The 70,426-nt window shown below is 30.9% G+C and overlaps 4 protein-coding genes and 1 long non-coding RNA gene across 11 annotated transcripts in view; all 5 read right to left on the bottom strand.

The window, feature by feature from the left end:
- Positions 1–24,966: 24,966 nt before the first annotated feature.
- On the bottom strand, positions 24,967–27,242 carry LOC111300217 (gibberellin 2-beta-dioxygenase 1-like). The gene is made up of 3 exons (XM_022895857.2): positions 26,697–27,242; positions 26,242–26,590; positions 24,967–25,703 (listed from the first exon to the last, which is right to left on the bottom strand). Exons 1-3 carry the CDS (start codon positions 27,089–27,091, stop codon positions 25,455–25,457), a joined length of 993 nt encoding a protein of 330 aa, XP_022751592.1. The 5' UTR covers positions 27,092–27,242; the 3' UTR covers positions 24,967–25,454.
- Positions 27,243–30,321: 3,079 nt separating this feature from the next.
- Positions 30,322–38,357, bottom strand: LOC111298881 (pentatricopeptide repeat-containing protein At1g43980, mitochondrial). 6 transcript variants are annotated; one of them, XM_089746915.1, is made up of 6 exons: positions 34,682–37,544; positions 34,503–34,588; positions 34,320–34,361; positions 34,087–34,213; positions 33,872–34,011; positions 30,322–30,580 (listed from the first exon to the last, which is right to left on the bottom strand). In XM_089746915.1, the coding sequence occupies exon 1, from the start codon at positions 37,178–37,180 to the stop codon at positions 35,210–35,212; it is 1,971 nt and encodes a 656-aa protein (XP_089603041.1). In that variant the 5' UTR covers positions 37,181–37,544; the 3' UTR covers positions 30,322–30,580; positions 33,872–34,011; positions 34,087–34,213; positions 34,320–34,361; positions 34,503–34,588; positions 34,682–35,209. The 6 variants fall into 6 exon arrangements, 4 of the variants coding, with proteins under 4 accessions (XP_089603041.1, XP_089603040.1, XP_089603043.1 ...); XR_016329563.1 differs by lacking the exon at positions 30,322–30,580 and adding an exon at positions 37,553–38,357 and having other exon boundaries at positions 33,687–34,011; positions 34,503–34,553; positions 34,682–34,776; XR_016329562.1 differs by lacking the exon at positions 30,322–30,580 and adding an exon at positions 37,553–38,354 and having other exon boundaries at positions 33,687–34,011; positions 34,682–34,776.
- A 1,061-nt stretch (positions 38,358–39,418) lies between these two features.
- On the bottom strand, positions 39,419–45,606 carry UBP27 (ubiquitin-specific protease 27). 2 transcript variants are annotated; one of them, XM_022893609.2, is made up of 12 exons: positions 45,314–45,606; positions 44,215–44,498; positions 43,846–43,972; positions 43,476–43,576; positions 43,161–43,394; positions 42,900–42,968; positions 42,632–42,760; positions 42,091–42,228; positions 41,862–41,924; positions 41,605–41,719; positions 41,390–41,511; positions 39,419–40,348 (listed from the first exon to the last, which is right to left on the bottom strand). In XM_022893609.2, the coding sequence occupies exons 2-12, from the start codon at positions 44,476–44,478 to the stop codon at positions 40,076–40,078; spliced, it is 1,635 nt and encodes a 544-aa protein (XP_022749344.2). In that variant the 5' UTR covers positions 44,479–44,498; positions 45,314–45,606; the 3' UTR covers positions 39,419–40,075. The 2 variants fall into 2 exon arrangements, with proteins under 2 accessions (XP_022749344.2, XP_022749343.2); XM_022893608.2 differs by having other exon boundaries at positions 41,390–41,719.
- Positions 45,607–48,316: 2,710 nt separating this feature from the next.
- On the bottom strand, positions 48,317–50,832 carry LOC111300164 (uncharacterized). The gene is made up of 3 exons (XR_016329483.1): positions 49,654–50,832; positions 49,149–49,529; positions 48,317–48,895 (listed from the first exon to the last, which is right to left on the bottom strand). It is a non-coding gene; the product is annotated as an uncharacterized LOC111300164 (long non-coding RNA).
- An 18,950-nt stretch (positions 50,833–69,782) lies between these two features.
- LOC111300163 (rust resistance kinase Lr10-like) overlaps positions 69,783–70,426 on the bottom strand; it is a 2,040-nt gene continuing 1,396 nt past the window's right edge. Inside the window, exon 3 of the mRNA XM_089746913.1 lies at positions 69,783–70,426. This exon is cut by the window's right edge and continues 620 nt beyond it. Coding sequence (XP_089603039.1) covers positions 69,797–70,426 — 630 coding nt within the window. The 3' untranslated portion in view covers positions 69,783–69,796.

The following is a 70,426-nucleotide window of genomic DNA, read 5'->3' as shown; positions in this document are numbered from 1 at the left end:
GACTCGACCCGACAACCCAACACCCTTCAACCCTCCAATTGGCCCAATTAAATCGGTGTTGATCAATTTGGTGTAGGTTTTTTTTTTTTTTAATTTTTTTATCATTTTAAGTTATTATTATTATTATTATTATTTATGCATGCTTAAAGTTTTAAATTTTCTAGAATAGATATTTGTTGCTTTTTTTAATAACAATAATAAAAATGAGAAAAATAATGAAAAATAAAGTTTAAATTTTTTATAATTTTATTAAAATGAGATTCTAAAGTACTTCAAATAGTGATAATACCTATGAAATCTTTGAATGAGAAAACTTTTTATAAAATATTACTAGTGTATTGAAGTATTTATAAAAAAGTTTTCAATACAATAAAAATTCTTTCTTTCTATAAAATAAAATAAAAATTAACTAAAAATTATTAATAAAAATAAAAAATAACTAAAATAAGAATAAAAATAATTAAAAAATGATGATGGGAATTTAAAGTATTCCGAGTAGTGATATTTTAAAAATCCTTAGGTGAGAAAAATTTTTTTAAATACAATTATAGTATTCGAGTATTTATTAAAAAAAAATTTCAATATGATAAAAATTTCTCTTTCCTTAAAAAAAAAATAAAAACAATAAAATTATTCTTAAAAGAAAAATAAAATATGTGCATCAATATATTGTAATTTGCATTGCATGCATGATCTTGTTTTTACGAAAAATAAATTTGAGCATCCGAGGATGAGATTCTAAGGTATTCTGAAAAAAGATGCCTAAGAAATCTCTAGGTAAAGAAAATTTTTTTTAATGTTATTAATGTACAGGAACATGTTAAGAATTATTTCAGTAAAAGAATTCTAATTTATTTTTCTTAAATGAAGTTGGAACAATAATAAAAAATAATAATAAAAAGAATAAAAAACTAAAATTTTGATAAATAAAAGAAATTAAGGAAATTATTCTTTTAAACACCAAAACTAAAGCCGTTTTTACCAAGATTAAAAGATGACATGTAATTAATTGGTATTGTTTTAAACAAGCGCTGTAGGGGTGCTAATCTTTCTTCATGTTTAGTTGACTCTTAAACCCAAACTGTTTCATAGACTTTAAAATTATCTTTTTAATAAATTTTAATTAATTTTGAGATTTTATTAAAAAGATATATTTTAATAAGTGGCCAATCGCATCTAACCAAAAAAAGATTAGTGGTGACTCCGTTTTTTCATTTTTGTTTTCAAATTCATTCGGTGGCTTCAAAACTGTTACGACAATAATAAATTTAAAATAGGTTTAAATATAAAAAATCTCTAAACTAAAATTAAATTGTCAAATTTTTATTATTTTATCATAATTAATTGATTTATCAAATATTTATTTTCATCTAATTAAATCTTTGATTAAATAAAACTTAATCAATAAATCATGTGATTGTGATGATTGTTAATAGATGTTCGAGGATTTTTTTTTCCTTCTTAAATTTTGCTAATAAGTATCATATTAAAATAATATAACTTTAAATATGTGCTTAGAGCACTTTCTTTTGCCAATTAAAGCACTTGTTAACAAACCTTTTTTTCTTTATTTGGAGAAGGGAAGACATAAACTATGCGTCTTGAGTAAGAGGATTATTCTCTATTACTAAGTCAAATGCCCTAGGTGTTAAAAAAGTTTTTTTAGAAAGACAATGTTACATATATAATTCATATACATAAATTATACACATGCATTTTTTTTTTCAATTTAGTTATTATATTATCAATTTTTTATGTATTTACAAAATTTATGTAATTATCATGTATTTATAATCTTTCCTTTATTATAACAGCAAGAGTTTGCTGCAATGTCCTTGAGGTCTCATATTTATGATTAGATCTTATGATAACTGTAGACACCCAATTGGGTCCGGCCCAGATCAATTGGGCCTGGCCCAAATGGGTAAGCCCAATTCAATTTTATCTTTTTTTTTTTTCTTTTCTTCTTCTTTTGTATTTTATGTATTGTATTATTTATTATTATTATTATGTATTAATATATGTATATATTTATTTATTTATTTTTTGTTAATATTTATGTGTATTTTATTATTTATGTATATATATATATATATTTTTTTTATCTTTTTTATTTTATTCATTTTTGTATTTTTACTTATCTAATTATATATCTGATATATTTTTTTATTATTTATCCTATAATATCTGTTGATTTATCTTCTCTAATTATCTAGTTTTTTTTTTTATTTTGATTTTTATTTTGGAGGGCTAGGATTGAAAGTTGAAGAATCCCATTGGGAGTGGGAATTCAATCAGAAGAGTCCAGACTGGATTCAAAGATTGAATTCCCGTCCAAAGGGGAATTGGGATTGATCAGAAACTCCTGATCAATCCCTATATAAAGCAACTCCTGGAACAGAATGAAAACACACAGAAAACAGTAAGCAAAGCTACTGATTTGAGAGAAAAGGAGGCGTATAGGAAGCTAGAAAAAGTTTAGGAGTGTTCTGGGAGTGAGAAAAATTTTTTAGAAATTTTTGGCGAAAATTTTTTCTGGAAATTTCTGGGAAATTTCCAGATTCCGGCGAAAATTCCGGCGAAGTTTGAATTTTTCGGTGAAAATTCCGGCCAACCTTAAAGTTTCCGGCGACCTGCCCAGTTTCCGGCGAAGAATCCCAGAAACCGATGATCTTCCGGCCAACTTCCGGCGAAATTTCCAGAATTCGACGACATTTTCCAGAATCCGGCACCGGTGTTCTTCAGTTTTTAGAGAAAAGGGAGAGGAAAAGGGAAGAAGAGAGAGAGAGGAAAGAGCGGTCTGCCGAAAAAACGAAGGGGATTGCCTTTTATACCCTCCCAAAACGACGTCGTTTTGGCCTTAAGTAACCAGAAGATCCGCGCGTTTTTTCGAACCCGACCCGACCCGAGTGTCGACCCGCTTTCCTGACCCGCGCGTGCTGCCCCTCCTCCGAGCCGAGCCGAGCCGCGCCAAGCCGCTCCCCCCGAGCCGTTTTCTCTTCCTTGAGCCGAGCCGAGCCGAGCCGAGCCGCGATCCGAGTCGCTCCAGGTTTTTTTTTTTTTTTTCTTTCTTTTTTTGAATTTTTTTTATTTCTTTGTTTATTTGTTTATTTTATTTGTTTATTTATTAGATTAGGTTTATGTAATATTCTTTTTATTTATTTTTTATTATTTTATTTTCTTTAAATAAAAATAAAAAAAATTTCGAAAAAATATATTTTTAGGGAAAAGTTGAAAGTATCAATTTTCTTTAGAAATAAATTTTCAAAAAAGGGTTTTTGAGGAAAAGTTGAAAGTATCAATTTTCCTTGAAAATCGAAATTTCCAAAAAATATTTTTGGGGAAAAGTTGAAAGTATCAATTTTCCCTACAAAAAAAAAATCATTCTTTCCTTCCTTTCTATCTTAATTTTGATTTTATTTTTTTCTTTTAAATAATCCGACGACGGAGCCTCTGCAAGTGAAACAATAGTTTTTCTTGCATACTCTTGAGGTGAGGAAATTTTCTCAATTTTCTGCTAAAAGTATTAAAGTCAATTGAGAAAAATTTTCAATAATTAATTACTTGGTAAAATTTTAAGGCTTTTGGATAACACAAATTTAAGCTGGTACCATCTTTTGATGGGCGTTGTGAGGGTGCTATAACCTTCCTCACACGTAACCGAACTCTCGAACCCTGTTCTGGTTTGTAGACCTGAACCTATTCTTTTAGGGACCCTTAAGCTTAGGTGTTCCCTGAAAGGACAGATTCTTTAGGTGGCCAATCGCACCTAGATAAAAAAGATTGGTGGCGACTCCCAAAAGTCAATGTCAAGCGATAGATCCCCAGATCTAGACGTTATGACAGCTTGGCGACTCCACTGGGGACTTTGAGAGTCAGGCCAGCAAATAATTTGTGTTATCCAAAAGCCTAATAAAATTGAACCTTTTTATATATATGTGTTATTATTCATTCATGTTTATTCACTTTGTTGATTATGTCATTCATATGCATGTGCATAACATGAGCTCTACACCCGAGCTCCGTCCCTCTAAGAGGGAGTAAAGTACCTATTGCTTTCGTGAGGTCTAATGCCTCCGCAGTGGCTAGCGAAATACTCCCACTCAAATTGAACCTTTTCCGTTTGTAGCCTGTAATGGGTGAGGATTAGGGTGCCTTACTAGTCTGTGATGGACAGGGATGTAAGGAACAATTTGAGGACCTTTAGACTCTGACCTTAAAACCGCATGTAGTGAACTTTAAGAGTGCCTACACCTAGGATAGAGCTCTTTCTACCCAATGATAGATATACCCTAAAATTAGGACACAAAAAGGGTGTTTATCTAATCATTTTGATTGCTTAACTTTGTGTATTATTTTTATCATATGTAACATTATGCATCAACATCACTTACGTTTCATCCACAGAACTAACTATGTTGTTTGTCTGATTGTATGCATCTGTATTCTTTTCATGATCATGTTTTAACACAATCATTTGCATTCATTTCATACTAGATTTCATTCAAAAAATGTACATTTCATTTGTATATCAAAGCATCATACATAAGGTACAGCATAACATTTCTAATCATAAGTATGGTACTCAAGGTTCGAGGATAGCTCCATCTAGCGAAAACCTTGCTCATCCATACAACACAAGATCCAAAGCAAGACAAATGGAGGAGGAAAGTTCTCATAGATTTGAAAAGCTAGAAAAAGCTCAGGAGAAGATTGAAAATGAACTTAGCAAAATTTTGGAGGCTCTCAATAATATGAATAAAGGAAAAGGAGTTGAAGGAAGTACAAGCCAGCAAGAAGTGGCTGACCCATTGTACCCTCCAGGTTTTGGCCCACCTCAAGCCCAGTCTGCCCAAGAGGTCCCACCATAACATTTTGCATATCCAACATATCCTGGAATGCCATCAGCTTTCAACCCAGGGCAGTATAATAGCTATATAAATCCTGTCTTTACTGAAAAGGTAGCAGAACCAATTCCTGATCTAGATGATGTAAAAGAGAAGGACAAGGAAAAGGTAAGGGTGGAAGCTGAGAAAAGCTCCAAAATTAGCATGCTAGAGTAGAGGCTACGGGCTGTGGAAGGATTTAGCTGTTATGGGTCAGTTGATGTTGCTGGGCTCTGCCTAGTTCCTGATGTGGTTATCCCTTATAAATTCAAAGTACCGAAATTTAAAAAATATGACGGTACAAAGTGCCCTAAAACCCACATCACCATGTATTGCAGGAAGATGACAGCTCATGCACATGATGAAAAACTCTTGATGCATGTCTTCCAGGATAGTCTTACTGGCTCTGCGGCCAGATGGTATGTTCAGCTGGACAGGACTCGCATTCGCTCTTGGAGCAATATGGCGCATGACTTTATCAGTCAATACCGACATATCATCGATTTGGCTCCAGATCGTTTATCTTTGCAGAATCTGGAGAAAAAGACAAATGAATCTTTTAAAGAGTATGCCCAGAGATGGAGAGATATTGCTTCTCAGGTACAGCCTCCTCTGACTGAGAAAGAAACTACAGTGCTATTTGTTAGCACTTTAAAACCTCCCTATTATGAAAAGATGATAGGGAATGCAACAAATAATTTTACCGATATAGTAATTTCAGGAGAAATCATTGAGAGCGCCATCAAGAATGGCAAGCTAGAAGGGAATGAAACATCTAGCAAAAGAATCCCAAAGAAAAAAGAAACTGAAGCTCAGGCTGTAAGCTTTGATAGACAGCAACTTAAGGGTTATCCGCCCTACCCCCCACCAGAATATCTGCCCTATCACCCCACTGTAAATAACACTTCTTTTCACCCATACCAACCACCATACCCCCAAACCTATTAAACCTCTCATAGACCCCAAAACACCATGTACAGTTCTAACATTCAACCCATCCCAAAACCATAAATTCGCCCAACTAACCCTGTTGTGGCTCGTGGGAGCAACGAACCACTCGTGAAAGACCTGTTTTTGACCCTATTCCTATTACCTATACGAAATTATACAAGGAGCTCTACAATAATCATTTGATTGCTCCAAGTAAATTGGAACCCCTCAAGCCACCTTACCCCAAGTGGTATGATCCCACCGCCTACTGTGACTACCATTATGGGATTGCTGGTCACTCCACCGAAAATTGCACTACCCTGAAATATAAAGTGCAACGGTTGATCAATGATGGGATGATCTGCTTTGACACTGGAGGGATGACTGCACCAAATGTTAGTGGCAATCCTTTACCAAATCATAATGTGAATGCTATAGGTGAAGAGCATGAACGCCATGTGAAGAAAGAAGTGGTAGATATTAAGACACCTCTCGATCAATTATTTGATGTCTTACGAAAAGCAGACATGATACAACTGGTAAGTCCACACAGCTATCATGGAGCATATATAGCTGGTACTAGTTGTAAGTATCATAGTGGGGCAAGAGGCCACTCCATTGAGACCTGTAAACAGTTTCACCGAGAGGTGCAAAAACTCCTAAATTCACATCAGATGGAGGTCTACGAAAAAAAAGAAGGCTTGAAGAATACTGAGATGTGCATGACTGATAGGCCTGAAAAGCTGTTTTCCAAACCAGTGACAATTCGATATGGAAACAAACCAAAATCAGTCATAGACAAGCTCCTCCCTAGGCCAGTAACTTTTAAAGTCCCGACTCCTTTTCTATACAAAGATGATAAAGCTGTGCCCTGGAGATATGGATGTGACACTGTAGTGCAGGGGCAAAAAGAAGAGGTCTCCAAAGTTGATGCTTCTAACATTACTGGTGTAGGAGGCATTACTCGAAGTGGGAGATGTTACACCCCAGAAATGCTAGAGAAGGCTAGAAGAGAGAAGGCTAAAGAAGAAGAAAGACGAAATAATCCAGAGATAGAGCCTGAAGAAGATCAGCCAAAGCCAGTATCAGAAATGGAGGTTTATGAATTCCTGAAGCTGGTAAAACATAGCGAATATTCAGTTGTGGAACAGTTGAATAAAATGCCAGCTCGAATCTCATTGTTATCACTGTTGCTGAACTCAGAGCCACATCGAAATGCCTTGCTGAAAGTGTTGAATCAGGCATACGTGGCACATAACGTGTCTGTCGAATATGTGAATCACTTGGCTGGAAACTTAGTCATGCCAAATCACATTTCATTCAGTGATGATGAGATTTCTTTGGAGGGAAAGAGAAATGCTAAGGCCTTGCATATCACAATAAAGTGCCAGAGCCATATCATAGCTAAAGTCCTTATCGATAATGGTTCTGCCATCAATGTTTGCCTATGTCAACTTTGGCAAGGCTACCCATCGATTATTCTCATATGCGAGATAGTCAAATGATTGTAAGAGCCTTTGACGGGACCAGAAAAGAAGTCCTGGGAGATATTGAGATGCCCTTACAAATTAGGCCATGCACCTTCAATGTAAAATTTCAAGTGATGGACATCTCTCCGTCCTACAGTTGTTTATTAGGAAGACCATGGATTCACATGGCAGGAGCTGTGCCCTCTACTTTACATCAAAAGATCAAGTTCAATGTAGAAGGTCAATTGGTAGTAGTAGTTGGAGAGGAAGACATGCTGGTGACTCAACCATTGAACACTCCATATGTAGAGGCTGCCGAAGAAGCATTGGAATGCTTCTATCGATCTTTTGAATTGGTCAATACTGTAGGTGAAGGATTCCAAAGTCAGCCTTTTTCAAAGATAGTGGTGAGCCAAGTCATCAATAAGGGCTGGTGTCCAGGACTAGGGCTAGGCAAAAATTTACAGGGAATTAAAGAACCTCCAACAATAGCAGACAATAGCGATAGGGCAGGCTTAGGCTATGAGATGGCAGAGTGGGAAGTCAAAAGGAGGCCATCAAGAAAGACACCAAGACTGATGTTTATCCCACATTTATATGAAACCTTCAGACCTGGGGGATTCATGAACCCAGATGCTAGAAAAAGTGTGGAAGATGATTTTGCCCAGTTAGCCATTAATGCTGTTGAAGATGAGGTGAGGGTAAATCAAGAAGAGTGGGTTCGTCTCTGTCCACCAGATTATGAGCTGAACAATTGGAGTGCTATTGAGATGCCTTCGACTTTTGATTTAGATGCAATGTAATTGTAGCATCCCAATAGCTATTGCCCAAGGCATTGGGGTGATCTTTTTGTTCGGGCCATTCATCATTTATTATTTTTAATAAAATTAAGAAGTATGCATTTTCATTCATTTCTTCTTGTGTTTTCATTATTTCCATCTTCCCAAGCACATCTTGCCAACATATCCCATTTCATTCAATTGCAGGTCTTTAAATGAACATGTGGATAATCATGATAACAATCAAGAGGTTAGCTTTGAGAATTCAATTAATACTGATGAATTTGATAATGAAAAGAATTCTGAAGAATATGTTATGCCTCCGGACCTAATGAGGATGATTGAACAAGAAAATAAGCCGATTGAGCCCCATCAAGAGTTAGTAGACTTAGTGAATCTGGGAGATGTAAAAAATAGGAAAGAGGTTAGAATGGGCACTTCACTTTCATCTGAAGATAGGCAACAACTGACAGACCTACTCCGAGCATTTGTAGATATATTCGCTTGGTCTTATTAGGATATGCCAGGGCTGAGCACAGAGATAGTGGAGCACAGATTGCCTCTAAGGCCAGAATGTAAGCCAGTTCAACAGAAACTGAGACGGATGAAGCCTGAAATGCTACTAAAGATTAAAGAGGAGTTGAAGAAACAATTTGATGCAGGTTTTTTACAAGTGGCTAAGTATCCAGAATGGGTCCAATATAGTCCCAGTTCCTAAGAAAGATGGAAAAGTACGAATGTGTGTGGACTATCGAGATTTGAATAAGGCTAGCCCAAAGGATAACTTTCCTTTGCCTCATATTGACATACTAGTAGATAACATGGCTAAGCATTCAATTTTCTCCTTTATGGATGGTTTCTCGGGGTATAATCAGACAAAGATGGCTGCAGATGATATGGAAAAGACTACTTTTGTGACCATGTGGGGAACTTTCTGCTACAAAGTCATGCCTTTTGGGTTAAAGAATGCTGGGGCAACATATCAAAGGGCCATGGTAACACTCTTCCATGACATGATGCACAAAGAGATCGAAGTGTATGTAGATGATATGATTGCAAAGTCTTATGGGGATGAAGATCATGTCACCAGCCTCAGAAAGTTATTTGAGAGGTTGAAAAAATTTCAGCTAAAATTAAACCCAATCAAGTGCACCTTTGGGGTAAAGTTAGGGAAGTTGCTAGGCTTCATAGTCAATGAAAGAGGAATTGAAGTCGATCCCGACAAGATACGAGCCATCCAGAATTTGTCACCTCCCAGCACACTAAAAGAAGTTCGAGGTTTTTTGGGTAGATTGAACTACATTTCTCGGTTCATCTCTCAGCTTACCTACAAATGTGATCCCATCTTTAAGCTTCTTCGTAAAGATAATCCTGAAAAATGGAATGAAGAATGTCAAAAGGCGTTTGATAAAATCAAGCAATATTTATCGAACCCTCCAGTATTGGTGCCACCTGTTTCAGGAAAACCTTTAATTTTGTACCTAACTGTATATGAAAATTCAATGGGATGTGTGCTAGGGCAGCAAGATGAGGCTAGCGAAAGAAGAGAGCTATTTATTATCTAAGTAAAAAGTTCACAGAATACGAATCCAAGTATTCTTCACTGGAGAAAATGTGTTGTGCATTAGCGTGGACTACCAAAAGACTTAGACAGTACATGCTCTATCACACTACATGGCTCATAGCGAAATTGGATCCCATTAAGTACATCTTCGAGAAACCTTCTTTGTCTGGGAGAATCGCTAGATGACAAGTAATGCTCTCGGAATACGACATTATATACGTGAGCCAAAAAGCAATAAAAAGGGGTGCTATAGCAGAATTTCTTGCAGATCGTGCTATTGAAGAGTATGAGCCGATGAAGCTAGAATTTCCTGATGAAGACTTGATGGCTATTTCTCAACTGAAAGAAAGGGAACATGGAGAAAAATGTTGGAGAATGTACTTTGATGGAGCTGCCAATGCCTTGGGGCATGGAATTGGGGCAATTTTGATTTCTCCAGAAGAACAGTACTACCCTGTAACAGCGAGGTTAAATTTTAATTGCATAAATAACATCGCTGAGTATGAGGCATGTGTTATGGGCCTGCAAGCTGCTATAAAAAGAAGAGTGAAAGCACTGAAAGTATTTGGAGACTCAGCTCTAGTTATATACCAGTTGAAAGGAAAATGGGAGACGAGAGACTCAAAACTCGTTCCATATCATAAGTATATTCTAGAGTTGATGAAACAATTTGAAGATGTCCAGTTCGATCACTTACCTCGAGAAGAAAATGTGATTACTGATGCATTGGCTACTCTGGCTGCAATGATTCGAATTAATGATGACACCGACATTCAGCCCATCAAGTTAGATGTTAAGGATATACCAGCGTATTGTTCTAATGTAGAGGGGGAAGAAGATGGAAAACCCTGGTATTATGACATCTTACAGTATGTCAAGGATCAGCAGTATCCAGTTCATGCAACAGAAAATGATAAAAGGGTCATCCGAAGATTGGCTATGAGCTTTTTCCTGGATGGGGATATCCTTTACAAAAGAAGCAAGGATCAAGTACTATTGAGGTGTGTAAATGAGACTGAAGCGAAAAAAATCATTGAAGAGGTGCATGATGGAATATGTAGGGCACATACTAGTGGACATATGATGGCAAGACAGATTATGAGAGCGGGATATTACTGGTTGACGATGGAGAATGATTGCATTGATTATGCTCGTAAATGCCATAAATGCCAGATATATGCTGATAAGATTCATGCTCCGCCGTCTGCTTTACATGTTATGGCACCACCATGGCCATTTTCAATGTAGGGCATGGATGTCATTGGTCCAATCACCCCAAAGGCTTCTAACAGGCATAGATTCATTTTTGTGATGATAGATTACTTCACAAAATGGGTAGAAGCAGCTTCATATGCAAACGTGACACACTCCGTGGTTTGCAAGTTCATAAAAAAGGAGATTATCTGTAGATATGAACTTTCAGAGAAAATCATTTCAGACAATGCCAAAAATCTAAATAGCAAGATGATGCAAGAAATATGTGCTCAATATAAGATCAAGCATCATAACTCGACACCATACCGTCCAAAAATGAATGGGGCAGTTGAGGCAGCCAATAAGAACATAAAGAGGATTTTGGAAAAAATGATCGAGACTTACAAAGATTGGCATGAGAAGTTACCATTCGCATTGCATGCATACCGAACGTCAGTTCGCACCTCTACTGGGGCAACCCCGTTTTCTTTGGTTTATGGGATGGAAGCTGTATTACCAGTGGAAGTAGAGATCCCCTCTTTGAGAGTTTTAAAAGAAGTTGAGTTAGAAAAAACTGAATGGATTCGTGAACGTTATGAGCAGTTAAATTTCATAGAAGAAAAGAGATTGACTGCACTGTGCTATGGTCAGTTATACCAAAGAAGAATGATGAGGGCTCATGATAAGAAGACTCGACCTCGTTGCTTTCGAGAAGGAGAGTTGGTTTTGAAAAGAATTCTTCCAATCCAGCACGATAGTAGAGGAAAATGGACTCCGAATTGGGAAGGGCCGTATGTGGTAAAACGGGCCTTTTCGGGTGGAGCGTTGATACTGACTGAGATGGATGGAAATGATTTACCCCATCCTGTAAATTCTGATGCTGTGAAGAAATACTATGCTTGAAAAAAAATGAAAAAATGAAAAAATGAAAAATAAAAAATGAAAAAATGAAAAAATGAAAAAATGAAAAAATGGAAAAATGAAAAATGAAAAAAATGAAAAAATGAAAAATGAAAAATGAAAAAATGAAAATGATGAAAAAAGGTGAACAAGGAGGACTCAAGGCGAAAACCCCAAAAGGGCGGTTTGAGTCATAGGGGGTTTGTCTAAGTTGAACACCTGAAAAGGCGGCTTAGATAAGGAGAATACAACATCGAATCTGAAAGTCTGCTGATATGGAGGTTAGCAAATTCAGAAGAGTTCCAAGTTGTTAAATACATCAGAGGGTTGAGTTTTCAGAAAAAACTTTTAGATGTGTTATCATGATTATCTTATTGTTCATTTTGGGCTTTGTCCCCATACCTATCTTTGTAATTCTTTCTTGGCCAAAGTTTACCGACATTTGCTAATAAAGAAACATTTTATTTCATTCTTTGCTCTTTTTTCTGATGACTGTTTCCCTACCATTCATATCCTTTTTTTCTTAATACCCCATCATGGAGGGAATGTGCAAATGCATTCTCCCTTTTTGAGTTGAAAATAATGATTGATGAATGAATAAAAACATAAAAAGATTTTTACATTACATTGAATAAATCAAGAGTGATAAAGGCAGAATCGAGATATTCAGCTCCTGATTAGGACATTGAATTTGGGAAGAGATTTTTGTTACAGGAAGAATATGAATGAAAGAAATAATTAAGAGCTACACTGGTTCGATCTTAGGAGAACAGTGCCATTGAATCTTTGAGGAATCAAAGGGCTTGATGCCCAAGAAAAGAGCTTGAGAAACTTGAGTACCATACATTGAACAGGAATTAATTGGCCAACATTTGCATAACATGCATTGAAATTCATATGCATTTGCATAGCATACACTACTTTCAGGAAAGTATAGTGTACAAATTCAAGAAGTAGGGGTGTTCCAACATCCCACATGGAAAAGACAGATATGAAAAGACTTTGCAAGTTTGAGAAGAAACTTGTCAGGTAAGTTCCTAATCCTTGAAATAGGATGTCTCTTGGTATCAGGGTTGATTTATAAGACCTTTGGGCATAATCTCCTGAAATCCCTTCAAACACAACTTTCAACTCCTTCGGACATGATTGTCTAGGAGTATTTACTTTTCCAAAGTCGTGGTACCTCTGTTTAGAGGAGCAATTTACTTTTCAAAGTTCGTTGCCTCTGTTTAGAGGAGCAATTTACTTTCCAAAGTCGTGGTGCCTCTGTTTAGAGGAGCAATTTACTTTTCAAAGTTCGTTGCCTCTGTTTAGAGGAGCAATTTACTTTTCAAAGTCGTGGTGCCTCTGTTTAGAGGAGCAATTTATTTTTTCAAAGTCGTGGTACCTCTGTTTAGAGGAGCAATTTACTTTTCAAAGTTCGTTGCCTCTGTTTAGAGGAGCAATTTACTTTCCAAAGTCGTGGTGCCTCTGTTTAGAGGAGCAATTTATTTTTTCAAAGTCGTGGTACCTCTGTTTAGAGGAGCAATTTACTTTTCAAAGTTCGTTGCCTCTGTTTAGAGGAGCAGCAATTTACTTTTCAAAGTTCGTTGCCTCTGTTTAGAGGAGCAATTTACTTTCCAAAGTCGTGGTGCCTCTGTTTAGAGAAGCAATTTACTTTTTCAAAGTCGTGGTACCTCTGTTTAGAGGAGCAATTTACTTTTCAAAGTTCGTTGCCTCTGTTTAGAGGAGCAATTTACTTTCCAAAGTCGTGGAGGAGCAATTTACTTTCCAAAGTCGTGGTGCCTCTGTTTAGAGGAGCAATTTACTTTTTCAAAGTCGTGGTACCTCTATTTAGAGGAGCAATTTACTTTTCAAAGTTCGTTGCCTCTGTTTAGAGGAGCAATTTACTTTCCAAAGTCGTGGTGCCTCTGTTTAGAGGAGCAATTTACTTTTTCAAAGTCGTGGTACCTCTGTTTAGAGGAGCAATTTACTTTCCAAAAGTCGTGGTGCCTCTGTTTAGAGGAGCTTTGGTAAAAAAATAAAAAAAACAAAAAAACCAAAAAATGTTGAGTTGAGTCTTGATTGGGTGTCTACGTCTTTGCGCAATTTCTGTTTCACAGAAAATGTGCAAAGAGGGGCAGCTGTAGACACCCAATTGGGTCCGGCCCAGATCAATTGGGCCTGGCCCAAATGGGTAAGCCCAATTCAATTTTATCTTGTATTTTTTTTTCTTTTCTTCTTCTTTTGTATTTTATGTATTGTATTATTTATTATTATTATTATGTATTAATATATGTATATATTTATTTATTTATTTTTTGTTAATATTTATGTGTATTTTATTATTTATGTATATATATATATTTTTATCTTTTTTATTTTATTCATTTTTGTATTTTTACTTATCTAATTATATATCTGATATATTTTTTTATTATTTATCCTATAATATCTGTTGATTTATCTTCTCTAATTATCTAGTTTCTTTTTTTATTTTGATTTTTATTTTGGAGGGCTAGGATTGAAAGTTGAAGAATCTCATTGGGAGTGGAAATTTAATCAGAAGAGTCCAGACTGGATTCAAAGATTGAATTCCCGTCCAAAGGGGAATTGGGATTGATCAGAAACTCCTGATCAATCCCTATATAAAGCACCTCCTGGAACAGAATGAAAACACACAGAAAACAGTAAGTAAAGCTACTGATTTGAGAGAAAAGGAGGCGTATAGGAAGCTAGAAAAAGTTTAGGAGTGTTCTGGGAGTGAGAAAAATTTTTTAGAAATTTTTGGCAAAAATTTTTTCTGGAAATTTCTGAGAAATTTCCAGATTCCGGCGAAAATTTCGGCGAAGTTTGAATTTTTCGGTGAAAATTCCTGCCAACCTTGAAGTTTCCGGTGACCTGCCCAGTTTCCGGCGAAGAATCCCAGAAACCGGCGATCTTCCGGCCAACTTCTGGCGAAATTTCCAGAATCCGATGACATTTTCCAGAATCCGGCATCGGTGTTCTTCAGTTTTTAGAGAGAAGGGAGAGGAAAAGGGAAGAAGAGAGAGAGAGGGAGGAGCGGTCTGCCGAAAAAACGAAGGGGATTGCCTTTTATACCCTTCCAAAACGACGTCGTTTTGGCCTTAAGTAACCAGAGGATCCGTGCGTTTTTCCGAACCCGACCCGACCCGAGCGTCAACCCGCTTTCCTGACCCGCGCGTGCTGCCCCTCCTCCGAGCCGAGCCGAGCCGCCCCAAGCCGCCAAGCCGCTCCCCCCTAGCCGTTTTCTCTTCCTTGAGCCGAGCCGAGCCGAGCCGCGATCTGAGCCGCTCCAGGTTTTTTTTTTTTTTTTCTTTCTTTCTTTGAATTTTTTTTTATTTCTTTGTTTATTTGTTTATTTTATTTGTTTATTTATTAGATTAGGTTTATGTAATATTCTTTTTATTTATTTTTTATTATTCTATTTTCTTTAAATAAAAATAAAAAAAATTCTGAAAAAATATATTTTTAGGGAAAAGTTGAAAGTATCAATTTTCCTTAGAAATAAATTTTCAAAAAAGGGTTTTTGAGGAAAAGTTGAAAGTATTAATTTTCCTTGAAAATCGAAATTTCCAAAAAATATTTTTGGGGAAAAGTTGAAAGTATCAATTTTCCCTACAAAAAAAAAATCATTCTTTCCTTCCTTTCTATCTTAATTTTGATTTTGTTTTTTTCTTTTAAAGAATCCGACGATGGAGCCTCTGCAAGTGAAACAATGGTTTTTCTTGCATACTCTTGAGGTGAGGAAATTTTCTCAATTTTCTGCTAAAAGTATTAGAGTCAATTGAGAAAAATTTTCAATAATTAATTACTTGGTAAAATTTTAAGGCTTTTGGATAACACAAATTTAAGCTGGTACCATCTTTTGATGGGCGTTGTGAGGGTGCTATAACCTTCCTCACACGTAACCGAACTCCCGAACCCTGTTCTGGTTTGTAGACCTGAACCTATTCTTTTAGGGACCCTTAAGCTTAGGTGTTCCCTGAAAGGACAGATTCTTTAGGTGGCCAATCGCACCTAGATAAAAAAGATTGGTGGTGACTCCCAAAAGTCAATGTCAAGCGATAGATCCCCGGATCTAGACGTTATGACAATAACTATTGGACCTGGATCATGTTCCATTACAATGGTTAATAGTGGGTCTTGACATTAAAAATTGAGTAAATATTGAATTGTTCCTAAATTATAGAAAATATTCAATTTAATATCTTAACTTTAAAAATTTTTTATTTGATACATGAACTATGATTCTGTTAAGGATTAAGGAATTAAAAGTGGTTGAAAAAAATATAAAAAACAGTTAAGTTTCACATGCAATTTGTCTCCCAAATATAAGAAAAACTCATCTACTTGTATTGGTTTTCATATGTTTTGTCATGAATTTTAACCTTATTAGTAAGGAATGATAATAAGTTAATAACTTTTAAGTTAAGTCTGGTATGTCAATAATCCATCATAGTGTTTAATTTCTTTTAGGTTAATTACTTGGTGAAAAGTTTTTATGAATCTAAAAGAGGTTTGAAAGACAAGTGAAGGCATTGGAAACAAAAACCGATTTTACAATTGTATGTATTCATGTTTCGATTGCTATATATAATCTATAGGGAATTACCTAATTTTTTGGGGAGAGGGCGAGGCTATCCTAGCAGTTGAAAGTTTAAGAAATAATCCACAACTAAAAAAAAAAGTAAAAGTTAAGCATATTGAAAGAAAATTCATGTCAATACAACAACACATTTCAAACTTGTCAACCGCTACAAAGCAAATTTGGAAGGCCATCCATTTTAATGGAATTGGGGTTTCATGATTTCATCTCATTAAATTTAGTTGAATTTTTGGCTCAATTTTGGATAAAACAAATGTTTAATTGGTTCAACTAGTAAGAGATTATTGATAGTTTAAAATATAGTGTATCTTATATTGAATAGACAAATCATTTATATATAGTCTAAAATGGACTATTTGAGTTGATCAAATAATTGAGTTAAGTGTTAGAGTGAACCAAGTCATTTGGGTTTGTTAGAAAATTTTCTAGTGGTCAAACAATTTTAAAAGTCAAAGATTTGACACTTAAATAAACACATTTATTTTTTTTAATCTTTTACTTATTAAATTTTCAAAATATAATAATAATAATAATAATAATAATTTTATTCTGAATAAGCTTGTTTGAATAAACAAACGTGACTATGCAAATTATCATAATTTTTTGAAAAGAAAATTGTGACTGTTCATATACAGGCTGTCATAATTTTTTATTAGAATTTTGTGACTTTTTATCAATTATAAATAGATTTTTTTACGTGATTAATTTCGCTAATTCTAATTTGGAGAGTTTTAAGATTTTGTTTTATTTTATAGGTATAATTATTTTTAAAATAGTGTTATTCACGTTTCAAAGTAATTTTTTTTTCTTATTATTTTTATTTTCTCAAATGTTTTTAACATATTTTGCTTGGATTGAAATTTGAATCTCCTCTTCTCAAATAAAAAATAGTTAAAATAAAAATATCCATTTTTATTTTATCCATACTTTAATTTAGTGGTGGATCCAGAATTTTTTTAGAAATGTCCAATTATTGTAGTGGATGTCTGCTAAGTGCTAAATCTTGGCTGATTATAGATTAAAGGTTTGGGTATTGAGTTGTAGAAATGAGTAAAGTGATAAGGGAATTAAGAAAGATATATTCAAACGTATTGTGTTGTAGAAATAAGTAGAGTGATAATGGAACTAAGAAAGATACATTCAAAGAAAAATTGATGTGGGTGTCTAAGAAAAAATTTTGAGAGTGTTGTGACAAAATATTCTTTCAAATATTCTTATTTTTTAATTTTTAAAATATTCATAAACACTTTAGTTAACCATTTGCATCCATCATTGCCTCGATTACATTAATGTTGTTACCCTTACCATGAATATAATTATACCTTCAAAAAAACTTATACTTTTATAGTATCCAGAAATATAAACATCAATTTTTCTTGAAATTGAAACAAACATCAATTTAGGAATGCTACATAAAGGTTTTATGGACTTCCACACATCTGCTTAAAGAGTAATTATCATTTATTACTATTTGTATTTGTTTAAGACCATCGAGATAAACAACACCAATCATGGTTTTTTATTAATAAGAAACTAGAAAACTCACCTTGAGTGTTGTATTTTAGTTATTCCTGGCATTGCTAATAAGCTTTATCTAGTCATGATTTTTAATTAAGTGAAAGCCTTAAGCTTGGACACATTCGCAAATCATGAAAAAAATATATTCTAATTAAGTTAATATATAATTGGCTTGAAAATAATAGAATATGAATCAGAAAAAATGAGTTTACCTTAACATCAGTGGCAACAAAATCAAGGTTAACTAATTTACTTGATCTTGGATTCGTAGAATCCCATATCCAAACAATGTTTGATTTTGATAACTTGGTTTTGCCTGATTGGTGACCACTCATAGAGGGATTGAAAACTCATGATTGCATACTGCATTATTAGGAAAAAAACCTTATTAAAAAGGACAAATAAGAAAAGTAGTCCAAGAGAAAAGGATTACAATAATGGAACATGAATTACACAAAAAGAAGCAAGCAAATATAGGAAGAATAAAATATAGGGAAATAGTGTAAGGTTAAAGCAACAATGTAAACCTAAATTCAAGCTTTGAAAGATTCCCTATAAACAATGTTTTTTGATTTTTTTTATCACTTTTTCATTATTAGATAAAACAATAACATGAAAAAAATACTCATAAATAATAAATTGTATAGGTAGTGCAGATGACCAATACTTAAACCATATATATAATACCTAATATACCAAGAGAAATCTCTAATATATTTGATTTCTTTTTCTTTTTGGTTGGTTGTTGTAAGGAAAAGGGGCTTGTCCTAACTCCCAACTCTTAAAATGGCCCAATTACTAATTAGATTCCTATTGGCCTAATGAACACAACTTAGTGCGTCTGAATATCATAACATTACTACATACATATTTCATAACCTAACCTAAATCTCATTCAAATCCTCTCTAGATTGCTTTATTTTCATTTTAAAAATGCCCCATTGGTTTTTTTCCTAGCTATTTTTTCCAACAAATCATAAAACCTTTTAAAAATTTGTCACTTTAAAATATTTTTAAAAAATAATCTTTTAGTAACAAAAATAAAGACACAAATGTTGCTAAAGATATAAGTGATTAGAAAATCAAGACAATCAAGTCATATTGTGTATTCTTTTCCATCTTAACTCATGTATATCTCAACATCTTTGCAATTGACCATGAATACTAACATATATAGCAATATGGTTGCACAGAAAGAATAATTGTCACATAAAAATTACAATTGTTATCTATTTTAAAATATAAAAAAGAAATAATTATTTTTGAAGAGATGTAAACCAATCCATCCCTAAAGGCAAGGCAACGTCCTGTCGTGATAGTGGTCTAGTGCCTATTATAAAAAATGTAATATAGTCAAAACTAAAACCCTCACATTTGTCTATTGATTAGAATAAACAAAACAAAAACAGCAACTAAAAGCAATGACAAAAGAATGTAAAATCCAAAATGATAGAAGAAGAAAATATCCTATATTTTTTTATTCAAAGCAAGACCATTTCTTTTAACATTAAGGAAAAGTTAGTAATTGTTCAAAATGGGTAGCTTTAAGAAATAAACATGTGGCGTACACTTAAATCTTAATAACTAGGTTTGCCACATGAATTGGTATTAAATTGATAAGTTGTCAAAAAATTTTGTAAAGTGCTAATAGATTAGTGAACCACATATGAATAACTTATACAAAACTAAAACTACAAAGAAGAAAAGAAATAATGAAGCAAATAAAATAAAAAACTACAAAGATACCAATTGCCATTGAAAAGGAATACAAAATCATAGACATGTAGAGTGCCAAGATTAAAAAAAAATAAAATTGTAACAACCACTATAAAAGCTTTTCAAACACTATGTTTAACACATAAATTTACAACTTACATTGCAAAAACTCAGTCTCCAAACTAAAAAAAAAAAGAGGCAATTGATAGCCAACAAAAATGATCTAAACACCATAAAAGACCCATGCATGCATAAAAAAAATACAAACAAAGATAAAAGTGATACCCAGCAAAATCTTTATCAACACATTTAAAGAAAAAAACTTCCTGAACACGTGTAAATAGGTCGATGCCTTTCCTTGGGTATATCTTGGCACCATTAAATCGGCAAAACTCTATCCTAAAGTGCAAGGTTTTCAATCAATTTTAGTTTTCAATTAACAAAAAAAAAAAATTAATGATCAAATTTCAAATAGGCCGAAATTCACATCAGAACAAACCTCCATCCACATGAAACAAAAAAATCAACCACAATCAAACAGACAAATCAAACATATTAAAATTCAAAATGCACCTTCATACATGTGTTTTTACATGTTCAAAATTAAATGAGGCAAATGAAACAAAATTGTAAAGAGCAAACAAGATCAAATATCTAGTGTTGCATAAAAAGAGAAAAAAAAAGTGTTCACCTAAGAAAGACACCAAAACAGGCCAAAAAAAAAAAAAAATCGAGAAATCAAATCTTTAGGGCCTCAATTAGATGATAAAAAAAAATCACTTGAGGAAGTTTTTTTTGTGAAAACAAAAAAAAACTTCAAGCTAAGAAAAAACTCTAATATAAATATAAATGAGGAGAGATAAATCACAAATATTTAATTGTTATAAAGACATCGTTAACCTTCAAATCATAATAAATGTCAAAGCTTAGCTGGCTTTAAATTAGAAGCCGAGAAACAGTTTTAATAGATTGTATAAATTGAAGGGGCATCATCCTCCACTGCAATCAATCTTCCTTGATTGCATGCACTTATCTACTTTTTTTTTTTTTTGGATTAAAGTTAATTTCTATTATAGCAAAGCTAATCTTGGTACACCAAGCCATCAATTATTGATTGAGTTGGTTTGATCAAACTATCCAATTTTGCTAATATAATTGTTGGCTTGCTCTTGAGGAAAGCTGTTAATATCGTAGAGCTTGATGAAATTTTTTTTTTTTTGATACAAAAAAATCACAGTTTAAAATAAAAGAAAGAATTACAAATATTAAAATTTAAAATTTAAATCTATTATATGTTTTTTTTTAAATTGACTGTATAAATCAAGTGAATTAAATTCTATATTTTTCATATAATTTTCTTTGCTCCTATCTTCTTAGAAGATTAATTTTAGAGTTTAATAATGACTTTAGTTCCCAAAATTTTTGTGATATATCCAACCCAACTAGGAAAGATACTATGATTTTGTTATTAACTTTTCTATATATTATTGGTAATAAATATATATTTTACAAGAAAAAAATATATTATCGTTGCATCGCCAAATAGAGCACAGATTTCATTTTCTTTAAACCAAACAAAGTCTAAAATTAAGCAATACATACAAATTAATTCATGCATGTTTTACTTCATGTAATTTTGGATCAAACCAAGAATAAGAATGCAATCTATTTTTATTGGAGACGCAATAACCACTAAATTAGTACTTTAAATTGTGGTAAAGTTTTAATTTAGTCTCTCTTTTATTTTAAATTTTTAATTATGTTGTTTTAATCCTTCTATTTTAATTTTAATTTTAATGAATTTAGTCTTTATATGTTTATTAAAACGAAATTTAAGGATAATTGATAACATTATTAAGATTTTGCTTATAATTTGGTTGACATGAAATTTTAATGATTATCTGGCATGTTAGAGTGTATTAATATTTTGGCTAACTAGACATGTCTCTCTAAAAAATCTCATTTTATTTTTAATTAAATAATAATTAATATTTTAAATTCTAAAAAATGTAATTTTGCTATATTTTTATTAAAAATATATTTTTTTTACTATTGTTTGCCATGTGATTAAAAAGTTTATATCAACTTATTAAGTCATAAAAAAAAAATCAAATTTAGTTGTAAAAATTATCTTTAAATTTACGAATTTAATTCATTAAAATTGGAGTATAAAAACTAAACCAACAAAATTAAAATAGTAAAAAGCATCAAATTCAGATTTTAATCTAAATTTATTAATTTGAATGTATTTGATAAAATTATCACTTTCATTAACTAGCTAATAATTATATACGTCTCAAAGCATTTTGTGACCTCAAAATGTGTCCTCCAACTAAACCATTGCCAACGTCGTGTTGGTCCTATACATGCCATGCGACCATCAAAATGTTGCCTTCACTATGCACCAAAGAAAAAAAAACAAGAATTGTTGCTTTCATTCCTTTAAAAAAAATTTGGTTTTGGGACATTTGTTATAATTACAATTAAAAATAATACATGCACCTAATGATTGCAAATTTTCAGAATTAATTGTCGATTAATACGTATGATATAAATTTATTTAATATTTTTTTTATTATTCACAAATACAAACAAAATGTCAAATACTTAAAAGCTTTCGCTTTTTAATGATAAAAATATCAAAGACAAATTTGGGGGAAAAAAAACGGTTGCCTTGAATATGTAAATATCAATGACTGACTCGAATACCACGTGGGGATTGAGAGGACAGTGACAACAGACATGCACGTGACGTGATATATAAAATGGACTTGTTCAGTGTTTTCGTAAGGAAAAACACTTTAGAATCGGCCCGACTGCGTTGGCTCAAGTCCTTTGATGGTCCAACATAAGTCCTTTCTTCATTAAACCAAAAAAAATATATATATATATATATCGTACATACTAATTTAAAAATGATAAATTTCAATTATTAAAAAATTTACATTTTTTTTTAGTTTGAAGTGGTCAAAACTTAAATTTTGATAAAAAAATTTTTTTTAATACTTCATCAACATACCATACATATGTTAATATTAATTTAATTAATTAATAATAATTATAGTAAACATTATTGTAAGGTGTTATTCAAATAATTTCATTTGAATTGATTTAAAAAATCAAAACTATATGAACTTATTCCATTGTCACCTTTTAAGGTTAATTTATTTTTTATTTGTTAATTTTAAGTTGGCAAATAAATAGATGTGTTTTCAAGCTCCAAGCCCCCTTTTCTCTCTATCAAGACTAATACCCTTAGATCCTTCAAATTTTTAATTAGGAATGCATCTCCTGAATATTCAATCAAAATAAAGATGTGTTAAATGGACCGTAAAAAAAAAAAAAGAAATAACTTTTGTGTGTAAAGTTGGTCATTTGAACTCAAACAAGAATATGATCTAACTTAATTTAATAAAAAAAGTCATAAACTTAAATCATTCTATTTGAATTTAAATTAACTTAAATCCAAAATAATTTAGATTTGAATAATAAAAAAATCAGCATGAAATTTTTTAAAATTAAAATTTTAAATAATTCGAATGTTAAATCCAAAAAATCTAATTGCCACTTATAATAATATGGTAAATGACATACACTTAGTAAAAAAAAAAATATTTTTCTTATTTAGATTGTTTAAATTACCGTATCTTTAGATTTTATGACCTTTTCATTTTGTTTTTCCATACCTCAGAATGAATTTTTACGATTTTTTTATATATATATTTTTTGGCCAAGAAATTTAAAGATCTTGGAAAGGCCAAGACAACTTTGTTAGTGTCGAAGGTGTCATAATCTACGCAAATTGCACTCTTCGTACGCGGTTGTCAGTTGGGCCTAAGGATGAAGTCTCAGTTTCGTGCATCTCTGTTGTTTACAAGGCTATCGTCCCAAACAAGAAAAGAACCCACCGGATATTATTATAATCATTTCTTCTAATGCAATCCATTTGTTGTGACTATTTATTTTTTTATAAAAAAATTTAGGTAAAGGGATGTTATTCTATTTCAGATTTGGGGTATATTGTAAATTTTAATAATAATTTATATTTGATTTACAAATTATTTATCAAAAGAAATCATTAAGAGTGATATTTGAATATTTTAAAAAAATATTTATAAAGTATTGTAATATATATTTTTTATTTTATAAATATTTTTTAAAAAATACTTAATTTGGTTAGTAAGATCATTATATTTTGAAATTTGAGAAATAATTTATAAGTAAATTTTGAATGCTTTAATCACATTGTCTTGTATAAAAATAAAATATAGGTGATTTATATAAAAAATCCAACAACTTATTTCAGAAGAATTTTTTTATTATTTAAGTGAAATTGATGGTGAATTAAAATATTAATTCTAAGTAGAATTTAACGTTTTATTTTAATTTATTCGTATATTTACCCTTAAAAATAGTATCTAATATGTTTGAATTTGAATTTTAATACCTTCATTATTTTCTTTATTCTTAAACTCCAATCTCTTATTTATATATATAAAAAATTAGTTTCAAGTAAGATTATTTGAAGCCAATTATAATTGAAACTTGGAGCAAAAATCTTTGGTAATGGTTTTTGTAGCGGAAAACCATCAAATATATTGTATAGTTTGACTATCGAAGGATGCCCTGCTTATTTAATTGATGGTGTTTTGGAAAAGGTGATTACAAGCTGTGCTAGATAAATGTGATAACGGTTCGGTTTAGATTGAATTTAGTTTAATTTTTTTTATATATTAAATAATATTATAAAAATTTAAAATTTAATCTAAATTTGAATCGAACATTCATTTAAATTGAATTGAATTGAATTTAATTTTATTAGTTCGATCCAATTCAGTTTACAAGTTTTTAATTTTAAGTTTTTTAATTTTTATATATTATTTTAAAATAAAATTTTAATATATTTTAAGTAGATTTTGATATAAAATTATTATTTTTATTTTATAAAAATTTAAAAAATATATAAAAATTAAAAAATATATATAATTTGGTTCGGTTTGATTTTTTTTTTTGGTTTTTTACTTCTCAATTTGAAATATGATCCGAACTTAATATATTTATTTAATATCTAAACTTAATTCGAATTGAATAAAAAATCAATTTAAACTGAATTAAATATTATGATTTTGAATCAATTTTCAAAATTTTCAATTTTTTTCTCGTCCCTAATGCTAGAAATTAGTTTACTAGTTGATTTGAAGGTGAAGAAGTGACCAACAAGAGAACGAAAGAATTAGGAGATATAAGAGGTAGAATATCAAAATTTATTTCAACGCTCAAATCAACAAAGATAAAAGAAAAAAGTGAAAAATAGATTAAAGTAAATAGAGTAAGTAAAAGTATGCAGAAAATTTAGAATTAAATGTGTTCTGAACTTATTTTTTATTTTTTTTATAAAATGCATTGATGTTGGCGTAATGAGTTGATACTTGGCTTGGGATGACATGATCAATTGACCTATCTAAATGTTAGTAAAGCATTGGACCTATTGAGCTGTGCGCCATCTGGTGATCGATGAATGTTGACTTGGTTAACTTGACGATTATAAGATGTTAACTGCAAAACCATGATATAATAATTCCTCATTTGTTTTATTGAATTGTCAAATTTTTTTTTTGTTTATTTTATTTATGACGGCGGTTGGTTACGATGATGATGATAATTGTACTATATTAGCAAGAAGGATGGTTACATTAAAGAGAAATAAAGAAAGAAAATCAAATGGAAAAGAGAAAAGAGTACACAGCTATTTTTCCAACTATAGGAAAAGTTGATACAAGCTTTCTAATCTTTTTTGTTCAAAAGTGTAGTATAAAACTACTGAAAAAAAAAAAAAAAAGAGAAAAAACAGCATGATCGTTGGCCTAAAAGATGTGACTCAATTAAGCATTATGAGGCAGCTATTCTTTCAAAGTGTATGAGCCTGTTATCTGCTAGGCTTGAATCATAAGCAGATTTTTTGTACTCAAACCATGTAAATTCTTTGTACAAGCTTTGCTCCCCTCTCACCAGAGATGGCAATGGAGCTATTTTCTCACTCAAAGGTGGTCCACCAAAATAAATCATTGAAAGCCTACATTTCACACTGTTGGCCAAAACCCTATGCTTCACACTTTTAAACTTTCCATTGGTCATAACCTGAAAATCATCAACCCGCCACACACAAAAAAAAAAAAAAAGAAAAAAAAAACCAAAAACTCCATTAGAGAATGCTCAAGAAGAAGTGAACTGAAATTTGTAAAAGATCAATTCTAACTAAAATGTTGTTTTCCTTTATTATTAACATTTTTTTTGGACTAGGGATAAAGTAATGGAAGTTTGAAAGCTTATACAGCTAAGCTGTTTGTACTCAAGAAAACCTATTAGTGGGGACTCTATGTGAGCTATGACAGATATTAACTGATCAACAATTCAAAAAAAATTCAAAATATATCGATTTTTTCTTGCTACAGTTTCTATTAAAAAATCAACAAAAACTAAACCAAATGTCATTTTAATGCTAGTGTACTTGTTGACGATAAAAAAGAATCATATTTTGTTCATAGGAACAGGGAAATTGACTAATGAAAATTTTGGATTATTTTTACTTGTTTTTCTTGTGTTTAGATGAATGAAATAGGGACTTCTCTACTATGTTTAACGAGGAAAACATGTATCTTTTTTTTTTTTTTGGTACCTGTAAGGAGTCACCAACATTGATGAAAAATGAGGTTTGGTCAGGTGGCACTGAAATCCAACTCCCATCTCTAAGAGAGATTTGAAGGCCAGAAGTGTTGTTTGATCTCAGCACTGAAATGACTTGTGGGTCAGTGTGTTCTCCAAATCCGATCACATTGCTACCATTCAAAGGTTGAACATCAGGGCATGGAGGGTAATAGTTAAGCCTGAAAACAGAGTCACTCTGTTCATCCATCAGCAGCTTACTCAACACATTCCTTGGTTGAATCTTTAGCCCATCGGCTATCATTTCAAGTATCTCACATGCCATTTTCTTCATTGCTGACATATAATTATTCAAAGCAAACCTGAAATAACAGTACAAAAAGTTGTAAAAACAGAAACAACCCAACAAAAGAAATGCTACAAGTGACTAGAAAATGAGCAGAAAATTTCCCAAATTTGATAACATACCTGAAGGTTTCCAAGTTTTCACCTGAAAGGAATCTTAGGAGATTGGGATCTTGATTGTTTGTCAGGAGAAGATATTCAACCCAACCAAAATCACCGTTTGGTCCAATCCTTTTATTACCATAGCCATAAGGCTCAGGTTGTCCTGTTTTCTTCTTCTCACAAAGTGGTAAAGAGAAGAACTTGGTGGCTTCCGATTCCAACCTGGAAATGAATTCCATTGGAACATCATGGTTAATCACCTTGAAGAATCCGAATTCTTCACAGGCTTTGATTATCTGGTGTTTGGATTCAGGTTTTGAGAGGTCTACAAGAGGGATTTGAGGGAACAATGTTGTTGGCTTGATGTTTCTGATATGAGAAAACTGTTCAATTGCTGGTTTTGACAGCACCACCATTGTTTTTCCTACGGTTTCTTCAGTGGTTGATCTTATTGTTGTTGGGTTGTTTATGCAAATAAGAGAAACAAATGGAAAAGACTGAATTTTTTGGTGATTTTTTTTTTAAAATAAAAAGTGAATTGATAGAATGGATGAGTTTGAGTTTGATTCTGATTTGTATAGAGGGTACATGAACAAATGGCTTGGATTTTGCCTGGCTATTTATAGTAATAGAAAAGAGAGAGAAAGGTTTCAAAAAGGAAAAAGAAACAAATAATTTATCAGTTAAAAAAAAGAAGAAACTATTTCTTTATTTTTTATAAAAAATAATATTTAAACTTAATTTAAAATTATTGTTTGAAGTATTTTTTTTTGTCGTTAAAAACTATTTTTATTCAATCTCAATGTTAAACGAAAAAATTATAATTTTTTAATCCTTTTAAAGTGTAAAAAATTATTTTTAATTTGTAAGATTTAATTTATATGTTTTGTTATATTTTTAAAAATTATATTAATAATTTAAATTATATAAATTTTAAAAAATAATTTTAATCAATAAATAAAATTATCTTATCTTAACCTTATATATATAAAAAACAAAAAAAAAATATTTAATTTAATTTTATTCATAATATCATTTTATCCTATTCTTTCATAATCTTATATATTAAAAATATTTATTATTTTATTATTTTATACATATCTTTTTAAATATTTTAACCACTCAAAAAACATGTTTTTTTCATCCGAATTTTTTTATCCCAATAAAAGAAGAAGATACATTATTTTTTAACTGTTAATTTTACTGCAAACAGGCTTAGGTCGGCAATCAGGACCTTTCTGGAAAAGCCGAACAGTCAACACCAATGCCTTAACCTTAACCTTTCTTATTATTACAAACTCAGATTCCATCGTGGTACAACAATTAACGCATCTAGAATAAATTGTCATATCAAACAGACCGGTTGGAAACTTGTCCATTCAATATTATCATGTACAATCTTTCAAGAACTTTTGAGTCAGATTAATTTTGCATCACTTGGCGTGATGTTAAAAATAATGTTTAAAAATTATAGATTCGAAAAAAATATATGTACAGTATTAGAATAAGAGATTTAAGAATAAATTAAAAATTAAAAATTAAAAAAGGAGTTAGATTTTTTAAGTTTTTTAAAATGAAATTAATAATTTTGAGTATGAATAATAATATGATATTAATATGAAAAATATATAAAAGTAATAAAATTTAAAATTTCAAACAAAAATCAACGTATATAAATTTGACAAAAATATATATTTTATATTTTTATATCATACAAAATATAATATAACAATTTTTTACATATATTTAATGTAAAATAAATATCATATGAATACATAAATTATAAATCTATTAAAAAAAAAGGAAAAGCTCTTTCATTTTGAATTGTCTTATCAAAGAAAAATCACAAATCTTAACTTCACGTAATTATTCTCTTTTTTATATCTTAAGGATATGTTTGATATATAAAATTATGATAGAATATGATAAGATGATATCATATATAGAATTAAATTAAATAATATTATTTTATCTTGTATTTGATGTGTGCAAACTATTAGAATATGATAATATATTTATTAGTTAAAATTATCTTTTTTTAAAATTTATATAATATTAATGTAATTTTTAAAGATATAATAGGATATATAAATTTAATTTTATAAATTAAAAATAATCCTTTCTACTTTAAAAAAATTGAATCATCTTATATTAAAAAGATAATTAATCATCCTTATAATTTTTTTTAAATATAAATAAAATATAATATAAAATAATTAATATCATATTTTATTTTATTTTATTTTTCATCTTATACTCCAACCATAACCTAAGACTCTTAAATGCTTTATTAGAAAGAATCAAATTCGATTTCCATGCTCTAAGGGCATACAGGAAAGTAGTCATAGAATGGTATTTGTTGATCTATCAATTGAAACACATGTTACATTACTGTTTCCTTACCATTTTTACTGTATTAAAACTTTAACAAAAGTTTCATTTTTTATGCATGAAATCGCATTAAACTCAAGTTAAAAAAAAAAAGATAGTTGTATATTTCTTCTTTCCTTTTTTTTCAAATTCGACTCCTGAAAATTTTAAATTTTAATCCTTGAAATATCTTATAAAAATATTATTAAGTCATATGATTATTGACTTAAATTCTTATTAAAAATAGGTTAGTTCTCCATTTTTTTTATTTTAAAAGTTGAGAGTACATTAAATATCATATTAGATTCTCCATTGGACCTACCTTTGTATATAATTGAGAAAGTAGGGTTAGAGATATAGATTAAGATTTTATGGTCTATGTGGCAAAAGCTTAAAAAAGAAAATGCTAGGACTGCTTATGAAGGAAAATGGGCAAGGGTCAAGGGTGAAATAGCATATTCAATACCCAATAGAGTTGGGAAAGATTTAAATAAAGTTTTTTAGATAAGTTCATGAAAGTACTTTCTTAGTAAAATGTTTAACGAAAATTCAAATTTATCTATAAATTGAAAATTCTTATTACATATATTAGAGGTTCAAATTTTGAATAAATTTTTTTATTTTAATATATTTTTTAGATAAGTGTTTTTATTAAAATTTTTTTCAGAATTTGGCATAAATAGAAGAAGCCCCTAAACTAAAATTAAATAATCATTCATGCCCTTATTGTTTTATTAAAATCAATTAAGTTTTCAAATATTTATTTTCACCAATTGAATTTATTAGGCAAAAATTAATTAATCACCAACATCTATAATTGGGTGAAAATGAATGTTTAAGAGTTAAACTGGATGAAAATAAATGTTTAAGGGTTTATTTTAATGAAAATAAATGTTTGAAAACTCAATTAATTATAATAAAACAATAGAGACTTAGACTAATTATTTAATTTTTATGTAAGAGCTTTTTTGTACTTAGAGCTCAATTTTCATTATTAAATAAATATTGATCAAATCAATTTAAATTATAGACATTTTTAATAATTCTTTTTACATATTATTAATCTTCTCATTACCCTTCATTAATCTATTGATTTATATTTTTATTGAATTATTTTTAATAAAGAATTTTACTAAATCTTACCCTATAAACTTTGACAAATAAGAAGAATTTCATTCTTTCTCAAGGAACAGTATATTCAAATTTAACTCATGGTTTATTATTAGTTTGATAGGCTTTAATCTTTTCAACGTTGGAATCGAGACATTTTTTTTCAATTTATATCATGCATATATTATTGCTGCTGGAAACTAAAATTAACAGAAAAAATGTTAGTAACAAAAAATAAAGAATGAAAGGAAAATAGATTAATTTCACTAATAGCTTGAAGAATTGGATTGAGACATAGATATCTTGCTTTCTTTAAGATGATTCATGCCTCTGCGGGATTGTATAAGCTGGTGCAGTAGACTCTAAAAGCATGTTGCCTCCAAGATACAACAGTCAGCGATACATTCATAATACACTTTATAATTCTGCACTAAAAGTAGAGTAATAAGGCTCAAAAAAATAAATGCCTTCTCTACCCAAGAAATAGAAAATATGTGTTGTTTATAGAAATAGTGAATAGAATAGATTATTTGTTATTTGATTTTTAGAACCTATTTATAAGTTTTAAAATTTGTAAATGATTAAAAAAAATCATAATTGATTTTATAACAAATATTTCCTAACGGCTAGTACACACTAAAGAAATTTTATTATATTAGGAGTTACTTATTAATAAATATATATTATAGTCAAAACGTTTTTGTTATTAAAATATATACAACAATTCCCTCATTCACTTTAATAATAAAGCATTATAACAAATGTTATTTCTCGTAATGATTTTGAGATCGCAAGAGGTGAATGAGTTTTTAAAATCGAAAAAAATAAAAAGAATCGTCACAAATCTTTATTAAGATGTGATTGATCATCTAAAAATTTATTTTTTTTAATAAAACTATAAAAACAGATTTAAAGTTTATCAAAAAGATAAATTTCGATCTACGAAAAATCAGGTTAGATCCCGAAATCGGTTACGTGTGCGAAAAGATTAACACCCCCGTAACGCCCATAAATTGGTACCATTTAATTACGCTATTTTCGATATTGGATAAAAATAATTTTAATTTAAAATTTAACACTAATTCCCTTCATTTGAAAAAATAAAATTTTACTAAAAATTTTTATTTAAAAATATTGAAAAAATCTTTAAGTTAAAGAATTATCTTAAAATTCTCTAATATCTAGATAGAATTTAAAATAACTCTTTTCGCTTAAGATTTAACACAATAATCCTTAAAATGAAATAACAATCTTTGTAGAAAATAATTGTTAGTGACTCCCCAAAATTTAAGCAGAGTACCAAGAATTATTTCTTTCGGAATATTATTTTTATTTTATTTTATAATATCAAAAAAATATTTTTTTAAAAAGTATTATTTTTTTTATTATAAAATATTTTATCATCGAACAGTAAATTAAATAGAATAATGTAGACAATTATTGATGATAACATGCTAAAGTATGTATGCTAATGAATGTCATGTAACATGAAATGCAATTTAAAAGTTGAATTCTTAAGTATAATGAGACCACCTCGACTCTCCAATATCTAGACAAAGCTTAAGTGCGACTGTTTATATTTAAGATTTTAATTTTTTATTATACTTTTTATTTATTGATCTTATTATTAAAGCGAATTAAGAAATCGTGTGAAAAGACTTTACGAAGTAAAATTTTCTAAATACCCCATCATCTAGGCGGTATTCGTGAACAAATTGCTTCAAATAAAATTTTCACACGTGTCATTAGGATTGTTAGGAGGTTTTGAGTAAGGGCTTGAGTAGAGATTTTGAAGGTTTGGTTTTAAGGTTTAGAGAGTTTTAAAGTTTGAATTTTTAAGGGTTTCGGATTTTAGAATTTTGGATTTTAAGCAGTTTGAATTTAAGGGATTTTGAATTTTTAGGGGTTTCAAATTTTAAGATTTTGGATTTTAAGGGATTTCGGATTTTAGGATTTTGGATTTTAAGGGGTTTCGGATTTTAGGATTTTGGATTTTTAAATTTTGGATTTTAGGAGATTTTGAATTTTAGGGGTTTGGATTTAAAGGGTTTCGGATTTAAGGCATTTTAGATTTTAAGGGGTTTTAAAAACTTAAGATTTTGAAAATTAAAAATTAGTGTTTAAGGTTTAACTAAAACGTGAACATTTCTAAAAATTCTCATCATCTAGGTAAACTTTCGAAGCATATTCAATTTTTTATAATTTTTGAAAACTAATTAAAAATTTCTTATGTGTTTTTTTTTTATGAAAATTTATTCATAATAATTCCCCAACATCTAGAGAAAATTATTTTTTTAAAAAAATATTTTTTATTCCCTCCAACATCTAGGTAGAGAAAATAATAATAATAAGAAATATTTTTTTTTGAACATTTTTAATATATTTTTAATTATTATTCGTTTTCAATTTTATTATTATTAAAACAATTAAACATTTATTCTAACAAATTTAAAAATTTATCATGCATAAATATAAAAATATACTTAAAATAAAAAATATAATAATATAAAAAAATAGAAAATTCAAAAATTTTTTTTTTTTTAACCTGAACCGGACAGGTCAACGATCCAATCAATGCTGGTCTGGACCGGTCTGACCGATTCTGTAGTTCAGTCAGCGGTTCAGGTGATCCAGTAGTTCGGACCGATTCAGACCGGTTCACTGACGGTTCTTCTGAACTGGTTCAAGGTTGGCTGAAAGAGTTCACACCATCTCTTCCTTGTGAGACGTCTTTTGTAGAACAAAATCGTGAGGCCAAGGGGGTCAGAGCGGACAATACCTCACAAGAGTGTGAATCGTGGCAGTCAAGCTGATTTGGGACGTCGAAAGGGTGAATACTAGGGTCTTAGAGCCGCGTGGGTCGGAGCTTAAATCTCGACCCGTGACAAGTGGTATCAGAGTCAGCCCTAAACCGTTTGATCCACGCCAAGCGCTCCAAGAGGAGTAGGCAAAGTGGCCAGCTTCCATGACGAGAGCGTCATGAGGTTAGGTGGGGGAGAATGTCACGGACCTAAGAAGGAATCCTGAATCCCACATCGAATATAAAAGGTGGGTCACTGAGGTATAAAAGAGTTCATACCATCTCTTCTTTGTAAAGCGCCTTTTATAAGACAAAACCATGAGGCCAGAAGGGCCAGAACGGACAATACCTCACAAGGGTGTGAACCGTGACAGTCAAGCTAATCTGAGATGTCAGAAGGGTGAATGCTCGGATCCTGGAGTCGCACGGGTCAGAGCTTAAATCTCGACCCGTGACACAAGAGCATGCATTAATTAAAATCAACCAGTTATAATTTCTTTTGAGTATCCACCGGACCTTAGGCTACACAAAGGTAGGTGAACGTCCCCCATCCCAGCCCATCTCCTTCTCCTAAGATTCAAAAGCTGAGAATTCCAAAGTGGAATCTGAATTTCTAAGTGATAAAGGGTACTCTTACGGACAAGAGGTCCCAAGTTTAGACACAGCTATTAATATTATTATTACATGGAACAATGATGTCAAGAAAAGTTAGGAACAGTGTCACTTCTTAGTTCTTATATGGTTTTTGGTTTTTAAAGTTAATTCGTTGGATGCCATTGGTCTTTCCAACAAATTCGTTATCTTACCCTTTAAAAAAAATTGTTTTGGCATTACACAACATCTAAAAGCTGAAGAATGATATCATGGCACAATTTAAGTTTTGGCTTTTAAAAGGAGATGCCAAATGTGATCTCACCTCAATTAAGACAGGTCCAGGCTAACTTCCGTCTTTTCTCTAACCTACATCAAATGCTCTAAAAACAAAAAGTCCATCAGTTCCATCCACCCAGATGCTTTGGATTCCATGAGCTTGGCCCTTAACACCAATATCATCACCTGCCAAAAGTAACTAATATTATCCAGCCTAAACCTCAAATGAGTTCAGAAGATAGAAAAATAGGCCTGTCTCACCCTTTTATGAAATTATACTTCAAAAGTCTTCTGATATATGTGTTTTTACATCACATCCATTTTTGCAACAAACAAAAATGAGAGGGGCTTCCATAACTGCAGCAAAGTTCAAACCAGCAAAATCATCCTGAAAAGGTAGTTAATATGAGAAACTGAGAAACAAGGTTTATCTCCTGGAGAACTGAAAACAATTAAGAGATGAATTTCTTTTTTATTTTTATCTCTCTACAAACCTCACTGCTACCGCCATCTCCCGCTAATGTGAGAACAAAGTACTATCAAGCACATGCACAGAACAAAAACACTCAGGGTCAAGATTTGCCCATGTATTCAGAATTTAGTTATCTTATTTAATACAAGATGAAATAGAGAAGAAGTTGTCTTGCTTGACCTTTAATGAACTGGCATCTGCGTACCTTTACCACCACAGGCCTTATTTTCTGAGCATTAATTGCCAAATTTTTTAACTGCAGAAACCACATAGAACTCCAGGTTACTGGTACTGGAGTGCCAACACATTATACACAGTATTAGACAATATCATGATATCCCATGGGCCTATTCTTTACAAATTGGAGAGTATAACCATGAATACCTTTATATGCATATTTTAAATGGGCCAAGACAGTATCATCTTTGCTCAGAGCAGCAGCAGATGCTATACTAATCACTTCTTCGCACTGCAACTTGCTGAGCAAACTAGTAATTAGTGTTTTCATAAAAATAATAGAATCCATTTTCTTCTTGTCATTTGCACTAGATAATGAACAACACCTGTCAAACTAAAGTTTAGCATCAAGCATTTCAAGAAGTGTAGAAAAGTCATTACTTTTTGCAAACCTATGAACTCAACAATTATATGATATGATTATTCACTATATAATAGCTATTCATTGCTCTTTATCAATAATTTAAATTAAAACCAAAACTTTCATCTACTAATCAAATTAATTTATATATACCTAGACAAACTTGGCAAGGAGTATCTCAAGCCAGCCTTCATTAGCATTTGGGTTAAACAAAAACATATGCAAAACCATAAACATACATAGTGATCTTCTTTAACCTCTTTATTCTAGGTATGCTGGCTAAGGGATATATAGAGAAGAGGACTCTAGAGTTATCAACAAATCAGAGCCTGAGTTTTACAATTTTCTAGCTCTATTTCAATCTTACTCCACTCAGCACACTCTATCTTATGATGTACATGAATACCGCCTTTTTCTTCCAAGTCCCAAGTTAATAGTTCCAATATTAAATATAGATCTTTTCCTCCCTCATGCTGTAACCGATCTGCCTCAAACATAAATATATGGTTTTTTATTCCAATCCAGCTGCATCCAATAATTTTCTTCAACCTCTGCTTCATTGCCTTCCGGACTCGAATCATACCCTCCCATCTACCCCTCATCTCATATGCACGACTCAACACCAAATAAGGTAAAGATGACTGTGGTTTCAGTTCTATCATCTTTTCTGCTACTCTTTCAGTTAAATTTAGGTTGGCATAAGTTGCAGTAGCAAGAACTAGTGATTCCCAAACTAAAAAACTAGGCTCAAAAGGCATTGCTTCTAAAGTATCAAAGGCTTCTTTGAATTTACCAGCATGAAAGAGCAAGTCCACAACACAAGCATAATGCTCATCACAAGGCATAACTCCAAATTCTTCCTGCATTGATAAAAATATACTCATTCCTACATCTACAAAAGCACCATATCTACAAGCTAGTAGAACTCCAGCAAGTGTTATTCGATCTGGTGCCGGACCTTCTCTAAGTAGTTTCTTAAATTGTTCCAACGTCTCAACAACTCTGCCATTGTGAGCCAAACCCATGATTAAAGTGTTCCAAGATATTAGATCTTTTACATGTATTTCAGAGAAAATCAGCATTGCTGAGTCAATTGATCCAATTTTAGAATACATATCGACAAGTGAACTGGCAACAATTGATTCAGACTCAAAACCTGATTTTATCACCAAAGAATGGAGTTGGTATCCTTGCTCAACTGAAAGGATGGTTACACAGCTTAGAGCACTACTAAGTATGAACTCAGTAGGCCTGCAATCCTCCCTCATGGCAAGCTGGAAAAGTAGCAAAGCATCATCTTGTGAGCCATGCCTTGCATAGCTTGAGATCATAGAATTGCAAAGTACAGAGTCCCAATATTCCACTTCTTCAAAAAGCTGAACTGAATCCTCCAATATGTTGCATTTTGAAAAAAGGTCAATAAGTGCACTTAAAACAATGGAATTTGAGATGAATCCCACCTTGACACTCAGAGCAAAGATTTGTTTACCCCTATCCAAATTTCTCAAATTAGTACAAACAGTAATCACATTGGAAACTGTAAATTCATCTGGCAAATAACCAGCCAATCTCATCTGATCAAACTGTTTCAATGCTAAGTCTGCATAACCTGACTTACAACAAACCGAAATCAGTGAATTCCAAGACACAACATCCACCTCTTCCATACTAAAAAACACGCCATAAGCATACTCTAACAAGCCAAGCTTCCCATACATATCAATCAACGAATTGCCAATCACCAAATTGGACAAACCAACACCACTCGTAATCATCTTACAGTGAATTTCCTTTGCCTGACTAGCACACGAGACAAATGTTGTCAGAATTGAAAACGTGAACTTACTCGGTCTAACACCAAAATTCTGCATTTCCTTAAACACTTCCAATCCATAACCCCAAAACCCCATCAACCCACAACCCGAAATCATCGAGTTCCAGCTAACAACATCTCTCTCAGGCATTCCATCGAACACTAAACATGCTTGCTTAAAATGACCAGACTTTAACAACCCATTCAACCAAATGTTCCAAGATATAATGTTTTTGTCATTTATATCATCAAACACTTTGGAAGCATCGTTAAAAGAGCCAACTTTGAAGTAAAGATCGACAAAAAGATTTCCCAGAAAAGTTATGCCATTGAATCCGAATTTGATCAACTGAGGATGGATTGTTTGGGCAAATTTAATGGACTTTAAGGATAAAGAGTGTTTTATGAGGTTAGTGTAGTGAGAAGTAGAGGGTTTTTGAGACCAATAAATTGGTTTTAGGAAAGGGCGCATGCATGGAGCAAATGGTTCTTTGTTCCCTACACAAAGCAAGAATATTTGATGCGCCGTTTACTTTCTTTTAAGGCAGTTACAAGGTTTAGGGGTTAATGTTTCTCCTCTTCTTCTTGCAGGGTTACTTGCCCTGCTGCAACCCTAATTCATTACAGAGATATCTTTTTGCAATAAAATTTAGGTGCGTTTGTTTTTGCGGAAAATGATTTTTCAATCATGATTTTGCAATATTCTACCAAAGAAGAAAGAAACTTTTGGTGTTGCTTTAGCATACCCATTGATCATTCAACATTCCATCGAGCACAACATGATGTCCAAATCATCCAAGAATGAAAGCATGTGAAAAAAATTGAAGATGAGTGGTTTCCATACCATTATTCCCAAGCAGAAACACCTTCAAAAAGGTCGGCTAGAGCTGCTTTGTGGCAAAAAGAACTAAAACCTTCAGCTATACTATTAAAAAGAAGGGGTGAAATTGAACAACCTTGTCAAAGATCCTTTTTCATGTAAAAGTACATGCCTAGTAGGGGAACCATTCACTAAAATAGATAGGGAGACATTAGAGACACAATGCATTATCCATTTCCTCAATAAATTTCCAAAACCATTTTGCTCAACATCGTATCTAGATAACCCGTCAAAAGCTTTCTCAAAGTCCATTTTAAGAATTAATCCGCCATCTTCATTAATCTTCTTCAAAATATCCACTATTTCATTGGTTACCAGTGAACGTCAAGGATTTATCACCCTTTAATGAAAGTGAATTGGTTTTGACTTATCCATCACTCGCTTAAACCTATTAGAAATTAATAACTTCGGCCAAAATCTTTTAGATGCTTCCCACCAAACTTAGTGGCCTGTAGTTGGATCAAGATGATCGAGGGACCTCCAAATTTAGGGATTAATGCGATGAAAGAGGCGTTAATGCAGCTCTCCAATCTTGAGACACGCAAACAGGGTTGTGGTGAGAGAGATACAGGGAGCATTTTCTGGTAAAGGAAATTAAGGCATAACATTTATAAACTCTTCAGCCACATCCAGTCTGCTCATTGCTCTCCTATTACACCAACTGAACTTGCCTCCAACCATATATATAGACAAACCAACTAAATTGTTTCCAGAGATGAAATCTGTAAAGGCATCCATTCCATAGCCGAGAAATTAAAAGATGAGCAAACCTTCTCTTCAGAGAACCTAATTAATTAATTACATTACAATCTCCCACCCCCCCCCCCCAAAAAAAAAAAAAAAAAAAAAGCACCAGGGCAGTGTATATTTCATAAGAATCCTTTTTATAATTTAAAATTTCCAACACAACCTCAAAGAATTTGACTAGTTAAGTTAAATGGTTGTCCCGTATCTTTTTAGGATATATTAAAAATAAAAAATATAATATAATAAAAACATACACATGCTAGTATTAAATCTTTTGTGGAATTTAAAAACTTCAATAGATGAAATTATTATTAGGAGTTAATGCTTGTTTTTGTTAAGTGTTTACTATATTTAATACTAAAATTATTTTTTTTAACAGTAACAACTCTCTTAATGGACCATTTGAACGGAAAATTGAGAGCCCCTTTGGTTCAACTTCTCATTTGGTTTAAAACATTAGTGATAATTAATTAGCCTTGATCTTAACATTCAAATTGCAACAACAGATTATAAATTCTACTTAAAAATAAATTCCTTCAGTTGTTAGTCAAAAATCGATTCATTTATAATAATAAGCTATAGCAAATATATAAGATAATGTTCTTCAATTAAAATTTTTAATGCACATCGATTGAAATTTATTTTGCACTTCAGTTACTTTCGTGACATCTAAATCCAAATATTTTTAATCTTTCTTTCATGCTTGTTAACGAAAATAAATTTAAAAGCTAAAAGTAGCTGGGTAATATTGGTTTCATTTTTAAAAAGTTAGTCAAGTTTATTTTTATTTTCAAAGTTAAAAGAATCATAAAAATTAAAGTTAATTAGAAAATGACAAAATAAAAAGGCTAGGACAATTTTAAATTTAATTTAAAAAAAAAAGGACAAAAAGGGTAAGAGTTAAAATTATTAAGAGATAAAATTACTAAATAGAGTATTTAGAAAGCCCACTTCAACAACACAAGTGTTTAAACACATAATAGAGTCATTCCCGTGCCCTCCCTTTTCTATTTTCTCAATCCTAAAGTCTAAAAAAAATATTTTCAAGACAAATATTTTTAGAAATTCACCCTTTTTAGAAACTTTTCTTTCTGAAATTATACAAACTTGAAAAATGTTTCTAATTTATCACACCTTTTTGTAACTTTTCTTTATGAAATTATACAAACTAGGCCATCTCAAAAGGCATTGAATTTCCTAAAAATGTCCACATATTTGAACTAGTCCCTAAAATTTTTCTCAAGGTTAAAAAAAAAAAAAAAAAAAAAAACCCAAACATGGAAGATTCACACAATGATATGAACCGGAAAATTTTGTATCTATAGCCAAAGCAAAAAGTCTTGAACCATCCATCCCTGGTAATAGATTTAGTTGTTGGCTTTAAACAGGAGTGCTGAATAACCTTGAGGTCCTGCCTTTTCATACAAAAAGTTGAACCAAATGACTCTGAGCTGTCTTCATAATTTCTCGTAATAAATGACAAAATGAAATGATAGGTTCTGGGTGGAAAGGATATGTTCAAAGGTGGAAACTCCAAACAAGCAATGCTTCACCCACAAGGGCTTCCGAAAGGTTCAGTTTGAATCAGTTGATCACAATCTCTGTTCGTTTGAACCTCCCTTAGGCACCACATTAACACTTCAAAGTTCCAATTTGCAGTTGTGATGGTAGCAGAAGCTTTTTGAGCGACAAGAAATGGCGTTAGGAAAAGCATAATACTTACAACAAGTATGCATCGTTTCAGCCTTCTATGATCCTCTCATAAAAAAGCAAGCTCGCTTCTGCAGTTAAAACATCCTTCTCCGAGACAGTACATACTTGAGAATCTGAAATGCAGAACCACTTGATTGTAGCAGGCTCAGAGTATTCATCTGAATCTTCCTCATCAGATTTGACTCTCATACTTCTGTAAACAGTATAATGCCCACCTCCGGGTCTCCCAAAGTGCTCCACAACTGAAACAAGCTGGTATAATTTAGTTTCTGAAGGAGGTAACTTGCCAGTCAAACTCACCTGCATCAAGAAATTAGATACGCATCAAAGACAGACAATTATCAGCCCTTGGTCCATTAAAATCTATGCATGTTATGTCCAAATTATGAAGGCTAAAACATATGCATCCCAAATCTAAGGTATAGCATATATTAAGTATATTGGTAAAACACACTTAGTTTTGAAATTTAATCAAGACCTTTTTTCACCCTAAGCCAAAGTTAAGAAACAGTCAACTTAGTTGCATGAATAAGTCATAATTTTCAACAAACATGTTTAGTTTAGAGTGGCTGTAAATGACAGCCAATTATTCAGCATATGCACCATTCATGAATCATGTGCTGTAAAAGGTCTTTGAGAAATGGGTTAACATTATGAATGGCTATGAACAATAGTGAAATGTTTCATGCATTACTTGAACTTTAAAAATCTTTAATATGCTACATGAACTATGAAGTTGTTAACTAATGCAGTACTCACGCCTAACATGGCTAATTCTAAATGATGAGATGCGGCACACAAACAACTTTCAAAGGAGCACATTAGTAAACAAATTCCTAATTCAAGCACCATATTAGAGATTTTTAATGTTCACGTACCACATTGAACATTTCACTATAATTCAGGAGCCATTCCTAATATTATCCTTTGAGAAATTGTTTCCTTGGCACTTAATTCATGCAACAATACTCAAAATTTGATTTATCCAAAAAAAATACTCAAATTTGATGACAATTTAAAGTTTTTCGATGATTAAAAGAGCAAAAGAAATCGATACTTCTTGCTGAAAACAAGCACAATAATATAAGTTCAATAATACCAAATGAGCACATGAGGGAATCTGCTAATTGAGCATCATCCCACAAATGCCAAACTGTGAAAGGTTTCATAAAACCAACACAACAAGCCTCTGCAGCTCTGACACCTTAACACAATTTTCAATACATGCTTTTAAAGCAATAAAAAATATCCTTTTAGTGAACCAAAAAGATTTATTAACATGTGTTACTCAAATTTTCATAACAACCTACATATGTTCAGATCAGTAATTACTCAACCAACCTTTTCATCATATTGCTTTTCCATGTCTGTGTTTGAGGCCTTTGAACAACCATCAGTTTGGGACAGGTCAGACTTATTTCCAAAGGATTCTCCAGGGAAAGTACATCGAAAGTCACTCATGGCTAATATTTCGGAAGAGACCATTTCTCCAATTGGTTTACTTATATGATTGAAAATGGTTTTGAATTGCATATTGATAAAGTTGAGACAAGGACCTGGCTTTTGATTTTGCAGCTTTAGCCCTTTATGGACTCCTTCCCAGTTCTTTATTTCCACACCAGTAGTCATGAATGGCAACAGGTCTAAAATCAATGGAAAAGAAATATGGCCCTGCAATCATTAAGTAATGGTTCATCGCTATGACAAAACCATTCTCATATAAGTTTCAGCAAAGCATACATACAAGCTAGAAATACTTTTCTGAAGACAGAACATTGCGTTAATGATCAAAATTAACAAGCTGGGAAACTACCTGAAGCTTGATTAGTTCCCCAAACTCATTTATTGAAGCACGCTGTAGATGAATGCATAGAATCTGAATTGTAAGACAGAAAAATAAGCATCCTTAGAGATCAAACAACATAACTTCATACAGAAAAAGTCTAGAAGAACAGAGTCTTCAATATGACCCTAAACAACATATTGACCCTTTAAAAGCACTTCGGATTCTGTTACAGCAATTGAGTCTTCAGTATTCATACCTTTGGACAGCGAGTAATGGTTAGTTGCTTTAGAGTACTGGAAAAGTTATTTGACCAGGGTAGCCTTTCAAGACAAAGAAAACTTCGACAATCACAGGTGTCTTGTGCACTGCATTTTTTCAACTTTTCAATCTCCATCTGAGATCAACGTTGAAATATTATCCATGTAAGAATTTGCAGTAATTAGTTGCACTAACAGCCAAGAAACTGAAGAATCAGACTTAGGCAAGCATAAATATGCAGCAGATTAAAACTGACTAACCCACAGAGAGAGAGAGAAATTGGAGCCTGTATTGCTTGTTAAAATCTGGACCGGTAGGAGCATGGATGGTATCATGATAACACCTGATCTTATTTAGATAGGTATCATAAGAAGATCTTACATTTAAAGATTCTATAATGAAGTTTGTTTTCCATCATAGGATCATAAAACTACGATATTCGGATCATAGTTTAACAATTATGGTACCAAGGTTACATTTTTGCCATCAAGTAGATACAAAACAAACTAATGTTTAAATTAAAAAAAAAAAAGTACTACCTCATTTGCTCCTGTAGAAGATAAATACTTTATTGCAGCAATGTGCCAACAATAGCTGCAGTAATAGTTCTCAATTTTTTCAGCAAGTACAAACTGCCTTAAGCAATCCTCCAAGGTGCAACCAGCCATCTAGTGTTTCATTGAAGAAATAAAGCACTAGAGTTAAAAGAGCGGTCCACAAGTTATAAAAGAAAATTTCCATGAAGCTACAGGCTTAAACATGCATAATTCTAATAATATTAAAGAGCAAAACCTTTAGTTAACATACAATTGTAGAACCACCATAAAGAACTGGCAAAAGGGGCAAGCTGTGAAAAAATTGCAAATCCAAAGAAATCTGCAAAGTTAAATTAATTAAAATATAAAATTAAATATGGGAAATACCAAAAACAAATGGACAGGTTAGATAAAAATTTCATCAATACTTTATCCGTTCCGGATTTCAAATGTGGCTATGTCATAAAATGCAAGAAAATACCAATAACTTATTTTAAAATGTTCAAACATAGCACAGCAATGGAACAAGAACCTGAGATGAACAACTCTGACAAGTTAAAATGCTACCAATAATGCCATCAAAAGGTCCAAGATAGTGTTGCTGCCATCTTTCTTGCTCACTCTGATCCACCTTCCTCTGGGGAGTTAGAATTCTACTGCTTTGTGAAGTAAAAACATCTGCTAGAGTACTTTGACTGGGAAGATAGATATCAGAAAATTCTTCTCTTAAAGAAGACAAAAGATGGAGAAATGCTTCTGCAGCGTCCTACACATAGCACATATGAGATAAATTACACTCTAGATGCTGTTAGACTGTGTTGTTAAAATATTGAAAACACAACCGCACCTGCTGGCTTGTTAAATCAAAATTTTGAATATAAAGTGCCAATGCACGCATAACTTTATTTGGGCTTAATGCAACTCTACTTTCTCCAGCCATACTTAATTCTGCAAAAATGAAGCATCTATCACTCATGTTGTGATGACCATGTTGACTTCAGTCTCTGTGGAGGTTTATGAGGTCGATTGTGTAGCTTCAATCGTGTATTTCTGGGCCCCAAAACTAATTGTTTAAGACACAGCTGACTTACCATTTTATATGCCTTGGTTATTAGAGAAACAAGAAAACACTTACAAGTAACAGTTGAGTGCATTAAAATATCCATGATATAGAAACTCTAGAGAAAGCAAAACAGTTCAAAAAGTTCTCATGTTACCTTCTAAGAGAGCAGACAAAGTAATTGTAAGCGGCAAGCTTTCACCCTGTCCCTCATCTGTTGGTGATTCACATTTGTCTAGTATCTTCTGAAGAAAAGACTGAAAATATGTGCAGCTAGCCAGAGCCTGAAATATAGCAGATTCAAGAACCCAAAATGAATAGCATTTCGCTGTAATTTTCCATAATTGAAAAATATGAATAACAAAATATGTCCAGACTCTAAACAAAAACAAAATACCCATTTGTTAAAATACTCGAGACTCAAGAAGTAACTATTTTTCTATTTCCTATTTTCTGTTCTCTTTTTCTTAGCAACCACAAAGACTCTAAAAAAAAAAACACACTCATTTGCTAAAAGGAACCAAACCTGCAAAATTACATTCAAGAAACAGTTATTGCCAAGATTTTGCAACCCAGGAACCAAGCATAGCTTCTCCCAATGTTTCTTTCTCTTTTCCCCCGATTTACCATTCCTTATTGTGGCCAATATAAAACCAACAACTCCCACTAAACCAACCACTGATATATGAAACCCAAAAGCAGCAGCCCATCTCATATGTGACAAAGCTCTATAACCATGTTTCCAATTGCGGATTATTGCCCTTATACTTGTGTCTGGTTCCATTTCCATTGTATTAGTGATAGAAAAGCCTACAAGATAACAGTGAAAAAGGAACAGAAAATAAACTTCAAGAATAAAAGGATGAAAAACCAAAATTGAGAGTTAAATGAAACTGTAACATAAACTCCAAGAATAAGATGATGAGCTATGCCAAATTGAGGGAACGTTTTGAGCACACATGCGTAGACATATTCACAAACTCCAAGAATAAAATGATTCGCCAATACCATGAAATGAAAGTTCTAAAAAGAACACATGCATATACATATACATGTAAGTGTAACATGGAAAATTGAATATTCCCTAATAATTAATAGAATGCAAAATCTTATATAGCTCAACTTCATTGCTCAAATTCAACAATAAACAAACAAATTTGTTAAACCTAGCAAAGATCAACCCCTTTTTTCCTCGACTTCCAAACAAGCATACACATCTAAGCCTACAGCAAAATAACAAAAATAGAATCAAAGTTTCCTTATTTCAAATACATTGAGCATGATTGAGAAACTTAAACTGATTTCCAAGAATTCTGATACACACCCAACTAATCAATATGGATGAAAAGATCACGTTTATTAAAAATAGCATCGCAAACAATATAATTAATGACACAGAAAGAAACAGTTTTACAAGAACTAATAAAAAAAAAGAGGAAAAATCCATTTTTAAGCCCAAAAAAATTCCATCTAATCAGGCTACTCTAATGTCAAGTATCAACAACTAGTCAGTTCAAAGTCAAAACTAGCAACCAAACCCATAATAAAGCACCAGACTTTTTTCATTGGTGAAGGAAAGTTTAATAAAAACAGTACTTAATGAAGAAAGAGGAAAGAAACCGTACCAGAGGTTCGCCAACCACCAAGTTGCAGACTTTGGGGTTCTGGGTTTTGGGAAGAAGTGAAGAACAGAGCTTCGAGATAGAGTTTGGGGAAGCGATGAATAATAATAATAATAATAGTTATGGAAGCTTAGGTGGTGGCAGTGGCAGCCGAGACAGAAACATTGGGTGAGAATTGCGTTATTGAGCTTGAGAGGGAAGCAAGACCGTCGTTTAGCAACCAAAGATAATTTCGGCTGCTGGGCAAAATACCAGTAAAAAGTTTTTCTTTTTCTCAAAAAAAAAAAAGTATTAGTAAATTTTATGTAAAAAAGAATATTTATATATATATATATATATTATTGAAGCAAGATAGATATTTTATTTTACATATTGGTATTTATATATTTCGTACTTAATATATGTAAAAAATTAAAATTCTCGAATTATAATTTTTATCAACACATTAAATATAAAATTTTTTATTTTTATTAAATTCGTATAATTTTTTATTAAAAATTTAAATTTTATATTTTTATATTATATTATCTATTTAAAACAATTAAATGTTAACCAAATAATGAATTGCAATTGCCCTTTAAAATACTCTTTCCAATAATTTTTTTTTTTGTTTTATTACTTTTGATCATAAAAAATCCAACTGTAATTAAGAAACAGATTCTTTTTAAGAAAGTTTAATTTTAAAAATATATAACTTATTTTTAATTTAATGATAACAATAAATTAAATAAAAACATTTAATTTTAATATATTTATTCTTTATCTGTACTTTAGGTGAAGAATGACTCTCACTTTTCTTTATATATTAAAATTTCATGTAATCATTTTTACAATTATAATAACCTAAACTAAACTTATGTAATGATTGTTAATTTTTTTTGAAAAAGGATTGGAGTTAGAAGGTTTGAATATTCATTTCTCACTCTTTTTGTGTATAAAAATTTTTTTCTTTTAATAATAAATATAGCCTTATTTGAAAGTTTTCAAAATTACAAATTAATATTAAAACTTTAGGCATTGAGTCCCTCCTAGGTTATTCCCCCAGGTTTTCTGCCTAGGGTTTCTAGTGGGAGTTTTGTCTTGCTTAGGCAAAATTTTTGTTTTCGTTCTTTTTTCGGTGAGATCAGGCTTGCAGAGTAGTATTTGAATAACGTTCTCTAGAGATAGTTTCTCCTGTAATCATGACAAAGAGCCATGAAGAAATGTGGATTAAGTTGTCACCGACGGAGGAAGAACTACAACAGGTTAAGGTTGATAAGCAATGAGTGGCACCCACTTTAGAAGTAGGGAAAAACAGTCTGCTGGGAAAAAGCCTTTCCAAAAAAGGGATCAATGTAAAGGCCATAAAGAAAGTTTATGGAAAATATAGAGGATCCCAGAAAGACTAAATGTTCAAGAAGTGGGGAAGAGAATCTTCCTTTCCCAATTCCAAAGTCAAAAAGACGAAGGTAAAGTTTTCAGTAACCAACCATGGTCGTTTAATAGGGCGTTGATTTTCTTCAATGATTTTAGTGGCCTGATTACGCTAGAATCCATTTGTATGGATTCATTTTCGACTCTTCACACTGATCCAACCATTGCTTCACTAAATCATCATTTTCTGTCTCTTTTTCCTTATGTCTTCTGCTCACTCACGATTGACTCTTTACTGATGAAAGATGATATAAAAATTAAAAGTCTTACGCCTTCGCATTTGCAGTAATGAATATACGATGCAAAATTAATGGAGAAGAATGGCAACATCAAAGAAACAGATTCTTTGTAAGTACGGGGTTACTATTGTCAAATTGCTCCCACCAAGCAACTATGAAATCAAATTGTCAAGAACTTGCAAAAAGAGGTTTGCTGAGATGGGATTTGGCCATGTGTGATGGAATCAATAAATCATCTCTGTTTTAATTGTTTAGAGTTGTGTAGACAAGATGTTGTCCATGGTGCACGTTAAAAGTCACAACCCAACGTAAATGCACTCCATGTTTTAAATATACTTTATTTTCTAGTACATTGTAACATTTATACATGCACCTTTACATTTATATAGGTATATGTATAACAAAAAAAACACATCCTTCATGTATACTAGAATGATGAACCTCCTTCGTTGGGGATTTTTCTTTTATTTAATTTAAATAATATTTAAATAATTTATTTAAATAAATTTTATTTTGTATGTTTATATATATATATAATACTGATTCATCTGTTTTAGATTTTTTCTAATCTCTTTTGAGCTGACCTTTTTTTTTATTTTTTAATAAATCTCTTCATCTTCTAGATTTTTCTTGATTTATTTTTTTTTCTTAACTCACCCTTAACATTCAGTAAATCTCCCTTGTAATGTCAATCAAATAAATGTCTATGGTAAACATGGAAGTCCATTGCCCTTGCAGTCTTTTTGCTTTGTCTTGGATGCTTGCTTGTTTTTCTTTCGTTTTTCATCCTTACTGGGTATATGGGAGGAGAGATATCACAGGCTTATGGCTTTTTAGTCCTTGGAATTCTTAGTTTTTTTCAAGTATAAACCGATTCATCAATAAATGTTTTAATGGAATGGTGGTGAATTGTTTCATCAACAACGAAACAATTCACAATTTGATTGTAAATCTCAAGTATAATTACAAGGATTTTCAATTTTTCAGATTAACAAGTCTGGCAAGAGTGATTTAGGAACAGAATGTCCAATAGGTATAATGTACCTACTAGAAGCAACCAATCTTGAACCAGAAAGTTCCTCTGGGGGTACGACAGCAATGTATTGAAATGCAATCTGAACCATAGGTTGTTCAGAAGAATGTCTACAAAGGAAAAAGAAAGAGACTAAAAAATCTGAATATTATAACAGTAATGCTCCTTAAATGGTTATCAAAAAAAAAAAAAAAAATGCAGCACAAATAGAGAAGACACAAAGGGGGCCTGTTTCAAGCATTTAAGTGGTCCCAACTGGTCCAGGCAAGAAATTAATACAATGAAAAGATGAAAATAAAATATAATCAGAATAACATTGTATAACCTGTAACTATTTACAGATTACAAAGTTGAGCTTCAAATTTCCTCACATGATAAGAAAAGAGATGGTGAAACAGATTCTTAACTAAGCATAATGTATATCTTTTATTGAATCTTGGGAACTCAATGAAAGTAGAATACAAAGCTATAAAACTCTATGCCAGATCCAATCCCTACAATTTAGCGCAAGATAGTATGGAATGTATGTTCCATCAAATTCAGTAATCAACAATACTAGCAAATTTGATTTTGTTCAACCAAAGAAAGAAAACTGTAATGAGTGATTTATACTTGGAAAATCCAACATTATTAGCAAAATCAAAATCATAAGCATATGTTGCATAAGAATCACAACAAATAACGTGTTGAACATTTTCATATTGTGGATGTGGGAAGAAGTGACCATACTGCAAAAGAAGGAATAAAAGAAGTACGAAAGCAAGACTATTAGATAACAGTTCACGAGTAAGAATATTAGAAAGAAAAACAAGGCAAGCACTCACAGAATGGCCGAGCTTGAATTCAGAAGATGTCCTCGGTAAACAATTAAAAGCATATGGTCGACTTAGCATTTGATACCTGCAAAATAACATCAATAAAAGAACTGAAATGGAGAATACCTGTCACTAACTCAAGTAGATATTAAGTATTCAAATAAAAATATGCACTAAATGTCATCTTTAAAAATGAAAAAAACTAGAAGAAGTGTATCTAGCTTGAAAGAAATTACAACAAATAATTCTTATAATATACTTTTGTTATGCCATTAACCAATACAATGTCATTTTAATACATTAAAACCCTATGAAAGAATTAAAGGAGTTTACAGTACTTGCATGTCCTGAGGAAGTGTTGAACCATCTGTATTTGAATATAAGAATAGAGAGCCACCACTTGCTAAGCTAAGAAATTTAAGTGAAGCCAAATCTGTATACTCCTTTGTAACAGCAAAAATGTCCACGTATACACCTGCTTAAACAGCCACAGCAACCTACCAAAATGTCGATGCGACAATTCTCAATCCACAAAACAAAGATTAGATAAAACAGAAGTCAATTGATATCCAACAGATCTTTGTAGAATGGTGTCTACTCAGGAAGTAACGCACGGTCTGCATCCTCTCCTTTACTAGCATATTGCTCACCATACCTTCGTGTATCTAGTTGCCCAGGTCCATAATCAGGAGGACCAGAGAGAAAGGCAAAGACTCCAACTGCAGTTATGTTCAGAGAAGACAACAGCATGTAGCGCATTAATCAGAAATATATGATCACAAAAACAAATGAAAGGTAAAGACATATGCAAAATCAGAAGAACCTCTATGGTTTCTCACAAACCTAATGCAAATGTATTTTCATATTCTGACCCAAGGTAATTGAAAAGAGCTTCCATTGCCACACCAAAACCTCGAACACCCATCAACACACCATCTAACCTTTCACCTACCCCTGTAGTTCTCTCCCATGAAGTAGTTGGTCTTAGAGTTTCAAGTGCAGATGTAATACGATCCTTACTAGTTTCAACCTATATGGTTATTGATTTTTAGAAGATCAGTACACAACCAATACAAAATTACATACTTGATTTGATTGATATAAACGAGGATACTCTACAATATCATAAGTGAAAGACTCAATCAACACGGGTTATCGCAGATAAAAACAAATATACATGTTCACACCCCACCCTAGTTCTATTCTTATAAAATAATTATTCCATTCCCTAAATATCCCATTCAGCAAATCAAAACATGCCGTATGCTGTATGGAAGGCAATGGCTAAGGATAAAAATGAAGGAAACAAGAAATTAAGAATGCAGATTGAAGCCAAGAATTGTAACAAAGGAATGGCATATTCAAGCTCAATTGGTAAGGTTCCCTCTGTATCTTGAGGGATAAAAACTGTATCTTGAGGGATAAAAACATTCTTTACAACAGGTACAGGCCCTTCAACATCATATAAACTTAATTTGTGGCTGAAAATGGCAAGGCCAAAAAGTGAACCAGGTGCAAGAGCCGAAATAGAAATGAAAATGAAGGAAACGAATCAACTTTCCAAGGAAAAAAAAAAAACAAGAAACAAAATTAATGAATCATTTTATCCAGCCACTGCAGCCTGTAAAATATGTCAAGCTTGAGGAACATAAAAGAAACTATGGGAAAAACTTTTTCCAGCTCCTGAAACATGCATAAGCTTTCTCAGCTAAATCCAACGGCAGCTTTGAAAACAAAATTCGAGACTTAGGACTTTTAGTTTGGATCCCATTAACTGGTTTCTACTGATTATATAAATTATAAAAAGAAAGTAATTCAAGTTATTATGTTACAATCCTTTGGATTCAATCAATTAACTAAAGCAATTGAATGAAGAACAAGAGCAGAATTGATTCAAGAAAGAAAAGAACCAAGAAAAGGGAAGAAGAAGTTTTGGGAGAATGAGAGAGAAGAAGTCTCCAGAATTCTTTTTTTTTTTTTCTTCTTAATTTCCCAAATGATTGTCAACTGTCCTTTTAAACTAACTCCCTATAACAGAATTATGAATGAAATGACAAAATTGGCACTCATGGCTACATACACAAGCATAACCAACTAACTACTGTAACAACATATGTTAGGCTTGCATCAATACTCCTCTGGTGCAGAAATCCTTGTCCTCGAGGATAAAAATCTGGATACTTGTTTTGCAACTAATAAAGAACCTCCCACGTTGCATCTTCAAGAAAGGAATTTGTCCAGTGCACCAGTACCTCCATGCTAGGTGGCTAGTTGATTCTTGATCTCTTCTACACTTGTTATTTTACTTGTTTACTTCAAGCTTTATGATTCCTTGCCTTTAATTTCATGTTTTTACATGCTATTTGGCTAATTTCTTTTCAATTGCTCTGTTTTAACATTTCCAGCCCTTAAATCTTGTTGAAGTTTATTGAACTTGTTATTGCAATGTTTTGATTGATTTCTTTGCTTGATTTTGTAGTTAACTTGTAGATTTAAGTTGCTTTAGCTCATTTTAAGTTCATTTTCCCTCTAAGATTGTAGATCTAGAATTTAATTCCAGCATTTTTGCATTTTCAACCTCAAGTTAGGTTTTGATTTTCAATATTCTTGATCTTCCTTTGTATTTTCTTTTGAGCAACCTCAACTCAATTGCATTTTAATTCTAGTTTCATTACTGTTTTTCCATTTAAGATTCTGCTTTAAATTGAATTCACTGCTTTAGGTTGAATTCCTTTAGAGGTAAGTTGCATTTTCATTTGAAACTCACTTGTTAACTAGTTTTGATTATTAGATGAATTTCAGATTCATAATTTTTGTTTGTTGTTTTGTTGGTTCGTAAATTTTAATTTCTTGTTCACGATTTCTTGTTGAACTTAGATAAGTGATGCATCTTGTATTAGAAGGAATTAACTTTAGATAAGAGTATGCCAATAATAGGTACTTAGATAAAATTTTTTCACTAATCCTTAAAAGAACAATACTTTGACTTCAGTTCCTATTATTATTTGAATAATCTATACCTTGCAGAATTGTTCAATCAACTTGACATCCCTATGTTTAAACCCAACTATATCTTAAGGTTCATATATATTATTGTCACTAATAAATTTCAAACCCCGACCCCAAAAGAGACCTTTGAGTTTGTGTTAATAAAATCAACTGCTCCAAATTCATTTTATTCTTTTTTTTTTTTTAAATTTCATTGTATTCTAATTCAATGGTCTTATGTTGATTATTTAAACATGTTTTATGAAGTTTATAACTTTTATTATTGGTGTAAGCTCCTTTATTGCTACTAAATGTCCATTAGCAGATTGCTTCTACCTTTGTCTTCTAAGGCATAGATTCAACCAATTGATTTGTTGTAAGGATGACTTTTTAGAAGCCACTAGAACTAATTTCCTTCTCTATCAGATTTACGTTTCTGCTTCGATTTTATAATTGTCTTTTCAGTTTTCTATGAGTCTTTAGTGCATGAACTTGTATATGTTCTATGTAGTCTAAATATATATTTTATTTATAGTTGAAGTTATAAAGTGTTTCACCCTTATAAATAAGATGTCTTGATTTTAGTTTGGTAATCTCAGATAGTTAAATACCAAAAAAATAACTAAGTAAATAGGCTATTAAAATGGTAGAATTGAGTTTTTGGTTAAGTTTGAGTAAGGAGTTTTTGGTTACTTTTGTTATTCAAAAAGACTTATAATTGTAAAGATTTATTTGTTAGTGGATTAGGTTTGGAGCAAGTAACTTTGGGTTTGGCTGAAACAAATATATTTGTGAGTTTTTATCTTTATTTTGGGCTTGCTCTATTGTTTGTGTTTGTTGGTGCTACGTGTGCATATTTATTTTCCAACAAGTGGTATCAGAGTAAAGTTCGAGTCATGGAAAAAGGAAAGGCAGGCTTAAGAGATAGTGAAGACAGTGCAAGTATTTCAAAATATCTAGAGAATGCATGTCTAATATGGCTATGCCCAAATTTGAGATTTTTTTGTTTGATGGAAAAAGTAATTTTATGTTATGACAAAATATGATTTAAGATTTGTTAGTTCAACAAGAGTTAGATTAAGCATTAGAGAGTAGTAAACCTGAAAAAATGTCTGACAATAATTGTAATAGAATCCAGAAAAAGCTAATAGTATTATTAGATTGGCGCTAATCCTAGAGGTAAAGTACAATATGTTGACTAAGAATACTTCAAAGAGTTTATGAGATAAGTTTGAGGATATTTATATATCCAAGTTGTTGATTAATAGATTATATTTGAAGATGAATCTATATTCTCTAAAAATGGAAGAAAGTATAATCTTCTTAATCACCTGAATGAGTTTAATAGATTAGTTTTTCAATTGCTGACTATTTCTTTTGATGAGTTAAAAGATGAAGAAAATGCTTTAATTTTATTGTCATCTTTGCCCAAGTCTTATATATATCTTTAGTTCAAATTTTGTTGGTGAATATATCTACTTTGAAATTGAATGATGTGACTACTTTATTACATGAGAATAAAAAGGTTTATGGGAACACATAACTTATCACGTAAAGAGAGTGTGAGGGTTACGATCGATGAAAGACTCAAAATAGAATTAGTGGATCAAGAGAGAGATCCAAGTTAAGAAATAAATATTACAATGATATAAAATGTTGTTATTATGGTACAAGGAATATATCCAAATGTGCTGCAAGAAGCTAAGAAGGGATATGGTTGCTTTCAAAAAGGCGAATGACAAGAAGAAATCAAATAAAAGAAAGAGTAATATTGCTACTATTTGTATCCAATGATGATGACGTCTTTTTGACGACTTGTGAGGATGAGTCTTAGACTTCAAAAACTGATAAAGGTTAGGTTTTGGATTAAGCTATTACAATTTTTTGATGACTTGTATAGATGAGTTTTAGAATTTAAAGGGTGATAAAGGTTGGGTTTTGGATTTAGCTACTACAATCTATGTTTACAATGATAAGAGTTGTTTTGTGGAGTTGGAAAAAATGAAAAGTATAGGGATATTATAGTTGTCAATAATGAAAAGGTACATATTCAAGATGTTGGGAATGTTCACCTTAAATCTCACAATGGTGTTGTTAAGATGCTTCGTTATGTAAGGTATGTATTGAGTTATAGCTACAATTTGATTGCTTTGGGTGAGTTAGCTTCTCATGGGTATATACACTATAGACAAAATGATTGGTGCAAAGTGCACAAGAATGGTACTATGATTCTACAAGGGAATATAGCAAAAAATCATTTGTACATGCTTGATGGATGCTCAGTTGTTAGGATTCCTACGACAAAGGAAAAGAAAAAAGACAAACGTATAAGTTTTGCCGATACTATTAAAGTGTTTGAAGATTCAAATCAATAGAGGATTTGTTGAGGTTAAACTTGAATCTCTTAATCCCACATTGAAAGTTGAATGATGTTATAAGAGTTAAAATTTTTTCTTATATCTCACATCAAAAGTTTAGTAAAGTTATAAGGGATTTCACCCTTATAAATAAGATGCCTTGATTTTAATTTAGTAATTTCAGATAGTTAGACACCAAGAAAATAATTAAGTGAGTAGGCTATTAAAATGATATAATAGAATTTGGATTATGTTTAAAGTAAGGTGTTTTTTATAACTTTTCTCATTCAAAAATTTTATAGTTATAAATATTTATTTGTTAATAGATTGAATTTAAAGTAGTCAACTTTAAGTTTAACCAAAATAAATATATTTATGTGTTTTTACTTTTATTTTATAATTACTCTATTATTTATGTGTGTCAATGCTACACTTGCGTGTTTATTTTCCAATAGAGCATCCAATAGAAGAGAAGGAATTTATTGATGAATTTTATTCTCAGAATAGATAATGTTCCTCCAGAGGAACCTAGATAAAGTGATACTGTTCTTTGTTTCATGAAACATTTGGTAGTACGAAAATGTAAAATAGCTAAATTACTTTACCTTCGTATTATACGACAAGAAAAATGGACTTCAATGACGTAAATTTCCACTGATAATGAATATTTCCGACGAAAGGAGATTTTTACCGACGTAAAAGTGTTGTTTCTGCTATAATTTCTTTCACCAAGAAAATTGTATATATTATAGTATTGAGTTTAAAGCTTTTTAGAAATGAAAGAAAATTCCTTATATTGCTTTTCTGGCTTTATCATCATCAACAACCAGGCAGCTTAATTTCCATCTGATTCATAAAAAATTAGGATTCTCTAATCCTGTTAAAATTTAAAGTTAAAAATTTGTTTTTTGAAATAACCCCTTTCAGAAAGAAGAGCTCTGCCAATACAATGATTACAGCAATGGGAAGACCAGGATTCTAGTCAATTTTTCATTTTCTACATGGTAACTAAATGAATTGCAAATGAGTTTCAATTTTTAATTGTTTTACTGGTAGCATAACATACTAAATCGACAACAGGCTTTCGTCTCTATGTTGGAAAAAAAAAATTCTTTATTTCAGCGAACAAAGGAGACTACCTATACTATATGTGATCTCTTTACAACTATAGGTTTTTGGTCATTGTTTAATTAAGAGTATTAACCCGACGAAATACTTGGGTGTTTTGCAGTTTCAAAAATATCAAATTAGTTTTAATATATTGGTGTTATAGCTTGGTCGTTTGATCAATGCTTTGACCGTTAAATAAGTTCCTGATGATCGTTAAATAAACGACAATCTCAATTGTTCCAACACTTGATCAAAATTGGATAAGTTAATTTGTCACGTCAGCACAAATTCATTATAAGCGGTAAAATATTTCATTCTGAACCTTTCAATCTCATTTTACTTACTCTCACTTCTCCCTTACCTTTTTTTTCTTCTCTTCCTTCTTTCCATCTCTCCTCATCTATTATATTTTGCTGATTTGAGTATTGGGACCTGTCTCGGAGTCTTACCTGCTATACTCTAGATATTTGTTGAAGGTCACTCCAACTTCCAAATCAACCGTCCGACCAACTTTCTAGTAAACACTCTGTCATCAAACCCAAAAAACCATCAGCAGAAGGGAACACTACTATGATTTAGGGTTTGTCATGCATGAGTTAGGTTTACTGGTACTTGGGACATAATTGATCGAGTTTGAATCGATATAGTATTAAGTTTAAGTTTGAATTTGATTCGAAATTCAACGTTCGAACTTAATCGAATTTTATTTTTTTAGCTCAAACTCAATTCGAGATAAAAATTAAGTTACTCGAGCTCGATCGATTAGGCTCAATTAACATATATAAATAAACTCGATTCTTATATTCGACAAAAATTCGATTATTTGTATTCAAACTCGAGTTTGAGATATTTTATTAATTAAAATAATTAAAATATAAAAGTCAAATTAAACTCGTGCGTTATTTGAGTTTAGTATAAAAATGCTCGAACTCGATTCGATTAATAAGTTGAGCTACTCGAACTCGACTCAATAATAACCAAAATGAATTTAAGTTTTATTTGAGTCGAATTCAAATAGTTTATAAGTACTAATATATCATTTATACCCCTAATTAAGACAAATAAATTAGAAAACTAAAACAAGATGTGAACATCACCTTATGACATAAAAAGTGGTACCACTATGGATCTTTCCTAAACATTAATTAGCAATATTGTTATTAGATGCATGATTTTTTTATATTATTGGAAGCTTATTACTAAAATTAAGAATATAACCTCTACTAACAGACTGTGAGACTATTGGTGATTAATTGTATAATTCAATGTCATATTAAGTATACAAGATTATGATAGAATATGATAAGATAACATTATAAATAAGATTAGATTAAATAATATCATCATATTTATATTTGATATATACAAAAATTAAAATAGGATAATTTATTTATTAATCAAAATTATACTTTCTCAAAATTTATATAATTTAAATTATTGATATTATATTTAAAGGTAAATAGAACATGTAAGTTTAATCCTATAAATTAAAAATAATCTCTTACTTTTCTAAAGAATAGAGTTATTCTATTGGCATAATGTATCTAATCTTTTTAATAGTTCAATCATTTTATTTAAATGCATAACAAGCATATAATAAAATAATTAATATCTTATTCTTTAACTAATCTTATATGCCAAACGTAGCTTAAGTCTATATAAAAATGAAATTGAGACTCCTAAGTGGATTTGGTGACATGAACAACCTAAATTAGATGGGAATCCAAATTAATTAATATTAATTACGAACAAATAAAGTGATTCACTTGGTTTCTTTTTTTTTTTTTTTTAAATAGATTCACTTGATTTCTTAAATCTTAAGAAACATATCAAGATCAACTTTTCCAATTGTCAGTCAAAGGAAGAACCGGAGCACATGGGTGTAGTTTGATTCATCGTCACTTAAGACCAAAATGATGTTCAACTTCATTTTTTTTTTTCCTTTTTGTGGTGGCAACATGTGCACCAAAGTGTTGGTTGAATGGTCAAAAATATGGGCCAATGCATGGTAGTTTAGTCTGTTTAGTTTAATCACTCATTTCCTTCTCAACACCCAGCATCAACATGTGACAGAAGCTCATTATGTCGTGTATGATTCATGTCCCCACTTAAAAAATTTAAAGATTGATTAGTTTAAAAGAAAAAATGGGTGCAGGAACTTGGCAATGAATCTTGTCAATTGTAGATTATGGAGTACAATGTCTGCTGCCAATGTTTCAGATATCGTCTTTGCTGTTTCCTCTGTCTTTTACATCTTTGGTCATACACCACAAAAGCCAGATCTTTGCCTATCAAGAAAATCTATTTTCTTGGACAAAATAACACAACCTTGTCTATTCTATTTTTCTTATCACTATTAGATGAATTGTATCTTTCCACCTTGTTTCTTCTTTACTTGGCATAGATTGAAAATTTGTGTATATGTTTTATATAAAATATTAAAAATTTATATATTTATATTATATTTTATACAAAAATTATCAAGTCTAACATTACAAAATTATCTATGCAAATTAATGAGTATATGATTGGAGAGTTGATTGCAAGCTTGTAAGTTTCCTATATAAAGTTTTACCTGCTTTCAAGAAGCCATTGTGATTCAATACGTTTTTCAATTCTAATTCTTATCACTTTAGCAATTTCACTAGCTTTGGTTTCTCACTTTCACCTGATCAGCTATGGCATTTCTAGAGGAAGAAAATTCGTTATGCATAAGCTGTGAAAATGACTTCAGCAGTGCCATTCTCATGTCCTTCCTCGAAGAATTGCCTGGTGAAGAGTACAACCACGAAGAATTGGATAGCATGATGAGATCATTGGAAGCAGAAATCATCAATCCAAACACGATGGATATCCAAGATTTGATGATGGAACCGGAAAGTCATGGTTCCGAGCTACCAGATCTTGGCTTTCAGTGGGGTGATTTGGAGCCAATGCCTTCCCCATCACCGAGCCATGGCATCAATTGGCACCTAGGTATTCAAGGACAGGAAGTCGAAGCCTTGATTGTTGGAGACGATTATTCTGACATATACTTGGATGATGTCCTAGAGGGACAAATGTACACAATTTCGTGGACTGAAACAGATGCAATAGAAATTTACAGTTAGATTTATGGATCACATTTCACCTTTCTAATTTCCTACTCCCGTTTCTTTGTACAATAATTAATGGTAATAATTAATTAAATAACCATAATTTCCATTTGTTGTGCAATTAGATATGGATGCAGAGTTTTGAATTCCAGATTGTGGCTACTTGTGGCACTTGTTCAAGACATCTAGAGTTTTGGATTTGTCTATCCGTGGTAATTTTTATCGACCTTACAATAAGAGCATTAGATATTATGATATTTAATGAAAAATTAAAAAAAAAATAAAATATAAAAAATGGTAGAACAAGTTAGTAGGTAAATTGAAAAAAATGTAAATATAGTTTGTATTTATTTTATTCATTTAACAAATAAAAAGAATACTCTAGATTTAGTATTTTTGTACTTAGTTTTATCTGTTTTAACAAATAAGATCATTAAAATCAAATTTCTAGCATAAAATTGTCACGTTTTATTTTAATAAATATATTTTCTTATTTCTTATTTTGTTTACAAATGACATTACACTACAATAATAATTAGTTAAGAATATTATATTTCATAACTCAACTATTTTAAACAATAAAAAATCACTTAAACGATATTATCAAAAATATTATAGATGGATGATTCCAAAAATATGGTAGTATTTTCTATTTTCCTAAGAAAAGTTCTCTTTTATAAATATTAGTATATATTCTTTGAACCCATAAAAAACTAAATTTAATTTTTTTTATTATTACTTAAGTTATTATTTTAACCTTCACAATTTATTCTTTTTTATGTGAATCTTGGGGTTTTTAATTTGAGGATATGTAATTTGATCATTTATGCTCTAATATTTTTAATGAAAATTTACTCTAAAAATTAAAAAGGTTAATTTATTAAAATTCTACGTTGATAATTTATTTGTTAACGCTAGAATAATATCTTATTATATTTATTTTTATCTTCTGTTATGTTTAAATTTTTTTTCATAGCTTCTTTTTATGTTGTTATGACGTTTCTAACACATTGTATACTACTTAATACGAATTTGCTTCTAACACATTTTACACTATCTAATACAAATTTTTATCATTCATTTCATGTGTTTATGTTAATAATTTTTTTCATTTTCAAATATTAATTCTTTTATTCTTTCATTTCTTTTTTTTTCAATTAAAATATTTTTTAGTTATTGGGTTTATCTATTTACACGAAAGATAATTAATTTAAATTTTATGTTACCAACTTACTTATTTAGTTTAAAAACAATATTTTATTATGTTTATTCTTAACTTTTTCATTAAATTATATTTGTCATAACTTATTTTTATAATGTTACGAAACTTTTTACTTATTTTATTTTAATTGCTATGTATTTTTATTATTCTCACACGTTAATAATTTTTTAAAAGCTTTTTTTTTTAGTTTTCAAGTATTAATTCATTTACATTGTATTTTCCTTTTTCTCTAAGTTAATTTCTCTTTTAAGGTCTTATGACACTTCTAATTCATTTTATGTTTGTTGATACAAATTTTTTTCTTCTTTTCACGTGATTACATTAATAATTTTTTTGAAAACGTTTTTCTAATTTTCAAATATTAATTCTTTTATGTTATCCTTTTTAGCCTTTAAAGTATTTTTTAAACTATTGGACTTATATATTAAATTTTATGATGTAAATTTATTTATTTACTTTAAAATAATATTTTATTATACGTACTTTATCTTCTATTATGTCTAAAATTTTCATAATTCTTTTTTAAATTATTACGACACTTCTAATTTATTTTGCGTCAATTAATACAAATTCTTATTACATTTCTTACACTTTTACGTTAGTATTTTTTTGAAAAAAGTTCATTTATTTAAAATACTAATTCATTTTATTTTAAGATTTTAAAGTATTTTTTAACAATTGGACTTATCTCTTTACAGCAAGATAATTAATTTAAAATTTATGTTGTAAACTTAGCTATTCTTGTTAAAATAATATTTTATTATACTTATTATTACATTTTATTACATTTATAAATTTCATAACATTTTTAGGATATTACGAAAACTTCTAACCCATTTTCGATTGGTTGATATGAATTTTTATTATTTTTCTATCATGTTTAAATTAATAATTTTTTAAAAAAAGCATTTTTTAATTTTCAAATATTAATTCTTTTAATATGTTTAAAATTTCATACCTCATTTTTAAGGTATTACAATATTTCTAACTTATTTTATGCCAGTTAATATAAATTCTTATTATACTTTTTACGTTTTTACGTTAATAATTTTTTTTAAAAGTTCGTTTATTTGAAAATAATAATTCTTTTATTTTTTTAGATTTTAAAGTATTTTTTAACCATCAGACTTATTTTTTTACACAAAAGATAATTAATTTGAAATTTATGTTGTAAATTTACTTATTTATGTTAAAATAATATTTTTATACTTGTTGTTACATTTCATTATGTTTGTAATTTTCATAACATTTTTTATTATTTTTATACTTATCCTTTTACACAAAAGATATGGATTTTTATTATTTTCTCACATGTTTAAATTAATTATTTTTTGAAAAATATATTTTAATTTTAAAATATTTTTTTAATTAAGGTATTTTTAATATATTTAATAAAAGATAATTAATTTAAATTTATGTTGTCAATTTCCTTATTTACATTAAAATAATATCATATTATACTTATTCTTACATCTCATTACGTTTAAAATTTTTATAATTATCATTTAGGATGTTATGACACTTGAAATTCATTTTATGTTAATTAATATGAATTTTTATTATAAACAAGACCAACACCTTTACCAAAAATTTTTGAAACACAAGCTGCTTCATTAAAAGTTATTCCATAAAATATACTTCACCGAATGCTACTTCAATAAAAGAAGAATGAAAATAACCCCGGAATAAAGTTAATTTCATTATTGAGATATTCCGAAAAGCTTGGCATGATGGATCGGATATGGAAATAGTTAAGAGATTTTCTCTTAGCCTTTCTCTGAAAATATAAGTGCTTTTCCCTTAGAATAGATAGTGAACTTTTATATTTATTATGTCTATTACTAGGAAGCTAATTAAAATCTCATTAAACAATACATTAATACCTTTTGTAGCTATCAATTCTCTCATTATTCACCATTATTCCTATTCAATACTTAAAATATATAACTCATACTCTTGAAATCAATAAATAAGAGTTTCTACAGTTCATTGGGAGACTTTTGGACTTTGGCAAATTTCTCACAACTTTTTCTCAAACTCTCTTTGCAATCTTTTCTTTCTAAATCCTTCTCTCGACTTTATTTTCTTCCTAACTCAACCTTATTTCACCACTACCACCACTTACCATTGCACTCAATACTTCAAGGTCTATTCCAATCTTACTCTTTGCCATCTCCTGACACATCTTGTTCTACTTATTTGCATTGCTTCCTCACCTTAACAAAAAACACCTTTATATTTTAGTGACTCCATTGGGAAGGAGCAATTGTATTGGTTAGAACTTCACCAAAGACATGATATGAGCAACTCTGCTAGATATGAAAAATTCTAATGCCCCAAAAATACTCAATGGTGAAGTAGTAATATGGTTAGAACGTTTATTCTTTCATATTATAAGTTTAATTAGTTACAAATATTTTAATCTTCACTTTTTACTATATTTCAACTAACTAAGCATTTGTTTACTATGATTATTTAGTGCATACATGTTTAAGAATTTTAATTAATTAATAAAAAGCTTAATGTGAGAAAAATAAAAAGTTAACAAATGATTATTCTAATGCATGCTCCTTTATCAAATATTGCAAAAGTGATGAAAATATTTACCTTTCTATAACTTTAAGAAAAAAATCATTACTCTAAACTATATTGAGAGCTGTCTTTAATTGTATATGAGATTAATCTTCAAAATCAAATTGAGATACAAAGTTGACATAATCGTTGTGTTGAATCCACTTTTGTTGGCCGTAATTTAATATTTCCTACTTTGAATCAAATTAATCTCTTTGATATTAAGTTGAGAAAAAATTATCTGCTTAATACATAGTGGAGTTTGATCTCTTTCTTTTTGAGTTGAGAATTCATTTACCTAGCATGAAATTGAGAATCACTAATTGGCTGCAACTTTATCACTCATTTTTTGGCTATTACTCTATTGTTGATATTTGCTATCACATGAACCTCTTTGGTACCAAATTGAGAATTATTTTCAAATTGAAAATTATTTTTTAGCTGTAGCTATATCGCTCATTCTTTGGCTGTAATTTTATTGTTTATACTTGTTATTAATTGAGCTCTTTTGATACCAAGTTGAGAATTATCTCTCCCTTATAAATTAAAAATATGATTATTAGCCACAACTTTTTCGCATATTTCTTGGCCTTAATCTCTTAAGTATTATGATGTAAATCATTTTGATAATTTTTTACTGCAACTTCATCACTTTTATTTGGATTGAACATCCCCTTTGCATTGGGTTGAGAAGTTATCTCCTTAATATGAAGTAGAGAGTTCTCCTTAGCTGCACAAACAATATATGAGTGTTACTATTATACACATTACCTATTTCATAAATGGAGGTATTACAATTACAATGCAATGTTAATATTATTAAGACCTCTCAAATACTAAAGTTGAAAAAACTCACGAGTACTACATTATACACATGTTATTATATCACATATTTTTATATGCTAAGAAGTTCACCTTATTATGAAGACAATTTGCATATGAAACATTTAAAACTTTTTGGAATATAGTGGAGCAAAAATGTATAGTGCATACATATGTTGATACAAATTTGAAAGAATAGTCAATTGGAGGCGTACTGGCTGGTCATGGTGTTGCTACTCTTTTAACTTATGCTTGAGAACAAAAGAATAAACACAAAAATAGTCTTTCTTTGCAATGACATTCTACAGGCTAAAACATTTGCAAAAATTTCAAGTTTACAAGAAATTAGGAAAACAAATATATATATATATATATATATATATATATATATTGAAAATATGCTTCAAAAATTTTGTTTTAACATTATAATATGTGCAGTGTGAATTTGCTAAACTTTGATAGTGATAATGCTACAGATCTTTTCTAATACGTAAAATGCAATTGCAGATTATAAATATATAAGACAAAATCACTTGGATCTGTTAGATGAAGAACCAATTGACTTCAGATATGAGGACCCCTTTGAATCCTATTAAATTTCCACCTTTTAACTTTAGATTTTGATACAAAAATAGAGAGAGGCCTGATTGACTTGCTAATTCTTTCTGCAGCTTGCTATTCTGGGAGGATCTTTGTTGGGAACATTCTTATCGGAGAAGGTAAATTTTGAACTTTCAACCTTGTATTGCAATATAATACTAAACCAGGCAAAGAGGATCAGAGGCCTTATTTCTACTGCATATATGGAATTACAAATCTCTAACTTGATTCTTATGACGTACAAATAATTTTATTCTTAAGCATAAAAGTTGAATCTTCCTTACAATGAAGAATATCGTGGAAAGTTCAATGCTTCCACATGGACTTAGAGAATAATTCTTGTCGAGTTTAAAGCGATTACAAACTTATCAAGACCCCTACCTTGTCTGATTCTTTTCTTCATCAAGCCTATTAATTAGATTATTCCAAATTATTCTTTTGTCTGCGCTGCTAGAACATTAGAACTAAGCACATGAATTTGAAGGAGTTCCAATAATTTTTCTAAATGCATCGTTATCCTAGAGAAACTGCACAATTTTAACTGATTTATGGCTCTAATGTTTTCCAGGTATGCAAAGACTAGACGGTTGACACAAAAGAGTGATATGTACAGTTTTGGGGTTGTCCTCCTAGAGCTGCTGATTGGGAAGAAACCTGTTGACCACACAATGCCCTGTGGACAGCAGAGTCTTGTTACGTGGGTGAGCTTATTACTTTCTCTTCTTTCTGTCAAAATTTTCCCTTTTTTTGTATTGTTGCCACCCATCAGGAATACGGCAAGTAAACCGGTCACAAAAATAATAAAAATCAAAAGTATTCAAGATTATCATTTTTCAAAGATTAAAAATTTTAAACATAAAAGTAAGTATCAATTTTGACAATTCAAATATATCTAGTAAAATCGAAATTTTTTTTTTATTAAATAACCTACATGAAAGTTAAACCTTATCAAATATTTAAAATTTACTTATTATGAAAAAGGAAAAAAATTAATTAAAGCTTACGAAATATAGAAATTACTAAAAATAAAAAGTCGCTAAAAATAGAAAATTAAACAATTAAACAAAAATTAACTAAGGCATGAAAAATAATTTAAGCACATCTAAACAAGAATTTAAACATAAAAGCTTCATAATTTAAATACAGAAAATTAAAATAAAAACAGAAAATAATATTTGCAAGTGAACTAACCAAAATTCCTACATGATCTATGTGACTAATTACCACCTAAACATACATTAAATGTAAATAAAAATAAAAACTGTTTTATATGGTTAATTTAGACCTAAAATGGAACCAAATACCTATAGGAACCCTATGCAAAAACCAAACACAAATGGAAATAAAAATTTATGCAAACCGAAATACTAGAATGCATGAAAACTAAGACCTCTAAACTAAAATATTAAGAAAATGCAACCGTACCTAAAGAATTTGTAAAAACTGTTTTATTAGCTTAAAATAGACATGAAAAAAAAGTAAAAAATATATAGGAAAACTTTGCCTAAAACCGACTTGAAACGCTTAAAAAAATACACAAGTTGGAACATATAACATAACCTAAACTATAGATCTAATGAGCTAAATGTATTAAATCTTAAAATAACTACATGATAACTAGAAATCAATGACACAACATCAAAATGCACTAAAAAATGAACAAAACATGCATAGGAGACCTTGGGCAAAACCAAATGAAACATGCTAAAAAAATTATATTAAAAACCGAACATGGAAATGAATGAAAAATATATGGCATGAATTGAAACATTTGTAATTAAACATTGCATCATACATGTAAGAAACTTTTAAGCATGAAATAAGAACAATAATACAACATGAAAATAGTAAATAAACAGAAAATAAATGTATAGAACCAAAATAAAAAAAATCTAGGCAGAAAACTAAATAGCATAAACTCAAAGAACCAGACACTATAGCACACAAAGATCAAGCTTTTTGAGCCTTATGATGTAACCATCACATTAGCATATGAGGCTATCCTTTCCAAGATTCAAAGAGCTCCAATTTCATACAAGGATTGCTGGAAAATAAATAAGACACAAAACTAAAATCTGGAAACAAAAACTGATAGCATCAAATGTAAACCGAACTTGAAATATAACAAGGAAATACAAGAACGTTTCAATGTTTGCAAGGAATGGAAATTAAACAAACTAAAGAAGAACTTAGAAGGCTATAAAAGTGCTGTAAAATAAACTGGAAATAAGAAGAAAATAGTGTCTCAATGAAGATCTGTTTAGCCAGGAAGTGTGCTACCAACAACCTTGGGAGAGACACCTAAACTAAGAAAAAGGAAAATAAAAACCGAACCAGCCTCCTCCAATCATCCTTCCTAAGCATAAGTCAAGCCCTTACTAAATACATGCAAACAAGATGAAATCATTCCCCAAAAGTCACGAAAAATCAGCAAAGGCTGCCTGCTAGTCACGTTGATGTAAGAAGGTGCAAGAAGAAAAATCATGCTCCAAGCAATGGCAGCTTCGGCCCTCCCTTTTGTCTCCTCAAAATGTCCTATTTTTCAGCCCTATCCTAGGTCCTTTCTCAGCTCATAAATGGTTTCTTGAGCCATGCAAACCAGCAGCCATGCTTGACTTTTAATTTTTATTGTGTTCCCACTTGTTGACTTGCACTTTGTTCCTTTTGCTCTCTCTCCTTCTTTGCCGATTCTTCTTGGTATAAAATGAACATCTAAATGTCATCTAATGTGGCTTAATTTTAGCTTCAATTCAGCTCATTTAACAGGTTCAAGTCTTGCAAGAATCATCCCCAAAAAAAGCCCACAAGTGACGCCACTTGATGCTTTGTTTAGCTTGAATTTCCAGCCAGCTTTTGCACCAAGTTTGCTTCCAAATTTAACTCATCAAATCAGTCACTTAAACTTGAAATTAACATTTCAAATGCAGCTCCAACTTAGCTCAAAACCAGCCTTGAACTCAAGGCAAATATCATTGCAAATAGCCTTGAAAATTAGTCTTCAATTCCATCCAATGTTGACGCCACTTGATGCTTTGTTTTCTTTAAGTCTTAGGTTAGCGTCTTGCATCCCATTTGGCCTCCACATTTAGCTCTTTAATTCAGCCACTTCACCTTGAATTTACCCCTTCAAGTGTATTTTCAATTTAATTCCCCCAATTTTTCTTTTTACATACATATGGGACAATTAACACATTTAGGTAGAAAATGGATTAATTCAAGCAAAAATCAAGCATAGTGTTATAATTTAACATAAAACCCTATGATAATTCTATAAAAAATAAAATTCTCATATATCTAGCATGATGGTGCATATCTGTTTCTTTTATATAGTGCTTGATCTTTCTGAAGTGGATTATAGTCATAGGCTTTAGGATTTTTCTGAAGTGGCTTTTTTGGAATTTATATCTGTGCTATCGTGCTTTTAAGCTTGAGATTTTTATCGTTGCAACACATGATGAGCCCTTTAGAAAGTTTGAAATAAAGAGACTAATTATGGGATAAATTTTGTTGGCATGTGTACCAATGTGATTGGCTTGCTGGTCGATTTTAAGTTAAATGGTGGTCATGGCTCTTTGTGGTTTCTATTGTTGATATGTAGTTCAAAAGGCAAAAACTGATATGGCTGTCGTTGGTTAATATCTACAGGTGAACTTTAAAAAACCCCCATGAATTGTCACCATATTATTGGCAACTTGTCAATTGTTATCTTTTTTTCTTCATCTTCAGATATGCAGACATTTGCAGCTTATCTTTCCTTATTTTTTTATATATCTAGGCTGTTCTGTATGGCTTACTTCTGATGTTAGTTATGTGATGCCATTGTTATCACTTAAATTTTTGTGTAGGATGGTGTTATTCTCGGGGCAAACACGAGCAATTGAAGGACCTATAGTTTGTGATAAGAATTGTGAGAAAATTCATTAAATGGCACCAAACATTTACTGTTTGGAGCTGGAACTGTCTCTGATACAGAGGTAGTTACTGGTACTTTCTTTAATTGGTGTTTGCTATGGTTCTGCAAACATCAGTACTTGCTTCAAATTGCATGCTCGAACACCTAGGTTGTAAAACTGTAGCTAACCATTGTTACGGTCTTATATATAGCTAACCATTGTTACGGCCTTATATATATCGCCAGACATGGTCAGCTTACAGCTCCAGTTACACCGATATCATATTGATAGAGTCAAGGGTTGTTACTGCATTGTCCCTTCTCAAGAGACACCTTGTCAAGTAAAGTTTTTCTGTTTTTAATATTCTTTGACAATATACCTCTACGTAGTCTATAGAGAAAATGTGATTCTAACTGCTTAGCAATTTGCCCAGCTACCAAGGCTATGTTTTAGCTGCTTTGGTACTTGGTGGTGTTGATATCACTGGACCTCATTTGCATACTTTTGAGTTTTTTTTTTAACTCTTTGGGGCTTCAAAACAACAGTAGCTTCTTCTCTATTAGTTTGATTTCTTATCACTACAATGGCTAAATTCTATAGATATAACCCCATGGATCAACTGACACACTGCCATTTGTTGCAATGGGTTCTGGTTCAGATAAGGAAGCACTGCAGGCAGGTGAACCTTACTGGAAGCTGGAATCTTGCTTAATACCTAACAATGACTTCATTATGTGGAGTTTCTTTTTTGGCCTTAAGAATTTCAACCTACAAAGAGATTCCTTACTGGTGATAGAGGGAAATGATATGAGGAATGGATTCCTGTTGATTTTGACTGTGTATTGCTTGGTTGCTTGTTAAACTGTCTTAAGTTTTTTTGATAGAAAACTATAGAGTGCTTAAAAAGAATTAATATGTCCGAGAGATAGTTGTATATGGTTTGGAATTTGCACGTGTGGATGTTTATTGGTTTTTATGCAATAATTTTTTGGACAAATATTATTTATTTATGTTTTGTTTGAAGTAAAAATTACAAATATAAAAACTATATACCTCCCTTAACAAATTAAATAAAAATACATATATGAGTACCTTTTGTAAAAATATTAAATCATTTTACTAAATGATGTAAAGTGTCATAGCGAAAGTTACAATTCTCAATAAAAATAATTTTAAATGAGAATCCGTATAAACTTTTAATAAAAATAAAAACTTGAAGTGAAGGTTAATAAAAACTTTCATTAAATGTAAAAAACATAGTGAGAGTCAAAATTGACTTTCACTATAAATTTTATATTTAGTGATAATTAAAATTAACTTTCACTAATTAATCTTCACTAAATAATAGATATAGTGAAAGTTTTATTTTATCTCTCATCATACATAATTAACAAAAAAAACTTACAGTGAAAGCTTGTGAGAGTCATATTACTCTCGTCAAAAAAATGAATGAGGATTATATGAACTTTTAGTGAAAGTTATAACTTTAGTTAAGAGATTTTATTCTTGTGGTGAGTGAATGTGAGATAAGGTGCATTAAAAAAAATTATCATTAAAGATATTAGATTCAAGCTTTTTATAATAAAAATTTTAAATTATTTGTTATTAAAAATAGTAGTAATATATCAAACAAATAATTAAAATTTTTTAATTATTAATTAATTAATTATATAATTATTAAAAGTTATTTACATTAATAAAGTTATTTGAAATTTTTTAAATAAAAAAATTAAAATAAAAGGATAAAAAAAAAACAAAAATTATGTCCCAAGAACATTTTTGTCCATACACTTTAATCTTAAGAAAAAAAAAGGAGAAAGTAATGTTAAAAACGAAAAAAAAAAGTTGCGGCAAGGAGGGAGAATCCCACTGGAGTCTTTCCCTACGATTGAATTTCTCAAATTAGTGACAGCAAAAGCACTTATTCTATGTTATTCAACTGCCTCTAAACGTACGAAATAGAATAAAAGGTGTTCAATTCGCATCGCATTAATAATACGTTCAGATTCAAACGGGGCCTAAGAAAATGAAACTAAAAATGGTTGAAAATTCTTACATTTGTTTTAAAACGGAAGTTTGCTGAGCAGATCTCTCGTCCCCATTGGTTGAACCACGACAATTCAAACCCCATCAATAGCCATTCGTAGATTTGTAAAGTAGAAAGGCCAGTGGTATTCTCGAGCATGGTTGAAAGCTTTGCTACGACCGTGCAAAGATTGATTGAAATCGGATTTTTGTCATGTCAATTTTCCCAAAATGTTGAAATGACATACTTGATTAATCTCGAATAGTAATTGATGATGAATGTGAGTAGTGTAGAATCAAATTTTATTTTAAATGATAAAAAGTACATATATGGTAAAGACCAAACCTATATGAAACAGAGCTCAAAATACATAGCAATGTTTGGAAATTATGATACAAAAGTTTCACAGCATACGCTATTTCTAGGCTAATTTCAGTCGAAGAAACAAGTGATGTAGTTGGATCCTCATCATTGGGATTGTCATCAGCATGATCCTCAGCTGATATTTCAAAAGGAAGTTGAAAAGGTTTTGGAGGCATTTGAAGGAGCTCAACATCAGTTTCAAGCATCTGCAAGGCTTTGTTCATTGAAGGACGATCGTTGGGCTTCACTTGTATACACCAAAAAGCTATTATTACCATCTTCCTCACGATTCTCTTTTCATCAGCTGTAACATTTTCCAATTCAATGTCCTCTCCTCGATCAAATCGATCGTAAATCCATGACGGAAAGTATATTTGACTGGATTGTTCAACAAATGCATTCAAATTCTTTCGTCTTCCCACCATTTCCATCAATAACATTCCAAAACTATAAACATCAGCCTTATGTGATACACCTCCAAGGTTTTTGTAAACTAATTCAGGAGCGATGTATCCTATTGTACCTCGTGCTGCAGTAAGAGATACAATACTTTTCTCTACAGAATACAA

Source organism: Durio zibethinus, chromosome 18 (assembly GCF_047325235.1).
Source record: "Durio zibethinus cultivar Kanyao isolate XHJ-2024 chromosome 18, ASM4732523v1, whole genome shotgun sequence".
Lineage (NCBI taxonomy): Eukaryota > Viridiplantae > Streptophyta > Magnoliopsida > Malvales > Malvaceae > Durio > Durio zibethinus.
The sequence above is the reverse complement of the archived record's forward strand: the minus strand, read 5'-3'. Positions and strand labels throughout refer to the sequence as shown.

What these genes read in the sequence shown, in the direction of transcription:
- LOC111300217 (XM_022895857.2), bottom strand. Translation starts at nt 27,091, where the DNA reads ATGGTGGTGCTGTCAAAACCAGCAATTGAACAGTTTTCTCATATCAGA. An exon ending in GAAAACTTGGAAACCTTCAG is followed by an intron (nt 26,591 to 26,696) that starts GTATGTTATCAA and finishes CTGTTATTTCAG; the next exon opens with GTTTGCTTTGAATAATTATA. An exon ending in ATGTTGGTGACTCCTTACAG is followed by an intron (nt 25,704 to 26,241) that starts GTACCAAAAAAA and finishes GATGATTTTCAG; the next exon opens with GTTATGACCAATGGAAAGTT.
- LOC111298881 (XM_089746915.1), bottom strand. Translation starts at nt 37,180, where the DNA reads ATGCGCCCTTTCCTAAAACCAATTTATTGGTCTCAAAAACCCTCTACT.
- UBP27 (XM_022893608.2), bottom strand. Translation starts at nt 44,478, where the DNA reads ATGGAAATGGAACCAGACACAAGTATAAGGGCAATAATCCGCAATTGG. An exon ending in TTGATTTAACAAGCCAGCAG is followed by an intron (nt 43,395 to 43,475) that starts GTGCGGTTGTGT and finishes TGCTATGTGTAG; the next exon opens with GACGCTGCAGAAGCATTTCT. An exon ending in CTTCTACAGGAGCAAATGAG is followed by an intron (nt 42,229 to 42,631) that starts GTAGTACTTTTT and finishes CGTTGATCTCAG; the next exon opens with ATGGAGATTGAAAAGTTGAA.